This window comes from Lactuca saligna, chromosome 3, assembly GCF_052625555.1.
Source record: "Lactuca saligna cultivar CGN05327 chromosome 3, ASM5262555v1, whole genome shotgun sequence".
Classification (NCBI taxonomy): domain Eukaryota; kingdom Viridiplantae; phylum Streptophyta; class Magnoliopsida; order Asterales; family Asteraceae; genus Lactuca; species Lactuca saligna.
In genome coordinates, this window is record NC_136419.1 from 70,087,188 (window position 1) to 70,159,276 (window position 72,089).

The 72,089-nt window shown below is 37.3% G+C and overlaps 1 protein-coding gene across 2 annotated transcripts; it reads right to left on the reverse strand.

Annotated features, from left to right (window-relative positions):
• Window positions 1-28,645: 28,645 nt before the first annotated feature.
• On the reverse strand, window positions 28,646-31,628 carry MCA1 (PLAC8 family protein). Of its 2 annotated transcripts, XM_078985316.1 has the most exons (9): window positions 31,297-31,628; window positions 30,994-31,034; window positions 30,256-30,835; window positions 29,765-30,177; window positions 29,604-29,680; window positions 29,406-29,477; window positions 29,188-29,294; window positions 29,010-29,103; window positions 28,646-28,902 (listed from the first exon to the last, which is right to left on the reverse strand). In XM_078985316.1, the coding sequence occupies exons 3-9, from the start codon at window positions 30,664-30,666 to the stop codon at window positions 28,850-28,852; spliced, it is 1,227 nt and encodes a 408-aa protein (XP_078841442.1). In that variant the 5' UTR covers window positions 30,667-30,835; window positions 30,994-31,034; window positions 31,297-31,628; the 3' UTR covers window positions 28,646-28,849. The 2 variants fall into 2 exon arrangements, with proteins under 2 accessions (XP_078841442.1, XP_078841441.1); XM_078985315.1 differs by lacking the exon at window positions 30,994-31,034.
• Between the last annotated feature and the right edge of the window lie 40,461 nt (window positions 31,629-72,089).

A 72,089-nucleotide genomic window follows, 5' to 3' on the forward strand; every position in this document is an offset into this window, starting at 1 on the left:
GACACAAATCCAACTGGTTTTCCGTATTTAAGATGTGCCTCCCTGTCAATTTCTTCTTGTTTCATAGGGATGGATGTGTAGTTATGATTGTAAGGAGGAGGTACACTATCATACCCTAGTCCCTTGTTTTGATTCCTTTTAAACTGCATGCTTTGGTCTATCATATTTGCAACAACCTCACTTGAGAAATCATATTTTCTAACATCAAGTTTGGCAGTTTCAAACTTTCCTTTCAAAGATTCAACTTCAGCCACTAGCTCAGCATTTTGTTTGACTACATAATCATAGTTTTCACATTTGTTACTGTAGTCTTCCTGAAGTTTCCTAAAGTCCTTGGTTTTAGCTTCTAACTCAGCCTTGAGGGGTTTCTATCCTTTCTTGAGTTGATATCTTTTATATCTCAGGTCCTCAACTTCCCCTTTTAATAAATCAATTTGTTCCCGAAGAAATTTAATCGTATCTTCACATGATTGAGAACATGAAACTTCACATGAATGAGAACACGACACTTCATTGACCGGAAGGTTTGCTGAACTCATTGTTTTTCGACAATTCAAAGCGTTAAGTTCTTCAACTATATCAGCCAGACTAAGACGATTGAGATCTTTTGTCTTCTTGATGTCAGCCACGTCCATGTCCCACGATTTTGGAAGTGAATTCAACAGCTTTTTGTTGATCTCGGACTTAGTCCAGAAGATCCCGGCTATATTCATCTCAGTAGTGAGTGTAGTAAATCGTTGCAACTGAGTTTCGAGCGTTTCTCCAGGGACATAATCGAAAGAGTTGAAATTTTGTCTTAACATATCCTGACGACTCTCTTTCATGTTTTGCAAAGTTCCTCGTAGACCTTAAAATCAATTAATTAAAAAAACAACTAGAAGCAAACGTCAAATTTAAAGTGCCTTTTTTTTTAATTTTATCAAAAAAATATAACCTTAAAAGTCAAATTTTAAAAAATTAAACTTGAAAAGTCAAACTTAAAAGTCAAACCGAAAGGTTAAATTTGAAATTTTAAAGGTTAAACGAAAAAGTCAAGATTTAAAATCAAATGTCAAACTTGAAAGACAAAATCAAAACTTTAAATAAAAAATCAAAAATCAAAAATAAAAGTTTAAAAAATAATTTTATTATTATTATTATTATTATTATTATTATTATTTAATTATATTATTATTATTAATTTTAATTTTGGATAAAAAAAAAAGTTTTGAATTAAAAGAAATTGAGTTTTGGGGTAAAAGGTGTCAAAATTCGAAATTAGGTGCGAAAAAGACGGGTTATATTTTAGTTTTCGAAGGAATGAAACAAGGAGTCAGCTAGTTGAGTTGGTAAGACGTTGGTCTTCTATGCGGGGGATTCGAATTCGAATCTCGGCACCCCCTAAAATCGTTGCGCGCTTTCCTTTTTAATAGAAACGCTATGCAGCTTGCTTAGCCGGCTTCCCTAGCCGAGCCGAAGTCCAAGCCGTGTACTCCAACCGAGCCGAGACCGCAAACACCAGTTCGATCCGCAAGCCGCTCCCGAGCCGAGATCTCCGGAAACCCTAGCCGTAAACACAAATGCGCCGCCGGCCGTGAACTGTTTCCGACAGTAAGCTCCAGCCGTAAACTCTTCCAGATTACGTGAAAATCAGCGATTTTTCGACTTTGAAGCTCCAAAACTCAATCAAAAACCCTTTTTTATGAAAAATACGAAGAACAAACCCCCTTTATTTTTGCGAGATCTATCCAAAAACGCAAAAATATTTCAAAAATAAGATCAAATAATGCTCCAAAATGGGTTTACGGCCCAAGAACTCGGTGTTTACGGCCGTAAGCTTGGACCGTAAACACAGAATATTCGATTTTTGGATGAAACAATAAATCCTTTTGACTGATACAATTTGGCTCTGATACCAATTGTAAATCTCTAATTTGCCTGTGTATCAATCAAATTCGTTTGATGGTGCGAAATCCCGATCAAACGGATGATGTCAGATAAAATAGAAGAGAAGAAGAAGAATAATAACATGAATCTTTTTATGTATTGATATGAATGAAGATCCGGATACAAAAGATTCACACACACATAAAAGCTCCTGTTTCTCTCTAGCCGTAAACTCTCTAGGGTTCATCAATTTGTTCCTCATACCCTAACACCTATATTTATACAAGGGGAACATGGGCTTGGTGGACATGGGTCGTAAATGGGGTTTACGGTCGTAAACTCAACCGTAAATATGACCGTAAACTCCATAAATATTACAGAAAAATATAATTGCCCAGAAAAACAAAGTATAAACCATATTTTGACCCAACAATCTCCCCCTTGGTTTGTAGCTTTCTTTTCTTAATTGACCCAACAAGCTCCCCCTAAAAAGTAGTTGGCTCTTCTTGTCAATCTTCAATGGGAGCATGGCTTCAGCTTTAACCTTCAATTTCTTCACAGCATCAGGATGAACATATGAACCTTCAATGAATGACTTCATCTTGAGCACTTGAGGTTTTCTTTAGAATTTGGCATTGAACGCACATTGGGTGAGGAGGGTTGACGCAGTGATTCTTGAAAGATGGCGCTTTCAGCTTGAGAATCTTCAAAGAGAACATCAGAGAGAACAAATCTTCTGGATCACTTCAGCAGGTACAACGATAGTAGCAGACTGATTGAGGAGGCTTCAATGCAATCCGTTATATAATATTCAATTTATGCTTCCCCTTGCTTCTGGGGTTGAAAGATTGAATTTGAAAGAATGATCTTCATTTCTTGCTCCTTCGAATGCAAATTCTTCGATGCTCACGAATGAGGATTTGGCTCATTGATCTTCAACACAAACTCCATGAGTCTTATCTATACCTGAAATCACTTTTCAAGACAAAACAAAACTAAAAGAAAACTTAGCACACAAATTAAAACAGAAACAAAAATATTTTTGGATTTTTTGTTTTTCTAAACAAGAAATAAAACAGAAATAACACTATTTTTTGATTTTTTTTTAATTTTTCTGATATTTCTTTGATTTTTTGAAGTTTTCTGATTTTTTTATTTTCATTATTTTTTTTTAATTTTTAATTCTTCCCTAATATTTAAATTAGAAGAAACTATAATAAATTTAACAAAAAATGATATCTAACTTTAAGAGTGATTTGGGATCAAAGTTTTTAGACAACCTTTATCCACTTGTCGGTACCCTTATCTTCACATCTTCGTCTGATCGATCGCCGGTATTGTTGTCCACTTAAACACGAAAAATTGTGACAATTTTGGACAATTTACCAATGACATGATACATGCATATATCTAATTGTAACTTTATTATCATGATTGGCCCTAATTCTTAAATAAATTTTTCTTAAGACCATTTAACTGACTACAACCAGGGATATTATTGTCCACCTAAATTGAGCAGCGAGATCTACAGACAATCTATATGTGTTCAATTTTAAGTGTACTGGAACGTGTTTCCCGCTTTCTGATATGCCCCAGCCATCAAGAACTTCCATAGTACTCCTTACACAGGGTGAGCAGACAACCATTCAGAGAGAGTATAGATTCAGAATTCTATTACTTATTACTTCAGAGGGGCTGAGAAGAAGAAGCTTGCATATGTTGTGTACCAGGTCGGATTAGAAGTCACGCAAAGGAGACAGCATATAGCTAACATATAAGAAGAATTTCATATATATAACTTACAGAGAAATAGAGTTGCATATGTTTAAATCCAGGTCGGATCTCTTCCAATCACGTAAAGGGTGCAACATATGACTAACAGACGGAAAGAAAGAAAATGATATTCTACAGACCTAATTTATCGGAATTTACCAGTCGCCCCATCCAACCGGAATTAAGGACAGAATCCGCACATCAAGGAAAAGTTAAGCCACGGTTCCAAGTACGGGTTCAATTAATGTGACGGGTAGATTCTTATGTATATCTCCCTGCTCAACCTATCCGAGCGTCGTGACATCACGTTAAACGGATCTAACTTGGTCAAAGCTTGTCCAGTCCTTAAATTCATTAAGTTCAACTTTCCTAGTCAAATCCATTTAAAATCTTTCGTGCCTACCAGCACATCGAGTACAGAGCGTAGACGAGTCAACTTAGGTACATTACGCCAATTCAGATTGCCCGTTATCACTTGTTGATTTCATTTCCCAAAACATCTCCTGCAAGCACTTTCCATTAACACCACATTTTTGATTTTCTGATTTTCTAATGCTTTTGGATTTTAAATTTTCTAATTTTTTATTTGTTTTTATTTCTCCCCCTAAATTTTTGCATAGGAGAGAAATGAAAGTAAATGCGCAAATTTAAACTATCCTAAAACAAAAATTTGTGTTTAAAGCGAATCAGCTTAAGAAAAACTTAGGAGTATAGAGAAGAAAACTCAAACCGTAAGTCACCGATTGAATTTGCATCCAGAAGGTCTGAGAACAGCACGCGTAATCTCAGAGCAGATCCAAAAATTCTTCATGTCATTAAGCACTAACCCCGTGAGTGATCCCTTCCTTTTTTCCCTTCCCGCAAAGGACACATACTCTCAAACAAAAGTCTGAATGTTGTACAGTTGAGAGATGTACCCTATCATGTGCCAAGAACAGCCACTACCAACAACCCGAAGTATGATGATATGCCTCCATGGCTGCTCCGACATAGAGCGGGATCAGTTGGTCTTTGGAACCCAGTCCATTTTGAAACTGGGTCGACCTTTGTCATCCTTGCACAGTAGTCTCTCCCATGACATTTCCTGCTTATCACAAACAGAAGATGTAGAAACGTTAGAAGCATTAGGAGATTTGGGAGTTTTCACCTTTGGTACCCATCTATATGCGGGTTTAACCCATTTCTTGTTCGATCCGATGGGTGCCTCAACACTTGCTTTGGAACTTGAAGTCGCCTGCCTAGATGACTTTGACCTATCCGGTCTTGGTTTCACAGGAGCATCTCTTGAACTAGACTTCTGGGCCAACATTCCCTTCTTGTTCTTGGGAGTTAGATGTTTGGCCTTGGGAGTTGGATGCTTGGCCTTGGGAGTTGGATGGTTGGCCTTGTGCGCATTCCAGTCATCATGGTCTGAACGTGACCTTGAGGGGTTTCTTTTGGAGTATGTCCCTCTTGGTGCGTTCTGCCAGCCTTGTGCATAGTAAGGAACATATGCACGATTTGGACAGTTTCTGGCAATGTGTCCAGGTGTTCCACAGTGAAAACAAGTCCTTTTCTTCACTGGGAAATTGTTTCTTCCTGCCGCTGGTGGCGTATCCTTGCCTCGTTTCTTGTTGTTCCCACATGCACACTTGCGACAGGCACTCTGTTGCGCTGGAATTGGAGGCATGCATTTCTCAACGGCAGGTTGATCAGAAGCAATTGAGTTCGAAGCAACATACTCAGAGTTCAAGGAGTCATCGGTTTGTTCAATAGTGTTCTCATTGATCCCATCTTCTGCTACTTTACCTGCACATGAAGTAGAAACATTAGTATCTTCAAAATTAATAACTCCTCCTGACACAAATCCAACTCATTTGCCATATCGAAGATGTGGCTCCCTGTCAGTTTCATCCTGTGTCATAAGGATGGATGTGTAGTTATGATTATAAGGAGGAGGTACACTATCATACCCTAGACCCTTGTTTTGATTTTCTTTGAATTTTAATTGGGTTTCATATAAGGACTCGACTGTCTGACTTGACGCAGTATAATATTTGAAATTGACATCTATTTTTCCACACTTAATTTTTAAAGCATCAAGTTCTTCAGTTCCAGCAGCAAGTTGTCTCTTAATATAATCATAATTTTCACACTTGTTGCTATACTCTTCCTGAAGTTTCCTAAAGTCCTTGGTTTTTGCTTCTAATTCAGCCTTCAGGGGTTTCTGTCCTTTCCTGAGTTGATATCCTTCATATCTCAGGTCCTCAACTTCTCTTTTAAATAAATAAATTTGTTCGCGAAGAAATTTAATCGTGGCTTCACAAGCTGGAGTACATGTAACTTCACTGACCGGAATGTTTTCAGAACTCATTGTTTCTCTACACTTCAAAGCATCAAGTTCTTGAATAACATCAGCAAGACTAAGATGATTGAGATCTTTTGTCTTCTTGATGATGGCCACGTTCATATCCCATGATTTTGGAAGTGAATTCAATAGCTTTTTGTTTATCTCAGATTTAGACAAGAAGATCCCAACTATATTCATCTCGGTAATAAGTGTAGTAAATCGCTGCAACTGAGTTTTGAGGGCTTCTCCAGGGATATAATCGAAAATGTTGAAATTTTATCTTAACATATCCTGATGACTCTCTTTCATGTTTCAACTCCCTCGTAGACCTTAAAATCAATTAAAAAACACAACTATAAACCAAAATCAAACTTAAAAGTCAAACCCTTTGATTATAAAAGTGAACCTTAAAAGTCAAATTTAAAAAGTTAAACTCAAAAGTCAAACTTGAAAAGTCAAACTTAAAAGTCAAACCGAAAAGTTAAATTTGAAAATTTAAAAGTTAAACGAAAAAGTCGAAGTTTAAAGTCAAATGTCAAACTTGAAAGTCAAAATCAAAATTTAAGGTCAAAAGTTAAAGAATAAAAGTAAAAAATAAATAATTTTTTTATTATTATTTTATTTTTATTATTATTATTATTATTATTTTGATGAAAAAGGAATTTAAAAATAAAAGAAATTTAATTTTTGGGCTAAAAATGACAATTTTGCGAAACTTGGAACCGAAAAGGAGTGTCTTTCAGTAAAGAATGCGGAGGAAAGGAACAAAGGTGATGCTAGAGGATTTGGTTAAGGCACTGGCTGATGAATGGGAGGTCTCGAGTTCGATTCTCGTGAACCCCGAGGCCGCAAGCTCGGACCGTAAACGTCCGAGGCCTCGGACCGCAAACACTTCGGAAACCCTAGCTGCTGGCCGCCACCCCTTTGCTGATTACGACCAAAAACACCGATTTTTGCCCTTTTTTGCTCCAAAACTCGATCAAAAACCCTTTTTATGAAAAACACGAAGAACAAACCCCCCTTATTTTTCAGAGATCTATCAAAAAACGCAAGAATATTTCGAAAATAAGATCAAATAATGCTCCAAATCTGACAAACTTGACTGATACAACTTGGCTCTGATACCAATTGTAAATCCCTAATTTGCCTGTGTATCAATCAAATTCGTTTGATGGTGCGGAATCCCGATCAAACGGATGATGTCAGATAAAATAGAAGAGAAGAAGAAGAAGAAGAATATGAATCTTTGTATGTATTGATATGAATGAAGATCCGGATACAAAAGATTCACACACACATAAAAGCTCATGTTTCTCTCTAGCCGTAAACTCTCTAGGGTTCATCAATCTGTTCCTCACACCCTAACACCTATATTTATACAAGGGGAACATGGGTTTGGTGGACATGGGCCGTAAATGGGTTTACGGCCGTAAACTCAACCGTAAACATGACCATAAACTCCAAAAATATTACAGAAAAATATAATTGCCCAGAAAAACAGAGTATAAACCATATTTTAATCCAACAATATATATATATATATATATATATATATATATATATATATATATATATATATATATATATATATATATAATGAAAAATTAAACTCGTACTTTTTGTTCGTACAAATCTTTCTGCTGAATTAAATAATGACATGTGTTACATTTAATGCTCATTTAATGATATTTTGGTATAGGAGAATTTATAGGAATAAAAATAGGAGGACATTTAATTTCTCATATAAAAAATAAAATTGTTTTTCAAGCTTTTAAAATAAAGCATTTTGTGTTTTATTTTCTAATATCCTAAATAGATACCAGTATTTTATAAACTCTAAAATCAATATTTAAATCAAACATAGTCATTTGTTAATTTGGACCGGTTTTTATGCATTTGTGTATGTTTCTTATGACCATGTAATTGATTCGTTGCTTATAGGTGAGACGATACATTTTTGTTGTTCGACCTAATTTTAATTGAGATTTTAAGAGATGTAAAACTGCTTACAAGTTTATATCATAATCAAATTTTAATAGATATAGATTATAATCATTTTTAACGGTTAGTCAAAATATTAATATTTGTTTCTAATGTTTAAGAATTAAGGGCCAAAAAAATAGGAAGCCATACATTCAAAAATATTACATTTATTCAATATATTTTAATATAAAAATGTATAAAACTGAAAAAATTAGATGAAGGAATTTTGATATGAAATCAATGATGGTTATAAAAATTATTTGGTACCACAAATCATATAGAAAACTATGAAACGGTCTATAAAAAGTATTGTTTGTTTTTTTAATTTTATTTGCAACATATTCTAATTTATTTTGTTACATATAACAACTTATCCTCCTTAATAAATAAAAATATTTTTGCTACATGATACATTCTCATTTATTTTGTCACATGTAATTTTATGGGTATTTTAAATTAATATTTATTCCACATGTCATTTTATGGTTGTTTCATTTTATTAAATTGTAGATAGTATTTAAATACAGTAATAAATGCATATCAATTTCATTAATGAAATTTCCTTTTAATTTCAAAATTACTAAATTAAAGAATTATTAATTTTCTTTATTTATTTATCTAAATTATTTGTTTAAATTTAAAAAAAAAAAAAACAAAAAAAAAACAAAAACAAAAACTTTAACTTTTATAATTCACTATTTTCTTACTTTTCTTATATATTCATATTTCTCAATGCTCTTATGGAAGATTATGTTTCTTTTAAAGCTACTTCACCAAACTCTCATGGTTCATCAAAAACTTCTTAAAAAATGAATGGTATAGCAGATGTGATGAAGTAGTATATTGAAATAGGTGGCCTTCTTGGTTATGATATGAAAGAAAATAAGGAAAAGGTTAAGTAAATTCTTTCAAGTATTGACATGTTGCATGGGCGGCTCAACCAGTTTGGAGGCTCTAAGTGTACCAAAAATGTAGGGGCCTTTCGTCTTTATTATACTTAATGTTATAAACCTTCCTCATTTAACCCTAATCGACTAACCCTAATAGAGTAATAGATGACGGACAATTGGAAGCACATACCGTTGGAGTTGAGGATTTGAAAAATCGAGAAATGAGAAGGAAGAATAGAAGATAAATGTCACTTTGCTTTTCTAGAATCAAGATCGTTGCATTCATGTCTCCTACCGCATGTGTTTCGCTTTGTCGCTCACTATGATTGTCGATTGAAATTGTGGATTTTGGCCTATCGGGCAATAAGACAATTACTAATGGACTAATTCAATAATTGAGATTTTACAATGTTAAGTTTGGACAATTTGGGGCCTTTAGAATTGGGGGGCCTAAGCCATAGCTTAGAATTTTACAAGGTTGAGACGTCCATGTGTTGCATGTCACATTCTCATTTATTTTGCCACATGTGATTTTATGGTTATTTTAAATTAATTTTTATTCCACGTGTCATTTTATGGTTGTTTAATTTTATTAAATTGTAGATAGTATTTAACTGCAATAATAAATGCATATCAATTTCATTAATGAAATTTCCTTCTAATTTCAAAATTACTAAATTAAAGATTTATTAATTTTCTTTATTTATTTATCTAAATTATTTGCTTAAATTTAAAAGAGAAAAAAAAAAAACACTTTAATTTTTATAACTCAATATTTTCTCACTTTTCTTATATATTCATATTTCTCAAATGACTAGAATTTTGTATTTAGTTTTTCTTTTAAATAAACACATGTAATACATGGGTCTTACACCTAGTAGTTAATATGTTATAATGTTCTTTTTGACAATAACAAACGTAAATATCATCAAATTCCCATGTAGTCTCATTAACGGTCTCAATAACAAACATAATTCAATATTTTCTCACTTTTCTTATATATTCATATTTCTCAAATGTCTAGAATTTTATATTTTGTTTTTCTTTTAAATAAGCACATGCAATACATGGGTCTTACACCTAGTAGTTAATATGTTTTAATATTCTTTCAAGTATTGACACGTTGCATGGGCGGCTCAACCAGTTTGGAGGCTCTAAGTGTATCAAAAATATGGGGCCCTTTCGTCTTTATTATACTCAATGTTATAAACCTTCCTCATTTAACCCTAATTGACTAAACCTAATAGAGTGATAGATGATGGAAAATTGGAAACACATACCATTGGAGTTGAGGATTTGAACAATCGAGAAATGAGAAGGAAGAATAGAAGAGAAATATCACTTCGGTTTTTTAGAATCAAGATCGTTGCATTCATGTCTCCTACCACATGTGTTTCGCTCTGTCGCTCACTATGATTGTCGATTGAAATTGTGGATTTTGGCATATCGGGCAATTAAACTTTTACTAATGGACTAATTCAATAATTGAGATTTTACAACGTTAAGTTTAGACAATTTTGGGCATTTAGATCTAGGGGCCCTAAGCCATAGCTTAGAATTTTACAAGGTTGAGACGTCCCTGTGTTGCATGTTACATTCTCATTTATTTTTCCACTTGTAATTTTGTGGTTATTTTAAATTAATTTTTATTCCACATGTTATTTCATGGTTGTTTCATTTTATTAAATTGTAGATAGTATTTAAATGCAATAATAAATGCATATCAATTTCATTAATGAAATTTCCTTCTAATTTCAAAATTACTAAATTAAAGATTTATTAATTTTCTTTATTTATTTATCTAAATTATTTGCTTAAATTTAAAAGAGAAAAAAAAACACTTTAATTTTTATAATTCAATATTTTCACACTTTTCTTATATATTCATATTTCTCAAATGTCTAGAATTTTGTATTTAGTTTTTCTTTTAAATAAACACATGTAATAAATGGATCTTACACCTAGTAGTTAATATGTTATAACGTTCTTTTTGACAATAACACACATAAATATCGTCAAATTCCCATGTAGTCTCATTAACGGTCATTTATGTAAACCACAAAAATGTTTGGTTTTAATTTCAAAATCACAAAAACTGGTTTTAATTTGTATCACATCCTATTATGATTGCTCCGGTTGTTACACATAATTCTTCTTTGGTTTTCAATAACATTACTTACCTTCTAATGGTGACGAAGTTCAGTTGTAATATTTTATCACAACCACCTGGTTTTCATAAAGAAAACAACGCTCTTATGGAAGATTATGTTTCTTTAAAGCTACTTCATCAAACTCTCGTGGTTCATCAAAACTTCTTAAAAAATGAATGACATAGCATATGTGATGAAGTAGTATATCGAAATGGGTGGCCTTCTTGGTTATGATATGAAAGAAAATAAGGAAAAGGTTAAGTAAATTCTTTCAAGTATTGACATGAGTTGCAAGTTGATTAATGAATTTTCTATCTTTAAATATTTGTAGCACTCTTACTTTTTTTAAAAGAAGTCGGGTGAAGTATTAATGTGTTTAGCATGGGGTCTCATTTTGCAACGTTAGAAAACTAGAATGACTCAAGTTGAGTTGTTTAAAATTCATAGTATGTGGGGGGATAATAGATTTGATTTTGATAGTAGTAGTGCATGTGGGAGATCAGGTGGCATATTTTCGATTTGGGATCCGAACGTTTTTGTTAAAATTATGTTGTTTGCAAAAATAATGTGGTCATTGTGAAGAGAAGATGGATTCCATTCAATATGGAGTGTTATATGGTAAACGTGTATGCTCCTCAAGATTTAAATGAGAAGGAAAAGTTATAGAATTATCTTGGTTTGTTTGTTCGTCGTCATAGAGTAAAGTATGTGTTATTTGGTGATTTTAATGTAGTCCAGAATGATTTGGAGAGATTCATGTCGTCTTTTTGTCATGTGTCGGATGCAACTTTTAATGATTTATAGATGATACCGTGGTTGTTGATGTTCCGATGACAGAAAAGAGGTTTACTCGGGTTAATTCTACGGCTCCTAAACTAAGTAAGTTAGATCGCTACTTGGTTTCGGAGGATGCTTTTAATACGTTTCACAACTTACAGGTGGCGCTTTTGGATAAAAAGTGTTCAAATCATTGTTTGATTCTGTTACATGCTTGTTTGATTGCTTATGGTCCGTCGGCTTTCAAATTACAATTCTTGGCTTCAAATGTAGGGTTTTGATGAGCTTATCTATGGTTTTGTGGCTGATTTTGTGGTTGATTCTAGGTGGATTAAGTTTGTGATATTTAAAAATAAACTCTAAGGGTAGGATTTAGGATTGGCATAAAGATGGCACATTATCAAGCTTTGTACGGACAAAAGTGTCGTATGCCGTCTTGTTGGCTTGAAGCTGGGGAAAAGCAGTTTATGGGACCGGAGATAGTCCATCAAACTGCTGAAAAGTTGAAAATAATTAGGGAAAGAATGTTAGCAGCTCAGGATCGTCAAAAGAGTTATGATGACAACAAGCGAAGACCGATGACTTTTGGAGTTGGAGATTCGGTTTTGCTTATTGTCTCGCCGTGGAAGGGACTTATAACATTTGGTAAAAGGGGAAAATTAAGTCCAAGGTTTATTGGACCGTTTAAAGTTCTTCAGAGGATTGGGAACCAAGCTTACAAGCTCAAACTACCAGAAGAACTGAATCGAATTCATAACACTTTCCATGTGTGTTATTTGAGGAAGTTCACGGGAGAAGTTCCCGACATGATTCCACTTTCGGAGTTTACAATCGATGAGAACAAAAGGTTGATTGAAGAACCAGAGGCAATCGTTGACCGAAAGACTAAGAAGTTGTGATGCAAGATGGTCGAGTTAGTGCTTGTCCGATGGAAACACACGAATGGGCCAAATCTCACCGGGGAGACGGAAAGTGACATGATGAGTCACTACACGCATTTGTTTGTTGATGTGTGATTCCGGGGATGGAATCATTCTAAGGTGGAGAGAATTGTAACGCATGTGTTTCTGGGCTTGTCTTTAATGTTGATATAATAGTCTAGGTTAACCTTTGTAACCCGTTTTGAAATAATAAAGATGTATTATTTGAGTATTAAGTGTTTTGTGCTTAATTGCTTAATTATTTGATTTGATTTAATTAAGAATAAAATAAGCGTCAAAATTTAAGTGTAAAATAAACCTGATATTTTTACATAGTGTTGTAGTAGTTGAAACGAGGTTTCCGAATATATAAAGAATGTCGCAATCCGAGTTATAACGAAGAAGTCATGACCTGTCGAAGTTTCACGACAGAACCGGCAACGCTGAATGATGTAAAAAGTGAAATTTATGTTAGAGAGATATTTAGCCTTAGTGGTCTAAACAAAAGTCGTAGATTTCGTGAAACCAAGAGCGTGCATAAAAAGAACACCCAAATCTGACTTCGTATGAGAAAGTTATGATTTTTCGAAGTTTCGACTTAGCAGTATGAAGCCCGAATACTCGATTCGAGATCAAGTGATTGTTGGTTGAAACAATTTAAACGAGAATTGAATATCTCGTTGATAGTAGTGCATTGATGAAAAGATAGACTAAAATGGACATCAAATGAAGAATTTATGAATTTATAACGGAGTTTTTCTGTTCCGGCCTACTAAAAAGAAATAATAAAAATAAAAGTCAAAATTAGCCGACGGAGTCTAAACGAAAGTTGTAGAGCATAGTCTCACCTATGCGTGGATATAAATAACGTCCAAAACGGAGTTCGTATGAAGAAGATATGAATTTTTGAAGGTTATTAAATAATTAAAATATAAATTTAATTATTAAATCCGACTTTATCAGAAGGGGAGTCACCGGACTTATCCGGGTTACGCCCAGCGTAGGGTTGTACGCCCAGCGTACCCTGATGCATGCACCGCCTCGGACTCAAGAGCTCCGATGACGTAAGCGATGACGAATTCTGAGGCGTACGCCCCGCGATAAGCATTACGCCCAGCGAAATGCGAGGCCTCAGCCTCTATAAAAGGAATGCGAGGGCATCCGGCTTCTTTTGCCAAATTCTGTTCTCTCTCTCTCCCCTTTTGCATCGTTTTGCGTGCTAGAAGTATTTCGATCCCCTAAGCAAGTCCCGACTCCCTGAAGATCCCGAGAAGTGCAATTCCCGAGCCGAAGCTCTGCCCGCGAGGAGCCTGATTTTTGTGAAGATCTTCCAGATCTACCGAAGAATACTACTTCTAGTAGTCGTAGTGCTGTCCAATCATCTTCCGATCAAGTGAGTGTGTAGTTACCTTCTTCTAATGCATAATTATGAAGTATTTTATACGAAATACGTGTTATGTCTATATTTTGTTGATTATATGTGTGAATGTATATTCACTTTCTTCTATCTCATAGATCTAATTTATTCTCTATGAAATACGTATTATATGTGTGTGCCTCATCTGTTATGTGGAATATGTATTGATTAAACATGTTATACAGGTTTTAAACTATGTATAAAAATATATATTTTTATCTACTAATATGTTGGGTAGAACATGGGTAGATAGTTGATGTGTGATAAACAGATGAGAAGTCTCGATGTTGTTGATGTTGACCTAGTCATCTAGCAGAGTATGGATGACAACTACGGACTCTTTCTAGATAGTTCAGTGGAACGCTAACAGGTTCATAACCTGTAGGCGTTATGAACGATGTGTTCACCGGTGTACTCTATTCCCCTCATGGTTGCCTTTAGGATATCTATTGTTGAGGAAACCCCTTAGCAGTAATGTCCGTCCCGATGAAAATCCTATATTAGGTCCCTTGAGATAGATGTTGTTTTAGGGACATAAAGTGAGGATAACGGGAATGGGTAATCGGGTTATTGTTGGTTGGTGAAATTAAATATAATTATTTATTGTGGGTTGAAAACCCTATATGCTCACCAGGCTTCCAAGCCTGACCCACTCAGTTTATTTGTATTACAGGAAGTGGCGCAAGGGCATAAGATGGATGAATCATCAAGCTGTTTTGTTTACAAGTCTGTATATGTATATATTTGTTGAATGACTTGTAATGTTATCGTTTATGCTTTATGGTCTGTATCGGAACATGACATCCCGAGTTTTGATTATATAATGAAAATGCATCTCTTGATGAAATGCTTTGATAAATATTATCTTATCATATTTTGTTTTTGGGAACAAATTCTGCAACTCTTTTAAATCAAAAGGATTTACTCTGAAATTATTTTAAAAAGCATAAATGAAATCGGTCTTTTTTGGCCGAGATTTTGGGTATGTCACAGTTGGTATCAGAGCATTAGTTTAAGCGACATAGGAATTTGTAGGATTTCTAGACTTAAACTTAAAATGTTAAGTGGAGATTGTTAGATGTGTGTCTGCTATATTTTAGACACGAGCACTAGTTTATTTTAGGAAAGTTGCCTAAAATGCTTTTATGTGCTAAATGTTATATGTTGCCATATATGATATTATTTGTCATGGGAGGAGTTCTTGGAACAGTTAAGGGTGCAATATTGTTCAGAGATAGATCTGATTGATCTGAACAATGAGTTCTAAAACTTGAAGAAGGAGAGGATGAGCATAGATGACTATGCTACAGCATTCACTGAGAAGATGAAGTTATTTCCGTACCTAGTGCCAACGAAACTCTCCAAGATTGAGAGGTTCGCTATTGGACTGCCTGCCGACTTTGGCCCGACAGTCAAGATGGCAACCACTCTGAAAACAGTTGTTCGAGCAGCTAAGAATGTGGAGGCCCGACAGAAGGAAAATGGTCTGGAAAGGATAGAGGTTGGTGAAAAGAGGAAGTTTGATGGACCTTCAGGGTCCAACAAGAAAAACAAGTTCTCGAAGTCTTGTTCGAGGGGAGGTGGAGGCGAAGCCAAGTGGTGCGACAAATGTAAGAAGAAGCATCATGGGAAATGTGAAGTGGTGGCCACATGTTTTAAATGTGGAAAGCTAGGGCACTATGCCAATGAATGCACCCTCACTAAGAAATTTTGCTATGGTTGTGGTGAGGAGGGTCACATCTCAAGGGATTGCCCGAAAAAGAAGGAGGCAGCAAGACCCAACATTCCGCCAAATCCGAAGGCAAGAGCATTCCAGATGACACTGGAAGCTGCTAAAAATGAAGCTGATGTCGCTTCAGGTACCTTTCTCATAAACAAATTGACTGCCCAAATTTTATTTGATTCTGGAGCCAACTACTCCTTTATATCGCATGAATTTGGTAGAAAACTAGCTTTGCCTGTTGATAGACTAGATAATGCTTTATTAGTCAAAGTTGCTAGTGGCAAGTTTGTACCTGTTAGCCATCGTATGAAAAACATCTTAATTGACTTGAATGGGAATAAATTCCACGAGGAATTATTGCCTATTGAACTAAACGGTTTCGACATCGTGCTTCGAATGGATTGGCTTAGCACCAATGACGCTGAAATATTGTGCAAAAGGAAGATAGTCAAAGTAAACCCACCTGGGAAAGATTCGTTTATGGTGTATGGAGATAAACGTAGATTAAATTCAGGAATCATTTCATTTATGAAAGCCAGAAAGTGTTTGGCCAAAGGATGTACGTCGTATCTAGCATTTGTGATAGCTGCTAAGATGGAGAAAAAGGTGATGCAGAGCATTCCTGTCGTATGTGATTATCCGGAAGTATTTCCCGAAGATCTTCCCGGATTACCGCCCGATAGACAAGTGGAGTTTAGAATAGACTTGTTACCAGGGACGACGCCGATAGCAAAAGCACCTTACCGATTAGCACCGACAGAGATGAAGGAGCTGATGATGCAACTTCAGGAGTTATTGGACAAAGGTTTCATTAGACCTAGTTCATCACCTTGGGGAGCTCCGGTGTTATTCGTGAAGAAGAAATATGGAAGTATGAGAATGTGCATCGATTATAAAGTGCTGAATAGGGCAACGATAAAGAATAGGTATCCATTGCCAAGGATTGATGACCTGTTCGATCAACTACAAGGTTCGAGCTATTTCTAGAAGATCGATCTAAGGTTAGGGTATCATCATCTGAAGTTAAGAGAACAAGATATCGAGAAGACTGCATTCAGAACTAGATATGGACACTACGAGTTCTTGGTTATGTCGTTTGGACTAACCATTGCTCCAGCAGCATTCATGGATTTAATGAATAGGTTTTGTAATCTGTTCCTTGATAAATCCGTGATAGTGTTCATAGATGACATTCTGATTTACTCGAAAAGCCAACAGGAGCATGGTAGAAACTTGTGAGAAGTGTTAGAAGTGTTGAAGAAGGAGAAGTTGTATGCAAAGTTCTCCAAATGTGATTTTTGGATTCGAGAAGTCCAATTCTTGGGTCACGTAGTCAACCAGGAAGGGATAATGGTTGATCCAGCGAAGATTGAAGCTGTGATGAAGTGGGAACAACCGAAAAGTCCCACGGAGATCCGAAGCTTTTTGGGATTAGCCGGATATTACTGAAGGTTTATCCAAGGCTTTTCTTTGATCGCTACTCCATTAACAGATTTGACCCACAAAGGAGCTACTTATGCTTGGAATGATAAGCATAAAGAAGCATTCGAGAAGCTAAAGAAGAAGCTATGCGAGGCACCGATACTTTCTCTACCCGATGGAGTTGAAGACTTCGTTGTTTATAGCAATGCGTCTGGGGTTGGATTGGGTTGTGTTTTGACCCAAAGAGAAAAGGTGATAGCATATGCGTCTCGACAATTGAAAGAGCATGAAAAGAACTATCTAACTCATGATTTGGAGTTGGCAGCGGTAGTTTTCGCTCTGAAAATATGGAGGCATTACCTCTATGGAACGAAGTGCAAACTTTTCATTGATCATAAGAGTCTCCAATATCTCTTTAATCAGAAAGAATTGAATATGAGGCAACAATGCTGGCTAGAGTTACTTAAGGACTACGACTGCGAAATACTTTACCACCCCGGTAAAGCCAATGTTGTTACTGATGCTCTCAGTCGGAAAGTTAATCTTGAGAGAAAAAAGCCAAGAGCATTGAGGATAGAAGTTGTCTCGACAATTTTAGGGAGTATAAAGAAAGCTCAAGAAGAAGCTTCTGAGAAGAATGACCCAAAGGAGGAACATTTGGGCAAAACGTTGGTGTCCGGTGTAAACAGTCATGGACTGAAGATTTGGATACCTAATACAGGAGGAGTCAGAGATCTTATGATGGAAGAAGCTCACAAGACCATGTACTCGATTCATCCCGATAGCACTAAAATGTATAGGGACCTGAAACCCTACTACTGATGGCCGACGATGAAGCTTGATGTTGCAAAGTATGTGGCTGAGTGTGTGACTTGTGCGAGAGTAAAGACACAACATCAGAAACCGTACGGGAGTTTAGAACCTTTGCATGTGCCTATGGATAAGTGGGAAGACATCGCTATGGATTTTGTCACTAAACTGCCCAGAACAAAAAGTGGTCACGACATGATTTGGGTGGTCGTTGATCGATTCACTAAGAGTGCGCATTTCATAGCAGCTAAGGAAAAATGGTCTATGGAAAAGCTTGCTAATTCTTATGTGAAGGAAATTGTGAGGCTTCACGATGTTCCGTTAACGATTGTGTCAGATCGTGACAGCCGTTTCACCTCAGGTTTTGGAAGAGTCTACAAGAGGAATTGGGTACCAAGTTTTGTTTGAGTACAGCTTACCATCAACAGACTGATGGTCAGAGCGAACGGACGATACAAACACTTGAAGATATGCTGAGAGCATGTACCCTGGAATTCCAAGGTAACTGGGATGAACATTTACCTTTGGTAGAATTTTCCTACAATAATAGTTTCCACTCGAGCATAAAGATGGCACCTTATCAAGCTTTGTACGGACATAAGTGTCGTACGCCGTCTTGTTGGCTTGAGGATGGGGGAAACCAGTTTATGGGACCGGAGATAGTCCATCAAACTGCTGAAAAGTCGAAAATAATTAGGGAAAGAACGTTAGCAGCTCAGGATCGTCAAAAGAGCTATGATGACAACAAGCGAAGACCGATGAATTTTGAAGTTGGAGATTCGGTTTTGCTTATTGTCTCGCTGTGGAAGGGACTTATAACATTTGGTAAAAGGGGAAAATTAAGTCCAAGGTTTATTGGACCATTTAAAGTTCTTCAGAGGATTGGGAACCAAGCTTACAAGCTCGAACTACCAGAAGAATTGAATGGAATTCATAACACTTTCCATGTGTGTTATTTGAGGAAGTTCACGGGAGAAGTTCCCTACATGATTCCACTTTCGGAGTTGAGAATCGATGAGAACCAAAGGTTGATTGAAGAACCAGAGGCAATCGTTGACCGAAAGACTAAGAAGTTGCGACACAAGATGGTCGAGTTAGTGCTTGTCTGATGGAAACACACGAATGGGCCAAATCTCACCTGGGAGAGGGAAAGTGACATGATGAGTCGCTACCTGTATTTGTTTGTTGATGTGTGATTCCGGGGACGGAATCATTCTAAGGTGGAGAGAATTGTAACGCATGTGTTTCTGGGCTTGTCATTAATGTTGATATAATAGTCTAGGTTAACCTTTATAACCCGTTTTGAAATAATAAAGATGTATTATTTGAGTATTATGTGCTTTGTGCTTAATTGCTTAATTATGTGATTTGATGTAATTAAGAATAAAATAAGCGTCAAAATTTAAGTGTAAAATAAACCCAATATTTTTACATAATGTTGTAGTAGTTGAAACGAGGTTTCCGAATATATAAAGAATGCCGAAATCTGAGTTATAACGAAGAAGTCATGACCTGTCGAAGTTTCGCAACAGAACCGGCAACGCTGAATGACGTAAAAAGTGAAATTTACATTAGAGAGATATTTAGCCATAGTGATCTAAACGAAAGTCGTAGAGTTCGTTAAACCAAGAGCGTGCATAAAAAGAACGCCCAAATCTGACTTCGTATGAGGAAGTTATGATTTTTCGAAGTTTCGACTTAGCAGTATGCAGCCCGAATACTCGATTCGAGATCGAGTGATTGTTGGTTGAAACAATCTAAACGATAATTGAAGATCTCGTTGATAATATTGCATTGGTGAAAAGACAGACGAAAACGGACGTCATATGAAGAAGTTATGAATTTATAACGGAGTTTTCCTGTCCCGGCCTACTAAAAATTAATGAAAAAAAATAATTCAAAACTAGCTGACGGAGTCTAAATGAAAGTTGTAGAGCCTAGTCTCACCTACGCATGGATATAAAGAAAGTCAAAAACAGAGTTCGTATAAAGAAGATATGAATTTTTGAAGTTTATTAAATAATTAAAATATAAATTTAATTATTAAATCTGACATTATCCGAAGGGGAGTCACCGGACTTATCCGGGTTACGCCCAGCGTAGGGGTGTACGCCCAGCGTACCCCGATGCATGCACCGCCTCGGACTCAAGAGCTCCGATGACGTAAGCGATGACGAATTCTGAGGCGTACGCCCCGCGTAGAGCATTACGTTGTGCGAGGCCTCAGCCTCTATAAAAGGCATGCGAGGGCATCCGGCTTCTTTTGCCAAATTCTCTTCTCTCTCTCCCGTTTTGCGTCGTTTTGCGTGCCAGAAGTATCCCGAGCCCCAAAGCAAGTCCCGAAGCCCTGAAGATCCCGAGAAGTGCAATTCCCGAGCCGAAGCTCTACCCGCGAAGAGCCCGATTTTTGTAAAGATCTTCCAGATCTACCGAAGAATACTACTTCTACAAGTCGTAGTGTTGTCCGATCATCTTCCGATCAAGTGAGTGTGTAGTTACCTTGTTCTAGCGCATAATTATGAAGTATTTTATACGAAATACATGTTATGTGTATATTTTGTTGATTATATGTGTGAATGTATATTCACTTTCTTCTATCTCATAGATCTGATTTATTCTCTATGAAATACATATTGTATGTGTGTGCCTCATCTGTTATGTGGAATATGTATTCATTAAACATGTTATACAGGTTTTAAACTATGTATAAAAATATATATTTTTATCTACTAATATGTTGGGTAGAACATGGGTAGATAGTTGATGTGTAATAAACAGATGAGAGGCCTCGATGTTGTTGATGTTAACCTAGTCATCTAGCGGAGTATGGATGACGACCACGGACTCTTTCTAGACAGTCCAGTGGAACGCTAGCAGGTTCATAACCTGTAGGTGTTGTGAATGATGTGCTCACTGGTTTACTCTATCCCCCTCATGGTTGCCTTTAGGATATCTATTGTTGAGGAAACCCCTTAGCAGTAATGTCCGTCCCGATGAAAATCCTATATTAGGTCTCTTGAGATAGATGTTGTTTTAGGGACATAAAGTGAGGATAACAGGGATTGGATAATCGGGTTATTGTTGGTTGGTGAAATTAAATATAATTATTTATTGTGGGTTGAAAACCCTATATGCTCACCAGGCTCCCAAGCCTGACCCACTCAGTTTATTTGTATTACAGGAAGTGGCGCAAGGGCATAAGATGGATGAATCATCAAGTTGTTTTGTTTATAAGTCTGTATATGTATATATTTGTTGAATGACTTATAATGTTATCGTTTATGCTTTATGGTCTGTATCGGAACATGACATCCCGAGTTTTGATTATATAATGAAAATGCATATGTTGATGAATTTATTTGATAAATATTATCTTATCATATTTTGTTTTGGGGAACAAATTCCTCAACTCTTTTAAATCAAAAGGATTTACTCTGAAATTATTTTAAAAAGCATAAATGAAATCCGTCTTTTCTGGCCGAGATTTTGGAGATGTCACACTTTGTAAATTTAATACATGTCTGTCTTTTCCAATACCATCTTCAACCCCGAATTCTTTAGTCTATGTTATTTTATTTTATCTACATATATATATATATATATATATATATATATATATATATATATAGGTAAAGGTTCAAATGAGAACCAAAAAAGGTTAAGAACTGTAAGAACCTCTAATTTTAGATGTTTATAAAGGGTTTAGGGTTTAGGTTTTAGGGTTTATGGTGTTTATAAAGGGTTTAGGATTTAGAGGTTAGGGTTAAGGGTTCAGGGTTTAGGGTTTAGGGTGTTTATAAAGGGTTTAGGGTGTTTATAAAGGGTTTAGGGTTTAGACTTTAGGGGTTAGGGTTTAGGGTTTAAGGTTTAGGGTTTAGGGTTGACCAAAAGTGCACATTTCATACCGATCCAGGAGAGTATTTCGGCCGAAAATCTGGCATACATTTACATAAGGGAGGTAGTAGCTCAGCATGGGGTGCTGGTTTCGGTGATTTCTAACAAGGATGTGCGGTTCACTTCCTGAATCTAGAAGAAGTTTCATGACGAGTTAGGCACCCATCTACATTTTAGCACGGCCTTCCTCCCGCAGACGAATGGTCAAAGTGAGCGTACCATTCAGACTTTAGAGGATATGATGCGGGAGTGCGTCCTAGACTTCGATGATAGATAGGATACCTACCTTCCATTGGCAGAGGTCTATTATAACAATAGCTACCATGCTAGTATTGATCGGTCTCCCTTTAAGATGCTTTATGGGAGGAAGTGCAGGACCCTACTTTGTTGGGGTGAGGTAGGACAGAGGGTCATGGGGAGTACTTAAGTGGTACTCAAGACGAAGGAGAAGATTCAACAGGTTCGGAATAGACTACAGACGGCCTAGAGTCGGCAGAAGAGTTATGCCGACAGATGCAGATCGGACCTGGAGTTTCAGGTCGGGGATATGGTCCTTCTAAAGGTGTCACCTGGGAAATGTGTCATTTGCTTCAGAAAACGGGGCAAGTTGGGCCCCAGGTATATCGGACCTTTTAGGGTTATAGCCTGGGTAGGCAAGGTGATGTATAAGTTGGATCTTCCGAAAGAACTTAGACGGATCCACAACACTTTTCATGTCTCCCAGTTGCGGAATTGCTTAGTGGATGACTCCGCGGTTGTGCCTTTAGAGGATATTCAGGTGGATGACAGCCTGAACTACATCGAGAGACCAGTAGCCATTCTCGATAGGAAGACGAAGGATCTAAGGAACAACAGGGTAGAGTTGGTGAAGGTGCAGTGGTAGCACCACAAGGACTCGGAATGGACGTGGGAGGCGGATGATGAGATGAGGGAGCACTACCCATAGATATTTACAGCTGCAGCAGACGTCAAGGAAGAAGTTTGAGATAAGTGGAGGATAATTATAATGTCTGGTTCCTGGTATGTATTTAATTTATAATTATTCACTTTTATGTAAAAACTCTACGAGTTAGAGGCCCCAAACTCGTCGAGTAGAGATGAATTGGACCGCGGTTTTGGAAACCTACTCGACGAGTTGGGAGGCCTCAACTGTCTCCCAACTCGTCGAGTAGGCTAGCAGAAATGAAACCCTAATTTCGGGGTTTCGCACCCTATTTAAACACCTTAACCCTAAGGTGTTGGCCTCATCTCTAGCCTCCACTATCCAAAACCCTAAGCCTTTTTTGGTGATTGTGAGCTAATCTTATGCATTCTTTATGAGTTTGAAGATAGAGAAGCTTAAAGGAGGAGTAAGAACATGTAGGAGGAGAGTAGATCCAGAAGTTGGGCTTCATTTCTGGTTCATCTAAAGTATAAAGCTTCAACCTTTTCTATGGCATGCTTAGATCTAGTTTTAAGATGTTTTGCTTCATGTTTTGGTCCAAATATATTGATGGTTGGCATTTGGACATCCCACTTGAGAAAACCCTTCAGATCTAGGATCCCGAGGGGACTTCATGGCATAAAGGTGCCAACTTTATGGCCATGGAAGTCTCATGCAACCTTTAGACCATCATTTTGGTCTTTTAATCCCTATTAGGTTATGCATGCAAGTAAAGATAGGAGCTTTACGTGACCAAATTGTCCCTAGAGTCCATATTTATGACCTTATGATCTTCTTGAAGTTTTAATGGCTTTTGGAGTAGGATCTAAGCCCTTTTAGATTAGGGTTTGAGTTTATGCCTTGGGGAGAGGTTCTTAATGGGTAAAGTTGGAAAGTTTACCCTTCCAGACGTATCTCCAACTTGGATCTAGAAGATAGGGCCTTGGTTTGAAGAATGGGGACTTAATGCATTAAGAAGGATTAACAGTTGAAAGTGTCCCGATTTTTGTATAAGGGACGAACTCAACGAGTTAGGGAAAAACTCGCGAGTCGAATCGGGATATCGCGATTCTGTAAGTCAAAGAGGAACTCGGCAAATTGGACGAAAACTCGTCGAGTTAGATCGTGATTCCATGATTTTATGATTCTTGAGAACTCAGCGAGTTGAAGGGCAAACTCGGCGAGTCGAGTCAACTCGGAGCATTGACTTCGACTTTGACTTTGACCAAAGTCGACCCATAAGGGGTTATGAGTATAAAAGGGGTACTTAAAGGAAATCAATTATGTTTAGGAGCTTGAGTTGGTTTGATATTCAGAGTCGAGGATTTTCAGCTACTTCAGTATTCGAGGTGAGTTACTTTCCCAGTATGAGTGGGTTGAAGGCACCAATGTCGGCCCACTAGTAGTTGTTTACAGTAGAGATGATTGTCTTTGTGATAATTGTTTGGTATGCCACTATTTGTTGAGATTTACATGCTTATATGCTATGTTATTCTATAGAAGTGGTATGGGGTGAAATAGTCGTCGTAACCGGTCGAAAGGACCGAAGGGGTAGGCCAGCACCCAGATATGGTAGGCAGTATGTGATTTATGTGTTTATATGCAAGGATGTTATGTGGTAGTGGTAGGGGTGAAATAGTCCCCGTAACCAGTTGAAAGAGACGAAAGGGGTAGGCCAACACCCAGATATGTTAGACAGTTACCGGTTGAAAGAGATCGAAGGGGTAGGCCAGCCCCCATATATGTGAGGTAGTTACTGATTGAAAGAGACCGAAGGGGTAGGCTAGCACCCTGATATGCTAGGCGGTTACCAGTTGAAAGAGACCGAAGGGGGTAGGCCAGCACCAGGATATGCTAGGCAATATGTTTATTGTAGGGTATGTGGTATTATGGGGGAACTCACTAAGCTTCGTGTTTACGGTTTTCAGTTTTGGTTTCAGGTACTTCTTCTTCGAAAAGAAAGGAGCTGGCATGATTGCAGCGTATCACACCATGATTTTCGTACATGAGGTCTTTGGGAGTTATACTCTGATGTTGTTTTATTTTGACATGTTTTGATTATCGACATATTGATTTTGATATGGGATGACACTATGAATGTTTTTATACTACTGGTTTTATAATTACTTAATTAAAAATAAAAAATTTGGTCATGAATTTTAGGATGTTATATATATATATATATATATATATGTGTGTGTGTGTGTGTGTGTGTATAAACTAGTTCTGGCGGGTACCCAGCGAGTAGCGGCTTCAAAAAAAAAATGAGAACCAGTACCACTTAATGTGGTTCCATAACTTTTTGGAACTGGAACCAAAACCGCATAAGGCAGTTTCGAGGCGGTTCCAGTTCCGAAAGCGGGTACCTAGTTCCGATGCTCGTCCCTATCGTAAATTATAGGCTATTTGCTTAAAACGTCGTTTGGAAAATCTCACACCAATTTTCAACAATTCTTTGTAAAAGCCTAATATTTGTTATGTGCTATGTGAAGTGTTATATGTTCTTTTATGTTATAAGAGTTAAATTTTGATCCTTTGAAAACTTGAAGTTTTATTGTTCTTTGTTTTAGCTATCAAAAGTTCTTAAATTTGTTTAGAAAAGTTGGATATTATCGCAATCATAAAATGCAAATACATTTAAAAAAAATTGGTATTCTTCTCATTGTATATTTAAAAGATTTTATGGCAATAGTTCATGTGTTTATATTTATAAGTGTAATTTTATAAAAAATGTTGGGCCAAGAACTTGTATCCCTTTTTCATTCATTAGATGTTTAGATTATTCTGGATTACGTCTTGTATAGTTTGTTTCTATTTTAAAGTATTCTAATATAGATTTCATCTTTAGTTGGCAGCTACATTAATTGAGCTCATTGTTCATCATGTGTTCGTATCTTCACTCTACATGGATCTCACTTTGGTAAGAGCACTTACACCTTTAGATGATTGTAGTTTCAACAACTTTTGTGCATAGCTCATTCCTTGCCATTTTTGGCATGAGATATTTTTCTAAGTTTTGTTCCTTGGCGTGGGGTGAAAGTTGTGGGGAGTAAGGAATATTCTAACATAGGAACACTTTATTATGGTGTGTGGGCTAAATTGGATTGTGTAATTATTTCATGTGAACCATATTGGTGAAGTATGCAAGGTTGTTTTGTATCGCATACAAGCTTTATCCCTTTTTATAAGTGTAACAAAGGCTTGTCCCTTAATGTGATTTTTATTTCTAAAAAAAATTGATTATTTTTTTATTTTAAGGGTGTTGTCTTGAATTCCTACCTAAGATGTTCATTCATTTTTTTTAGGTTAGTTCATCCCGAGTTCATTTTAGACTTGTCTTACTTGAGGACAAGTAAGGTTTAAGCTTGGGGCGATTTGATAGTTTCATTTTATTTACTTCTTTTTCTAGTTTATTTTAGCATAATTCATCTCATTTTAGTTAGTCTTCATACATATTTTCTCTTTTTGTTCTTTTTCATCTTTATCGAGTTCTTTCTAGTCTTTTGAGCTTATTTGCAAATTTATCAAAGACTATTCAATACGAAGCGGTTACGAGAGTTCGAAGCCTTGAAACAAGTAGCTTGTGGTGCATATCTGAATTACTTGACGGGTACGATCGGGCTAGTGGTCTAAGAAGAGATTGATGATTTGGGCTTAGGAAGATCAAAAGAAGATATGGGCTAATTTGGAAGCATTCTAATGGCAATCAGCATGGGCTTGATCTTAAAATAAAGATGGAAAAGGATATTTAAAATTGTAGAATTGATTAATCGAGTGAGTATTTGAGTTTTGGATGGCGTAAAGGAGGTGAATCGGGCCAAAGTTGAAGAAAAATGAAGAATTGTGGGCTTTGAGTTAGTGGAATGCAAACTGGGCTAATGGGCTAATGAAACTCAGACCCAAGAAATGAAATTCGCCGATTCTTGACCAGATTATACGACTCGCGTAAGAATTAGGCCAAAATTCATGCGACCCACATGACCTCCTAGAGGGGCATTTTCGAAATTTTGTTTTTGGTTGTTATTTGAGGAAGGTTGGTATGGTTCTTTTGCACGTCAGTCTATTGTAGTTTTCATTGGACTTGTGGGAGCTTTTGAAGGGAGAAAACCTTGATAAACTTCATCCTTGAATCTTGATATATGTTTTGATATTTCTAACTCTTATTTTAGTTTCTTAAGTTTAGTCATGCATGGCTAAACTAATCTTAGTTGATTTTGGTAAAATCCATGGATACTTAGTTGTTTGAAGACTATTATGAACTTGTGGTGATCTTTATGAAAGTGTTTTGCATGTGAACATCTTACCATCTATATGTCTTTATTCATGAGTTTAGATGTTTGTTGGGTGATTAGTTTGTTAATTTCTTGATTAAGTAATGGATCCTCAAATTAGTAAGCAACAGATGGTTCTTGTGTTAGTTTTCACTTCACAAAATTATAAAAACATTTTCTCTAACATTGTAATGAAAGCATTTGATTCCTCTTGAATTTGGTGATTTTTAATTCTTAATGCTAGTAAACTTTCACTAATTATATACTTAATGGAAATTGTAACTAAAACTAAGGAAATATGTTATGATCTTCTCTAGTTATTTTACTAACTAAGAAAAATATAAGTAATCTCAAACTTGTTGGATTATTATAGCCAAATTAATTTGAACCATAAGTCTTGCATCATAATCTCTAATGATTATTAACTAAATGTCCTTGTGATGAAAGCCAAAATCAAGCATTCATATCTGTAATGATTTTACATCAAACCTTGCTTTTATTGAATTATGTTTTTAAATCTTTGTATAGTTCTAACTTTTTTTTAAGACGCCTCAAAATATCAAAATCTCCCAATTTTACTTTTATTTGATTTTCACAAGTATTTGTAAACAAGATTTACCTAGAGTAACAACTGAACCAATCTCCGTGGATTCGATTCCCTTACCATTATACGTTATTTTGTATGCAAGATTAAAGGTATATATTTTTATTGGTCTCGACAACCACTATTAACTTTTTTTTTCTAGCTATATTATTGTTCATCATTCACGTACGTCATGTAGGATTTGCCAAGAATTCAAGTTGATGGTGATTTTAGGTAGGATAGATTTGGTATCCTTTTATCGTTTTGTTGATGATGATTTTAGATAGGATAGATTTTGGAGATACATTTGCTAAGAAATTAAACATTCTATATTTTCTTTTTACTTATCCTTCTATCATAAAACGATACAAAATGAATACATTTAAATATTATTAATTCCATTAAATATAATACATTTCATTTTATCCTTTTAAACATGAATATAAAAATGAAAAAAATATAGAAATATCATAAAACGATACAAAATGAAGACATTTAAATATTATTAATTCCATTAAATATAATACATTTCATTTTATCCTTTTAAACATGAATATAAAAATGAAAAAAATATATTTAATTTCTTATATTTTAATTGTCATATTACTTTTGTATTTTATATGGTTGGGAAGAAGGCAAATAAAGTAGGTACTCTTTGTAAATTTAATACATGTTTGTCTTTTCCAATACCATCTTCAACCCCCAATTCTTTAGTCTATTTTATTTTATTTTATATATATATATATATATATATATATATATATATATATATATATATATATATATATATTTTTAACCCGCAAACCGAATGTTCCCAACTAACCCTGAACCCGAAAACCGAATAAGGTTTAGTTTAAAACCGAATAATGAAAAGTGTAGCAAACAGCATAACTATTCCACAATGAACAACTAGTATAAGGAAAAGATAGAAAATTAAATTATTGTTATCAATCTATCATATCATCAAGAACAACTTTACATAAAAGTAGTCAACCACCATGAGAGAGAGAGAGAGAGAATGAGAGAGAGAGAGAGAGAGGTTTTTTACTATTAAGTATTAACAACGGCAACACACCAAACCTTATGTAACAAACTATTTCTCATATAAATTACAATCAATCAACTTTCCATCCACTGAGAAGGTGGAGGGCTTGTTTTTGTCTTCTCTGGACCTGCAACCAAATTTCCATTTCTACCCTTCATCAACAACACATAAATCCCAATTGCCAAATTCCATATTTACCCTTTAGAAATAATATAAGATCACATTCAACCATACCATGAATTCCACGCATCTCAACCTCACGCAGTTCTTGCACAAGTGCACAGCAGCAGCACATGACATGTGATAGAAAGTCATCACACCACCCACCCTATCAATCATAACAATTAAATTCCAAATTAATTAAAATCAAAAATTAAATAAATAAATAAATATCTTAATTTTTACTACATACAGTGATATTCAGAGTCTTCCTTAGCTTTCTCCTAATGCAACAGGTGTAACAGCAGCATGATAATATTAGAGAATACGCCATAAGCTCATTACACGCCTCTCCTGAAGCTGCTCAATTTGTTACATTACATTAAATTATATATATGACATTTTTACCCTTGTTATGTTATGTTGTTAAAATAAAATGTTAAAAGCAATTAAGCATCTTCTTATTCTTACTCATGTGTCTGTTTGTTGCCACAGATGCAATCTTTGAAAACGTCCCACATGGAAAGAAGAAGGTCCTCATGCCTACACATTTCAATACAAAAAATTAAAAAATTAAAAAATAAATAAAACCACTTTAAGTATTTATATATTTTGATATACAGATAATGGAAAAAAAGTTTAGAAAATGAAAAAACATAATAAACATACACATCTTAGGCTCTGAACAACACCCAAGTAGATCCGAATGCCATTCTTGATGTCCATATGGAACTAAAGATGTGCTTCTGCAACACCACTTTACTAAATGACCATTTTACCCTTACATTCCAAAACCCAAATTATCAAATTATGAAAACACAAAAACCAACCTTGAAGTTGAGTGTGGCTTTGTATTTGTATTTGAATCACTCTCATCTTGAACTTGTTTATTGGTGTTGTTAACATCTGGATATTGATGCTCTATTCTCTTTTTTGGTGAATCCTGTTGATGTTGAGAATTTGAAGCAACAACTTGAGTGACTTCAATCAGATGTTGAATTACTTCACATTGTCCAACATCTAAATTAGCTTGTGATCTTTGTAATTCCATATGAAGCTTTTCATTTTCCTTCTGAAGAACCTCCTTGAAGGGTAAATTCGGGTAGCTACATGAAAGTGTTTTCTTCAAAACTGCAGTATCAGTATGTGAAGGATCAGGCTTCATGATAACATCTTGCACTTTTCTATCTTCATCATCCAATGTGTATTCCCTTTGATCCATTTCAATGTACTCCAATCTTTCCTGAAACAAAATATTTATAACTCTAAAAGATGTAAAATAAATTAGAATTTAGAACAAGATGAAGTTTAGTTTATATACTCTGACTCGAGCATTATCAACAAGAGTGATGAGTGGGATAATCTTTAAGTATCGATCAATCTCATTTTGTGCTTTTCTGAATTGATAAACAATATTCCATCCCATTGCAAGTAAGTAGAGATAGCTTCGATCTTGACAACTGTTGACTAAAATGTAGGATCTTCTTAATGCGTCTTCAAGTTGTTCTAAAGGCTCACGTGTTTCTGGATACTTTTTGAGCTCACTGATTTTGAGTTGTTGTAGAAGATTTCCAATCAATTTCAAATGCATTGCAAATTGTTTGCAGTTTTTCTTGTGTAAACGAGCTGTGGTAGCAGCTTGAACAATCATTCCTATTAGATTCACTGCATCTAAACCTGTTAGTTGGGCTACGTTTGCAATGTCTCCAAAATGATCCCATACTGCAGCCATTCTTCAAACTGATTCCCAAAACCCTAAATTTCTTCACTTGTTATGTTTCTCGATTCACGGATTCGTGAAGCGCATTCCAAATAGAAATAGGTTCGATTGTTTCTTTTATGGAAACTTCAAAGGATCTTCGAGAAATGGAATTGAATTCAAAGATCCTCAATAGTAGAATCTGGTGAAGATTGAAATTAGTCAGTATTTTATTGCAGAATGATAGTGAAAAGGAAATGAGCGACACAAGATCTCAGAGATTCTCTGTTCGCTTTCGCTTTCTTTATCTGATAAAGCCGAAGGATTGACTAAAAAGGAACAAATGGTAAAAATACATACAGCGTATATCGGTAATCTACAGTCTTCTACTGGAAGAAACTCTAAAAAAACAAGTAGATCAAAGAAAAAAAATACAAATTATAATAAATAAAAAAACAGCGCATAATCATTTAAAAGAAGAGAATTTTTTAGATTCAATTAAAGTTGACCTTAATCGCAACAGATGCAATTTGAAAGAACAATTGGCATGCATATATTAGTCCGTATTCACCGACAATTAACACACACAAGAGTGTGAAAGTAAACGAAGTGGTAAACGAAGTAGAAAATTTCAGAATGTTGAATAGATATATGAATTTTTACCTTTGGTGTTCACTCTTTTAGGGTTCATTGAGGAATTTGCTAGCTTTTGTTTGCTGGATAAAATGTGTGTAGTTGTTTGGTGAGCATTGAAGCAGATACAACGAGCATGCATTTATTTGCTGGATTGGTTAGTCAAAACACAGACGAATTTCGTCTTCTTCTATTTCCTGATTCTTCTTCCCCATGATAGATTCCAGAGCATTTTGGAAGAAATTGAACCTTCTCTTTTTCTCTCTCTCTAAAACAGTGGGGAGTTGGGTTCGGTGTCGTTTGTCTCTTCTCTAGCAATGTGTGTGTGAGAGAGAGAGAGGGGGGGTAAAGAAACAGTGACAGAGAAGCAAAGTTGTAAAATATTAGGATGTATAGTGTGTTTGCCTATTTCACAAAATTGCATTTGATGCCCCCAAATAATTTGTTAGATTGCATATGAAGACAAATCTAACCCAAATATGTACAATCAACCCTTTACAAATCTAAAATTGGCTGTGCTATTCTTTTTTAACCATATTTACCTATTTTTAAATATTAATCGAAAAACAATTTGTTTAGTTAAAAAAATAGTTGTTAGTTAAAAAACTAACTGATAAAAAATAATATATGATAAAAACTAGTTGATAATCTAGCTAAAATATATAAACTGAAATAAAAAATAATGTTCGGTAAAAACTAATTATTAGTTGGAAAGCTAGTTTATTAAAAAATTATGTTTTTTTATAACTAATTAAGCATAAATTTTGGAAAAATTTAGGAAAAAAAAATCTTAAAAACCTAGTCTAATTATCTCTTTTTAGAATAGTTTATAAGCTATTTTTTTATTACAACTTAACAAAACTTAAAAAATAAATCATATTATCAACTAAACGTAATAAAACACATACTTTATAAATAGTTAAATAATATATCAAATCATATGCATAAACATGGACATGTGATAAAGATTTAGATGGAGACTAATAATATTTAAATGCTCACAAAAAAAGAAAAAAGGTTTTGTACATTTGATATATATTTTGACCTAATTTAAAAAAAAATAAATTAAAAAAAAATATATATATATATATATATATATATATATATATATATATATATATATATATATATATATATATTAATAGTTGTTAACAAAAATAAATAAATCATTTTTATAGATAATAAATATAAGTTATCATATTTTGAATTTTGATATTTTATGTTTAACAAATATTATGAAAGATATTGATTGTGAAAAACACATGAAAAAAAAAAACAAAGAAACCTAAAAAAAAATCAGAAGTTACATCCTTTTGTTATTGGGGGAGCTTCAAGATAAACACATGTAGACACGTGTCACTGCCTTCCTCAACCTATCTTCGGCTTTCGTTTCCCTCATCCCGTCTCTTCCATCGTTTTCTTATATCATCCTAATTTTCTTTGCTTTTGTCTTATTAAATTATTGTTTCTAATAAACTGTTAGGTTGGCTGGTATTGAGGCAATATCACGCGTAGGAACCGACATGAAGGGGGTTTCTACTAGTGAAAATCACCCCAAGTTAGGCTATAAGTATAAGGAGTGGTTCACAAGGTTGTTACCGACACATCACGCCACATCAACTCCACTACATCCTTAGTCACTATGTAACACCTGTTCCAGGTATCATTTAATTTTTTTTTCCAAGTTTTGAGGTTTTATGCTAGGAATCGACGAGTTGGGGAGCTCCAACTCGTCGAGTAGAGATCATTTATGAGGATGCGGGATTCAGATCCTACTTGATGAGTCGGAAGGCCCCAACTCAACGAGTAGGAGCTGTAAAGGAAAACCCTAATTTTTAGGGTTTGCACCCTATATAAAGGACTTAATCCGCCTCTTTTGGCCTCCCTGATCATCTCATTACCCAGAGAAGAAATCCCTAACCTTCTTTGCTACTTCCTTGTGCTTGTGAGGCTAAGAGAGTGCTTTTGGTGCATTTGTTGAAGAAGTTTGAAGGTTGAGAAGCTTGGAACGGGAAGGGGCTTGTAGATCTAGCATCTGCATCGTTTAGGCTTCCATTTGAGGTAACAAGTTGTTACCTTGATCACTCTAGTATTAGATCTCCTTATTATTGGATTTAAGGCCATTTTTAGTATATTTGTGGAGCATTTCGGTATTGGGCATGATGTGAAGTTGTAACTTCAAATCTGGACTCCTCTAAGTCCCTAGAGTTATAAAGTCACTGAATTTATCAAGCATTGGCCCTTCTCTTTGGCTAAAACCCCTCCCTTAGCTTGGTTTGGGCATTTAAGAGCTTGCATGCACGTAAAGTTTGCAACTTTACGTGGAAACCATGCCCTAGGAGGCTAGATCTGCAATTGGAGCTTTGGGGTAGCTTAAAAATGTCTGAAAACAAAAAGGATTGAAGGGACTCGACAAGTCCCTTAGCCAACTCGACGAGTCAGGTAGTGTAACAACCCTATATTTTTCCAAAGCAATGTAACACTCAAAAGTCAAATACAACGAAACTATTTGGAATCAACGAAATTAACCTCAAAAATAAAGTGTTCAAAATTTTAAATTTGGGATGCATCAAATGTTAAATATCGTGTCAAGGTTTCCAAAAACATAAAGAACGTTCAAAATCGGGTTATAATGAATAAATTATGACCACTCAAATATTCACGACACACCCAGTAAAACATTATTAAACGTAAAAACTGAAATTCCAATAAAATGCATTTTAGCCTTAAGTATCTAAACAAAAGTCGTAGATTACGTTAAACAGTGAACGTGCATAAAAAGATCGCTCAAACTGGACCTCGTACGAAGAAGTTGCGAATTTTCTAAGTTTCGTAACAGCAGTAGAGAGCTAAAAACTCGAATTAAAGATCGAACGATTTTTAGCTAACACAACCTAAACGAGAATTGAAGGTCTCCACAACAAGAGTAAGATGCTGAAAAGATACACGAAATCAAGCATCAGATAAAGAAGTTATGGATTTTTAACGGACTTTAGCAGTCCCGGCCTACTAAAAACATAACATTAAAAATAAAGTCAAAACTAGCCGACGGAGTCTAAATGAAAGTTGTAGAGCATAGTCTCACCTACGCATGGATAAAAAGAACGCGAAAAACGGAGCTTGTACGCAAAAAGTTACGGAATTTAGAAGATTAAAGCCTGAATTACGCCCAACGTAATTTGAGAGTACGCCCAGTGTACTCAGGTGCAGGGTCGAGTCCCATCGGCTGCAAGCTCTACGCCTATCTAGACTCGAGTCATAAGCCATGACGCAAATTTACGCCCAGCGTAACGCGTACACCCAGAGTACTCCGGTAGTACGTTGTAGTACGCCCAGCGTACTCACACTTTCAACCCTATAAATAGAGGGCATGAACTGTGGGTTTTGGCTCACTTTTCTCAAACTCTCTCTCACTTTCACACACTTGTAAGCTCCAGAGGCCATCCCGACACCCTCGATTCCATACCTAAGCCCCCAACGAAAGTTCTACGCTACCGAGATCCCCGAGAAGCTCGAAGACGTAGCTTTCCGCAGTTGAAGTCCTGCTCGATTCTAGTCTCACTCTCTTCAAACCGAACAAGTGAGTTCATACCACTAATTTTCAAGTCTTTTCATGTTTTAGGGGGAATACAAGTACAATACAAGAAAACGTATCGTTTTATATAGATATAAATACAACTTCTATCTTATCATTATTCGATATCAACGTTTTACTTTACGTAAAAAGTTAGTATTTCACCGAGTTACTCTCACCAAATGGAACACATTTTCTGAAAATCCATAATGGGTATAGTTTGCGAGTTATTCATACATTCTTATGTAAACATCTTGAAAAATGAAATACTTTCATCTGAAGTGAAATAAAGACCTTCTTATCGTAAATCTATTTATACTAAGTGTTGTGAGATATCCAACTTCAACGTACTCTCAAGTATGCATTTCAAGTCCTGTATTAGAAACCATAATCTCTTGGAGGGAGAGCGTGATACTTGTGTATAGATCTATACGGGATTGAAAATCCCGCACCTAAACTGTTAGCTACAGTTAGACCGGCAGGTCTGGGGTGACAAATGTCATAACACTACTACACTTGAAGAATGTTGTTATAGGCAGTCTGTGTCAATAGCATGGTTATAAGACTCACACAGAAGTATAAAAATAAGTTTGGTTTACGATACTCATGAATGCATTCAATATTTACATTATTTTGACTATATATTCATCTTATTCATTTAGGCACGAAAGACACTAACGCCCTCCAACTTTTGGGAGTTTTTCAAACTATATGTGGAAAATATTGGATTTTCTGGAAATCACATTCGTCTATTTTCTTCTAAAAAGACATACTTTTTAAGCACAAAAACACTTATGAACTCACCAACTTTATTGTTGACACTAGTTCGAAACTACTTGTATTTCTCAGGGAATCAGTAATACAGGTAACTACCAGCTTTTGAAGAAGGAACGCTAAGGTGTCTATATTCAAACATTTTAAATCATCATATTGTAATATTCTTTTGGAGACATGTATTACGCAACAATGTACGTTTTTATTATTATTATTATTATTATTATTATTATTATTATTATTATTATTATTATTATTATTATTATTATATATATATATATATATATATATATATATATATATATATATATATATATATGATGGTTGTGTTACTTTCTTTACGATATTCAATTGTTATGGTACTACGTGAAGTCATCCACCCCCGAATGTTTCCGCCATTCTGGTTTAGGCGTGTGACAGATTGGTATCAGAGCATTGTTGATAGTGAACTAAGTATATCGAACCACATAAGATATACAAACTATAAATGCAAAGGGGACCAAAAACCCTCTGACAAAATGTTCTCATAAACAATATATTTTCCTTTTAAAATATACATTTTTACACGCATGCATCGGTCTCGTATCATAACAAAGTTTTCTAAAAAGTATTAAGGCAAGTTGCGACACTACGATTGGACCTCGAGGTGTGTAATCAACTAGAGAATAACTATAGCCTGATCAACTATATTCATCTTGGATTTGACCAACGTACATCGAGGAATGGTCATAGTGGACAACAAGTCAAAAACTTACCAAATAAAATTACTAAACTTGCAAATTCGAAATACTATAGGAGTATTTTTTTTATAAGGACAATGAAAAACCTGCACACCACAAGATATAGTTAAACTTAGGATGCCATCAAATAGAAATTTTTCTTATAACATTCTTATACCTCTATCCTAGTACAGACAAAATGGTCGGATTCCATGTACTGGGAGATCCCTACTACCCAAACCAAGGTAACGGTGGATGGATAGAAGAAGATTCGGAAGAAGACCCAGAGGAAATCGAAGAGGATGTCGAAGAGGAATTCGAAGTCGACGAGGAAGTCGAAGAGGAAGAAGAGCCAATAGAGGAGGAAGAGGAAGTTACGGATGGAACAGACTCCGAGCCGGAAGTAATCAACCCTCCCGCTCCTCATTCTCCCGAAGTTGGAATGGGCTACCAAGGTCCCATTCCCATTTGGGGAATCCATTTCTACCATTGGAGCCGTCAACTAGGTGTACACCCTCCCTTTGACATGTGTCGGGAGTTTTACAACGTCAGTGGGGGAGGCTCAGCCGATAGAGCGCTTCCCGTTCTTGTGGGCCAAATAGCCACCCAGACCTACCAGTCGGACATTCAAGCGGACAAAATTCATGAGATCAATGCTGCTGCACAGGGTAACACTGCAGACATCCGTCGTTTGGACGGACTACACAAAGATACCCAACTCCACACAGGGACGCTTCAAAGCCAAATGGAGGCAACACTTGAAGATAGAAGAGAGATAAAGGAACAACAAGCGGTTCTTGAGAGGCGTTTAATGGGAGTCAAACAATCGGATGCAGAGTCTAGCTCCAAACGCACAACACGCCGCAAGTAGGACTTGCCCAACTCCAACAATTTTGATATAGAATAGGACCTCGGATAAAGTTTTTCTTTCCTTCTTTGAACTTGTAATCGGAGACCTCTAGATAGGTCAAATTTTCCTAACCACGAAGAAAAATGTAACGCACCCTATGTGTGACATATATATATATATATATATATGAAGTATTTCGTTACATACCTCTTGAAATTCATCAGATTATCTAGATTGCTATATCTACTTCGAAACCATTAACTAAATTCAAAACAAATTACAAGATATAAGTAACCCTCTAGTGCACGATTGTCGAATCATTAAAAACTTATAGTCTTTAGTGTTATCTCTCTGACAGAACATGCCTCCTCGTAGATCATTACGCAGAAACTCAGCTCCAACACCACCTCCACCACCCCCTCCAACTATGGATGCAGCTATGTTCCAAGCTGCTGTAACAGCCGCTGTAACCGCAGCGATGGCACAAATGAGTAACAACGGGTCAGGAGGAGGAATAAACAGCTTTACAAATGGCCAAAGCCAAGGCCGTTCCGGGGAATGTACTTATAAATACTTCACCAACGGCAAACCTAATCCCTTTAATGGGACTGGGGGAGTGATGGCTCTATCCCAATGGATAGAGAAAACGGAAGCTGTGTTCGAAATTTGCGCATGCCCCGAAGAAAGCAAAGTAATATTCGCCGCCTGTACTTTCTCCGAACGAGCCCTAACGTGGTGGAACGGCCACGTCAAGACACTAAACCTAGTAGTGGCAAACTCCATGGGTTGGGAAAACCTGAAACGAATGCTCCTACGAGAGTATTGCCCAAGAGGCGAGATTCAGAAGCTCGAACAGGAGCTGTGGAGCCTTACGATGGTAGGCTCGGACATCGCAGGCTATACCAACAGATTCAGTGACTTGATAATACTTTGCCCAGGAATGATGATCCTGGAAAGCCAAAGGTGGAAACGTATATCTGGGGACTATCACCCCAACTTCGAGAGAGTGTGCTAGCCTCCAAACCCACAACATTCGACAGCGCCAAGGAACTGGCGCAATCTCTCGTTGATCATGGGGTCTGTCAAAGTGTCACGACCGTCGTCGCCGAACCAACCAAAGGATGCAACAACAACGACAGCAAGAAGAAGTTTTGGAACAAGAGAAAAGGGAAAACTTCACAACAACCTTCAAAGAAACAAATGGTGGCGGTCCATGCCGCTACTGCGCCCACTACAACTCCTGCTACCCCTGCGCCAACGAAACAATATGTTGGAAACTTGACAAAGTGCAACAAATGCAATTACCATCACCACGGTAATTGTCGAGAAATGCACTGTAAAAACTGCGACAGGAAAGGGCACACTGCCCGTTTCTGTAAGGCACCGGCGCAACCAATCACTCAAGTTCCTGGTACTGGAGTAAGCCAGGTATGTTATGGGTGTGGAGAAACTGGGCACTTCAAGAGGGATTGCCCCAAGGCAAAGAATATCGGCGGTGTAGGAAGAGTCCTGACGATAGGACAAAATGAAGCAATAGCTGACCCCATGGTGGTTACAGGTACGTTTCTCCTCGACAACATTTATGCATGCATACTCTTTGACTGCGGTGCGGAGAGAAGTTTTGTGAGTCATAAATTCAAACACCTACTTAATCAAAAACCCCGACCACTCAATAAAATATTCACTGTAGAAATGGAAAACGGTAGCGCAAGCGATATGTACATAGGATGTACATTAAATTTAAACGAGCACTTGTTTCAAATCGATCTTATGCCAATTTCAATAAGAAGTTTTGATGTCATCATCGGTATGGACTGGTTAAGCCTTCACCATGCTGATATACTTTGTCACGAAAGGGTCGTTTATGGTGACAAACGACAAAACTCTTGTCATTTATGGTGACAAACCCAGTACAAATTTACAAATCATCTCCTGTGTTAAAGCACAAAAATATCTTCGCAAGGAATATCATGCCTTTTTAGCCCACGTAGTAGACAAGAAACGAGAATCGAAAAACATTAAAGACATTCCGGAAGTCTGCAACTTCCCAGACATCTTCCTAAAAGATCTTCCAGGGATCCCACCAGAACGCCAAGTCGAGTTCAGGATCGACTTAATTCCCGGAGCTACTCCAGTAGCAAAATCGCCGTACCGTCTAGCCCCAGCCGAGATGCAGGAACTGTCCATTCAACTAAACAAACTGCTGAGCAAAGGCTTCATCAGACCGAGCTTCTTACCATGGGGAGCACCGATCCTATTCGTGAAGAAGAAGGACGGATCCTTTCGCATGTGCATCGATTACTGGGAGCTGAACAAACTCACGATCAAGAACCGATATCCCCTACCACGCATAGATGGTTTTTTCGATCAACTACAAGGAGCAAGCTATTTCTCAAAGATCGATCTTAGATCTGGTTATCACCAACTGCGAGTGCTGGAAGGAGACATCCCCAAAACGGCATTCCAAACACGCTATGGTCACTACAAGTTTGTAGTGATGCCGTTTGGATTGACAAATGCACCAGCGGTGTTCATGGACTTGATGAACCGAGTATGTCGTCCTTTCCTGGATAAATTTTTGATCGTGTTCATAGATGATATACTCATCTATTCAAGAAGCAAGGAAGAACACAGCCAACACCTCCACCAAGTTTTGGAAACATTGAGGGTAGAAAAGCTTTACGCAAAATTTTCAAAGTGCGAGTTTTGGATTCGGGAAGTAGATTTCCTAGGTCACATAGTAAGCAACGAGGGGATACACGTGGATCCTTCCAAGATCAAAGCAATAGAGAATTGGACAACTCCAAGGACCCTAATAGAAATCGGACAATTTTTGGGACTCGCCGGGTATTACCGAAGGTTCATACAAAATTTTTCAAAGATTGCCAAGCCGCTTACCACCCTAACGCAGAAAAGTGTGACCTGCGAGTGGGGAGAAAAACAAGACACTGCGTTTCAAACACTAAAGCGAGCCTTATGTAGTGCGCCCATCCTAACCTTACCAGAAGGAACAGAGGACTTCGTGGTCTATTGTGATGCGTCAAACCAAGGACTTGGGTGTGTTCTGATGCAGCGAGGGAAGGTCATCGCCTACGCCTCAAGACAACTAAAGACGCGTGAAGTAAACTACACGACGAACGATCTTGAGCTAGGAGCGGTCGTTTTCGCTCTAAAGATATGGAGACACTATCTCTACGGCACAAAATGTACTATCTTCACCGATCATAAAAGCCTCCAGCATATCCTCAACCAAAAAGAACTCAACATGAGACAAAGATGGTGGGTAGAATTACTAAATAATTACGAATGCAAAATTCGATATCATCCTGACAAGGCTAACGTGGTGGCTGATGCGCTCAGCCGAAAGGAAAACTCGGGCCGCCGAGTGAAGTCCCTAACTATGACGATCCATTCACACTTGTCCATGCAAATCAATGAAGCCCATATAGAAGCCTTGAAATCCGAAAATGTGACTGGGGAAGCCTTAAGGGGAATGGATAAGAATCTTGAAGTCAAGAATGATGGAGTTCGTTACTTCATGAATCGGATCTGGACACCGAAGTTTGGCGGATTCAGAGAAGTCATCATGAACGAAGCCCATAAGACACGATACTCCATACATCCCAGCTCCGATAAGATGTATTTGGACCTCAAGAAACTATACTGGTGGTCGAACATGAAAGCCGAAATTGCTACCTACGTGAGCAAATGTCTGACGTGCGCCAAAGTCAAGGTGGAATACCAAAAGCCCTCGGGATTGTTACAACAACCGGAAATACCCGAATGGAAGTGGGAGCGAATAACCATGGATTTCATAACCAAATTACCCAAGACGGAAAGCGGACTCAACACCATCTGGGTGATCGTTGACAGGTTAAGTAAATCCGCGCACTTCCTACCAATCAAAGAAACAGATAAATTGGAGAAGCTAACTAGAACATACCTCAGGAAGATTGTACGGTTGCATGGTGTGCCAATATCCATTATCTCGGACCGAGACAATAGATTCACCTCAAGGTTCTGGCAGTCGCTGCAAAGAGCTCTAGGAACGAGACTAGACATGAGTACTGCGTATCATCCACAAACCGACAGCTAGAGTGAGAGAACTATACAAACCCTAGAAGATATGTTGAGAGCTTGTGTAATCGATTTTGGCAAGGCATGGGACACCCATTTACCATTGGTCGAGTTTTCGTACAACAATAGCTACCACACTAGCATCAAGGCAGCTCCTTTCGAAGCCCTCTACAGCCGTACGTGCATATCACCTCTGTGTTGGGCTAAAGTGGGTAACACACAACTAGCAAGAAGACAAGCAACAGACAATACTCTCACTGGGCCAGAAATCATAAGAGAAACTACAGAGAAGATTGTTCAGATCTGCGAACGACTGAAGGCATCAAGGGATAGACAAAAGAGTTATGCGGATAAAAGACGGAAACCCTTGGAATTCCAGGTTGGAGACCGTGTCCTACTAAAATTCTCTCCCTAGAAAGGATTAATACATTTTGGAAAGCATGGGAAACTGAACCCAAGGTACATCGGACCATTCGAGATCCTTTCCAGGATCGGTCTGGTGGCTAACAAACTTCAATTACCTCAGGAGGTCCACAACGTACACCCTACCTTTCACGTATCAAACCTAAAGAAGTGTTTTTCCGATGAGACCCTCGTCGTCCCTCTGGATGAAATTGCAATAAATGAGAATCTTCAATTCGTAGAAGAACCAGTAGAAATCATGGATCGGGAAATAAAAATAACTAAACAAAGCCGCATACCTATTGTAAAGGTCCGCTGGAACGCCAAGCGAGGACCTGAATACACCTGGAAACGTGAGGATCAGATGAAACAAAAGTACCCGCATCTTTTTCCTAACCCGTAAACTCTGTCTTATATTAAATTTCGAGACGAAATTCACTCTAACGGGGGGATGATGTGACAACCCTATATTTTTCCAAAGCAATGTAACACTCAAAATTCAAATACAACGAAACTATTTGGAATCAACGAAATTAACCTCAAAAATAAAGTGCTCAAAAATCTAAATTTGGGATGCATCAAATGTTAGATATCGTGCCAAGGTTTCCAAAAACATAAAGAACGTTCAAAACCGGGTTATAATGAAGAAATTATGATCAGTCAAATATTCACGACACCCGGTAAAACATTATTAAACGTAAAAAGTGAAAGTCCAATAAAATGCATTTTAGCCTTAAGTATCTAAACAAAAGTCATAGATTACGTTAAACAGTGAACGTACATAAAAAGATCGCTCAAATTGGACCTCGTATGAAGACGTTACGAATTTTCTAAGTTTCGTAATAGCAGTAGAGAGCTAAAAACTCGAATTAAAGATCGAACGATTTTTAGCTAACACAACCTAAACGAGAATTGAAGGTCTCCACAACAGGAGTAAGATGGTGAAAAGACAGACGAAATCAGGCATCATATAAAGAAGTTATGGATTTTTAACATACTTTAGCAGTCCCGGCCTACTAAAAACATAAGATTAAAAATAAAGTCAAAACTAGCCAACGGATGTGACAATCGTCAATCTTGAGTCAAGTCAAGTCCTCAAGTCAAAGCGGTCAACTCGATTAAACCTTGTGCATTAGGGTTTGTGTTATGTTCATACTGTATAACTTGCTATATTAATAGGAAAACATCACTTGGGAAAAGTCTTGTGTTAAAATTTCCTAAGCCTTAGTGCTAATCAATGAACTAAACTGATAAAAACCATGTTGCATACTCATCGGGAGTGTGTAGGATCCTTAATCATGACTTAACGGGGCTCAAAAACCTTGCATTGCGGGGCCAAACACTCACAATTTTCACACATGGAACCTCTCTCAATCGTTTCCACTCTATCTCTCTCTATGACAAATCTCTCCCAAATATCTCCAAGTATGTGAAATCTCTCTCAAATATCTCTTTGTATGAGAAATCTCTCCAAGAATGTCAAATCTCTCCCAAATCTTTCCAAGTATGTGAAATCTCTCTCAAATATCTCTTTGTATGAGAAATCTCTCCAAGAATTTCATATCTCTCCCAAATCTCTCTAAGTATGTGAAACATCTCTCAAATATCTCTTTGTATGAGAAATCTCTCCAAGAATGTCAAATCTCTCCCAAATCTCTCCAAGTATGTGAAATCTCTCCAAAATCTCTCTCAAAAGTTCCCGTAACTTTTTAGAATCATTCGGGTCATTCCGGCCCTTAACCAGGTCGAAAACGGCTTAAAACGGGGTAAAAACGAGAAAAATAGGCTTTAGGAACCAAAATCCTTCTTAGGAACAGAAACCAAGAAGAGAGGCCTCTCGGGCCGAAACTTGCAAGGACAGAGCCTCTGTTCTCGGTCTCTGTCCCTTCTCGGTTCCCATTCCCTTCTCTCGGTCTCTATCGCCACCTCTCGCCTCTCTGTCGCCACCTCTCACCTCTCTGTCGCCTCCTCTCTGTCGCTTCTCGCTCTCTATCGCTTCCTCTCCTCTCTGTCGCTTCTTCACTCTCTGTTCCTCCCGCCTCGCTCCCCCTCTCGGTCTCTGTTCTCTCTTCTCTCCTCTCTATCTCTTCTCTTCTCTAGGTCTCTCTTCTCCCCTCTCGGTTCCTGCTCTCTCTCTTCTCCCCTCTCGGTTCCTGCTCTCTCTTTTCTCCCCTCTCGGTTCCTGCTCTCTCTCTTCTCCCCTCTCGGTTCCTGATCTCTCTCTTCTCCCCTCTTGGTTTCTGCCCTCTCTCCTCTCGGTTTCAGCATCAGAAGGCCGAACCTCGGCCAGAATTCAGAAATTTGTCACTTTTAGCCCGTTTTTGATATTTTTAACATTTTAAGCCCGTTTTTCGTGATTTTAAAGCAGGATTTTCTCCAGAAATTATATTTTAACATAATAAACCCTAAATATTCATAATTTAAACATATTTTGATGAAAATCATTATCTAAATAATAAAGATCTAATGGGGGATTTATTTAAGGTGGACTGTTGACCTTGCCTTAACTTATGTCACAAGCAACCACCCCACACCCACTCTATGACCAGCCATACCTCCCCACCTTACCTAGGTCACTTCAATGTCCCTTACACTCAATTTACACTCATTCCCACGTTTTTAGAGCTGAAACAAACATCCTCTCTCCTCATTTTCTCTCATTTGCTCTCATTTCACTAAGTATCAAACACCACTTTTCTCTCAAACTTTTTCTACACCAATTTCGAGATTCAAGGCTGATTTTCAAGTGTTCTTCCACTCTTAGTAAGTATAATTCATCCTCCTTATGATTATTTCACTTCATTCTACTCAAATCATTGATTGCTTACACAAACTCCATAACTATGATGTTAGATTCTCGAAAATCTTCAAGGCATCTCCAAGTGTTCTTGAGTTAAACACTTCCATTCTTCAACAATCATCTACTGAAATCACTTAAGGTGAGTTCATCCCCCTACATTTTCTTGTTTTCTCAAGCTTTTAAGGGGGGAATACAAGTTAAAACACCAAGAACATAACTAAAATTTTCTAACAGCCTTCATCAGAAAAGTTCAACTCCATTCACGGACTGTTTTGGGCATCTTAAACATTTTTGTTTTCAAAACTGTACACGGTGCAAATAGTTCAAGTTTTTAGCTTTAAAATGACTACTTTCACATCTCCATAAGATTTTTCTACAATTTATGGTGATTTTTACAAAACTGCCTATCATTTCAAACAACAATCCGGACCAGTCTGTGATTATGGACTTTTTCACCCAAGTTGGAGGTCATTAAAAATCGTGATAAAAATTATGAGTAAACTAGACACATTTTTTGAACTCTCAAAATTTACGGATCTAGTTTTCGACTTCGTATGATTTTTCTATGATTTTTCCAAAACAGTGTAGAATGGCTAAAGTTAGCCAACAGCATGTAAATATCATAACACTTTGTATTATGTTGAGCAAAGTGTATAATCATAAGTTCTAATTATTGAATGTGTTTCTTTGTTAGTTTATCATCATGAACTGAAACTAAGTCATTCATAATAAATATTATTCATTCATTTTAGAACACGTATATTAAACTATAAAAAGTATAGTTTAATAAATTCATAACACTAATACATTTCCATAAAAGAGTTCTTACATATTACAAACGTTTTAGATAAAATATAATAGGTACAGTTTATGATATATTGCATAACACACTCGTACTAAAAGAGTACATTCATACAGAAAAGGTTTACACTCACACACATTATACGTAAACTTGTTACCCTAAATTGTGAGACATTCTCTCTTTCCGTACGTCCGAGTGCGAAATATAATTCCTAGTAGTTATAATCAGAATCTCCTGGAGGGGGAACGTGATACTTGTATATAGATCTATATTGGGTTTGACACCCCACACCTTGCTGCTAGCTACAATGGGACCTGCAGATCTACGGGTGACAAATGTCATTTCATTTTCGCGACGCCTGAGAAACGTCGTGGCAGGTTCACATAGTCATAGTATGATTATAGCGACTCACATAGGGAGATAACAATTCATAAAGTTTACGGGATTTCATAAAACCTAAGTAGGTTTTAGGTTGATTTAAATTCACTTTTTATATCAATTCAAACTCATGACATTTCTACTAAGTAAGAATGATTTCTTATACATTTTGGTCTTTGGTCATAAGGCTACATTATACGGATTTTAAGGAAAATATCGGATTTTTCTAAAACAAACGCGACATTTACACGAGAAAAGACTTCTATTAAGTTTTATAGCAAAAACTTATGAACTCACCAACCTTTGTGTTGACACTTTTCAAACAACTTGTATTCTCAGGAAATCACTAAACAGGTAATCAAGTGCTTTTGAGGATGGGACGTTAAGGCGTCAAACTTTTATATTTTGTCAACATATTGTAATTGATTTTGAAATATGTAATTCATACAAGTGATGTAACTTTTTCAATTATATATATGTTGGTTGTGTTTGCTTAAATTACTATTGAAATTGTGGTTATGATACTATACATGAAGTCCTCCACCCCCGGACGTTTCCGCCATCCTTGGTTTGGGGGTGTGACAATGGAGTCCAAATGAAAGTTGTAGAGCATAGTCTCACCTACACGTGGATATAAAGAACGTGAAAAATGGAGCCTGTACGCAAAAGTTACGGAATTTAGAAGATTGAAGCCTAAATTACGCCCAGCGTAATTTGAGAGTACGCCCAGCGTACTCAGGTGCAGGGTCGAGTCCCATGGGCTGCAGGCTCTATGCCTAGCTAGACTCGAGTCGTAAGCCATGAAGCAAATTTACGCCCAACGTAACCGAAGTATGCCCAGCGTACTCACACTTTCAACCCTATAAATAGAGGGCATGAACTCCGGGTTTTGGCACACTTTTCTCAAACTCTCTCTCACTTTCACACACTTGTAAGCTCCAAAGGCCATCCTGACACCCTCGATTCCATACCCGAGCCCCCGACGAAAGTTCTACGTTACCGAGATCCCCGAGAAGCTCGAAGACGTAGCTTTCCGCAGTTGAAGTCCTACTCGATTCTAGTCTCACTCTCTTCAAACCGAACAAGTGAGTTCATACCACTAATTTTCAAGTCTTTTCATGTTTTAGGGGGGAATAAAAGTACAATACAAGAAAACGTATCGTTTTATATAGATATAAATACAACTTCTATCTTATCATTATTCGATATCAACGTTTTACTTTACGTAAAAAGTTAGTATTTCACCGAGTTACTCTCACCAAATGGAACACATTTTCTGAAAATCCATAATGGGTATAGTTTGCGAGTTATTCATACATTCTTATGTAAACATCTTGAAAAATGAAATACTTTCATCTGAAGTGAAATAAAGACCTTCTTATCGTAAATCTATTTATACTAAGTGTTGTGAGATATCCAACTTCAACGTACTCTCAAGTATGCATTTCAAGTCCTGTATTAGAAACCATAATCTCTTGGAGGGAGAGCGTGATACTTGTGTATATATCTATACGGGATTGACAATCCCGCACCTAAACTGTTAGCTGCAATTAGACCGGCAGGTCTGGGGTGACAAATGTCATAACACTACTACACTTGAAGAATGTTGTTATAGGCAGTCTGTGTCAATAGCATGGTTATAAGACTCACACAGAAGTATAAAAATAAGTTTGGTTTACGATACTCATGAATGCATTCAATATTTACATTATTTTGACTATATATTCATCTTATTCATTTAGGCACGAAAGACACTAACGCCCTCCAACTTTTGGGAGTTTTTCAAACTATATGTGGAAAATATTGGATTTTCTGGAAATCACATTCATCTATTTTCTTCGAAAAAGACATACTTTTTCAGCACAAAAACACTTATGAACTCACCAACATTATTGTTAACACTTTTTCGAAACTACTTGTATTTCTCAGGGAATCAGTAATACAGGTAACTACCAGCTTTTGAAGAAGGAACCTTAAGGCGTCTATATTCAAACATATTAAATCGTCATATTGTAATATTCTTTTGGAAACATGTATTACGCAACAATGTATGTTTTTTTTTTGTTATATATATGATGGTTGTGTTACTTTCTTTACGATATTCAATTGTTATGGTACTACGTGAAGTCATCCACCCCCGAATGTTTCCACCATTCTGGTTTGGGGGTGTGACAGGTAGGGTTTACCCATTTTTGAGATTCTGAGTGATTTCGGTGGAGGATTATAGTTTTCGGCCTACATGAGTTTTCGGTCTTCTAGAAATTATGGAACCCGAAGATTTACTCAGGTGACTCGGTGAGTTGAAGAGTTACTCAGGTAACTTGGCGAGTTGCTGGATGCACTCGACGAGTTGAGGTCAACATGGGATGTTGACATTGACTTTGACCATGATTGACGTTAATGGAATTTATGGTATTCCGGGATTTGACAAGTTAATCACATGATGGTTATAGGTAGTTGAGTTGGAGTTGTGCGTTGGGACCTATCCGATCTTAGTAGTTCAACATTCCTGAGAGGTAAGTCTCCTCACCATACCAATAGGTCGAAGGCACCAAGGCTGGCCCATTTTGTGATATGTGGTACGGTTGTTATGGTAGAGATACATAGTATGATAGTTAGTTATGTTGAGTATTATGCTACCTATATATGTGATACTTGCAGGGAAGACCATGGGGGAGCCCATAGCACTAGGATGTAAGACCATATGGGGGAGCCCATGGCTTTTCAAGTAAATACCATGGGAGGAGCCCATGGCACTTGGATGTAAGACCATGTAGGGGAGCCCATGGCTTTCCAGCTAAATACTATGGGGGGAGCCCATAACACTTAGGTGTAAGACCATGTAGGGGATCCCATGGCATCCTGGAGTTAGACCTTGGGAGGAGCCCACGTCATCCTTATATGTTTGTATTCATGGCTTATGTGGTATATGTAGCTTTTATAGCTAATATGATTATGTGTTTATGTAGATTGCGTGTAGGGTATGCTCTGGGGAGCTCACTAAGCATTAGCTTACAGATTGTGGATTTGTTTCAGGTTCATCTGAGCCCAAGGTCAAGGGCAAGGCTTGATAACGCAACAAGCACTCTTTCTCTCTCTCTCTCTCTCTCTCTCTCTCCGGCGTTTTTATGGGACACTCTAATGATTGGAATAATATTGTTAATGTTATGAATTTGAAAACAAATGTACTGAGATTTTATGGTTTATGGAAAATGTTTTTGACTATTTAAAAATGAAAATTTTCTTTTAAAAATTGGATCGTTACAAGTTGGTATTAGAGCCTTGGTTTGAGTGATTCGGGTGTACTCTCGGGTGTGTCTGGACTCAAATTAAGGAAATGGTAAAAATTGTTTTCAAAAAATAAATGTTCAAAACTTTTTAGAATGAGAAAGAGGAGAGTGTAATGTGCGCGATCGACCAAGCCAAATAAGTAGTTCCCCAGGTATGTTAGTCATGTTATATTGATATGTGAGTTATGATAATCGTATGAATCTTGTTATGTGTATGCGTTCAAAATTGCATACAGTTAGGGTCTTATAGCCTCAGAATGGTTGATTTGGCCTTATTACATGTTCCTTGTCTGGTTATGGTCTTAGGGTATAGTATATTGTTTGAAAGTCTATTTGATCATGTTCCATGTATAACTTGCACGCATAAGGCAACCTGTTATGATTGAGTTATGGTTTGATATAGATGGAGGATATCTTAGGTTAGCCTAGGATTTAAGTTATGTGGTAGCCTGTGAGATATGATTTGTTTTGGGATGAATTAGAGTTATCAGGTAGAGCTTTTGGGGAAGGTACAAGTAGGTGTGGAAGGTAGTATTGGGCTCGTACTACTGAAAGCATAGGACTTGTACCCAAACCAATGTTAGATCTGGAAGTTCTAAGGAGGATCGGTGTGGGAGGATCCCCTCTATAGACATCCTGATCATTATGTTTTGTGGTATTGCAGTATAGTATGGTGGTGATACAGATCGAAGTAAGGGGATCAGGATCTGGAGTTGGGTTAGGTGACACTACCGAGCCCATTGACGAGAGGTTGTGTGAGCTTATTGCAGCAGAGGTTACGAGGGGCATTCTTGACTCTACCCCAGTTATATTTGGGACGGTCAAGGAGGGTATGATGGAGATCATGGAGGAGAGGCTCAAGGAATTCAGAGCTGAGATTTCTGTAGGCCAGGTCGGGGCCCGAACTCCCTCGTTCTAGGAGTTCAAGGTGTGCAGGGTGCCAGAGTTTTTCGGGGTTAGGGACCCTATTTTTAGCCGATGCTGGATGGCGGAAATAGAGAACGCCCAACGCATGAGTTATTTCCCTAATGCGGCGAAGGTGGGGTTTGCTTCATGTATACTGAGGAATCGGCCCCGGGATTGGTGGGGAGAGGTGACTAGCCAGGTTGGAGTTTCAGGTAGGTGACATGGTCCTCCTGAAGGTATCACCCTGGAAGGGTGTCATCAGGTTTCGGAAGAGGGGTAAGTTGGACCCCAGGTTCATCGGTCCTTTTAGGGTTTTGGCCCGGGTGGGTCGGGTCGCTTATCGGTTGGATCTTCTAGCAGAGCTTAGCCAGATCCACAACACTTTCCATGTTTCCCAGTTGAGGAAGTGTTTAGTGGACGAGTCAGCAGTTGTGCCCTTAGAGGACCTTCAGGTTGATGGCATCCTGAATTATATTGAGAGACCAATCGCGATTTTGGACCGGAGGACAAAGACCTTGAGGAACAAGGTAGTTCAGCTAGTGAAGGTGCAGTGGCAGCACTGGAAGGGTTCAGAGTGGACGTGGGAATCAGAGGAGGAGATGCAGGAGCATTATCCGGAATTGATTTCAGATTCAGTAGCGGCGGACTTCGAGGATGAAGTTTGATTAAAGTGGGGGAGATTTGTAACGATCGTCTTCCGATGTATAAATTTATTTAATTCTCAAGTTTATTTTTTTGGGCTATAATAGAATTATACTTGAGAGTGGGCCCTTTATTTTGGGCCGAGGTGTAAGCATCCCATAAGCCGTACGCGGGGCGTAACCCCTTGTACGATGGGCGTAATGCTTAAATGAAACGCGAAGAGGATGAGCGTACGCGCAACGTACCTTATGGTACACCCAGCATACACGACCAGGTGGAAAACCCTAATTTTAAGGGTTGAGACGTATTTAAACCCCATTATAGCCTCCCATTTGGCCTCCTCGCTTATCATTCACCCCAGAGAAACCCTAGTTTGTCCCCTTCACTCTTTGCTTGTGTGTGTTTGATCTTTGAGCTTATTTTTGTGAAGAAGTAGAAGAAAAGAAGTGGAAGAAGAAGAACTTGAGTATCTTGAGCTCAAGGATCTAGGATTATTTCTTCAGTTGGCATCCAAAAGAGGTATAAAGCACTGAACTTTCTTCTTCATATGCTAGATCTAGAGTTATGGAAGTTTTGGTACATTTTGGGCCCAAAGGTTGGACCTTTATCATGGAAATCCGTTTTTGAACTTAGGATTTCCACCCTTTTGGCTCAAAGCACCTTTTAAGCAGTAAAGTTTTGATCTTGGAGGTTTGCATGTGGCCATGCAAGAGATCTAGCCATTTCTATGGAGTTAGGACATTACTTTTTGAGATTTGAGCCCTTGTGAGTCATTCAAGCCATCAAGTAAGCAACTTTATGGCTTAGGACAGAGAATAAGTCTTGGATATGAAATTATAACTTCTGAATCGATGGAATAAGATCTTAATGGAAAGTTGGCTTAGCAGGCCAGTACGTTGGGCGTACAAGGAGGTACGCACGACGTACCAGCCATCAGCCAGTACTCTCAGCGTACCTAGAGGTACGCCCCGCGTACCTGGTCAGTTTGGGCTTCGAGCATTTGGGCCTCGGTGTGAGCTATGCTTTGGACTTAGAGCCTTTTGGGTCGTAGGGGCCATCAGAAGTCAGTGTTTATGGGCCAAGTATGGGAGTGAGCCTAGTGTAAGGCCCAATAAAGAGATTTGGGCCCAATGTAGAAAATTGGGTCATTAGTGAACTCTTAGTGGGCCATTGGGGGACTTAGAAGGAATTAAAGGTTTGGGCCATGTTAGTGACCCACACCATAGTAGGGGTAAAATGGTTATTTTACCCATAGAGGAATCCCTATTCTGATTTAGTGTTTTATTTTCCATGATAGCTGGGAAGCAGCCGGAGCAGCAGTCAGGGATTTCTCATTCAGAAGTTCAGCAGTCAGCATCACGAGGTGAGTTTCCTTCCAGTAGGAACGGGTCTAAGTCCATAATGTCGGCCCGTTTAGTTAGCAGTAGTTTCCGGACCTTGGTTCGATGTTGTAGTTAGTATGTTTGATGTCTTCGTGACTCAAACAGGATTATGTGTTATGTGTTTCGGACTACGGTCCGATGCAATATGCAGCTTATGTGATCATGCTAGTTGATATTTTTTTATGCTATGCTATGTTATGCTCAGATAGTTTCTGGACTTCGGTTTGATGCAGGGGACAAGGTCCCAGTCAGTTCCGGATTTCGGTCCGATGCAGTTTCCGGACTTCGGTTCGATGCAGTGGGCAAGGCCCAGTATGTGTTTATATGTTATTGTATGGTATGTGGTAGTTTAGGGGAGCTCACTAAGCTTCATGCTTACAATTTCAGTTTTGGTTCAAGGTACTTTCGCAAGTAAAGGGAAGAGCTCGGGATGATGGCATCACACACACCACATCTTCAGTTTATCCTGGGAGTTGAATTAGTTTTTCATTATTATGTTTTGATTCAGTCTTGATACAGTTTTCTTGTGATATGTGTTATGGTTTTGATATATTAACGTATATGTTTTATTTTATGGTATTGAATGATGATTTTAGTAATGATTAAAAAAAATGGGTCGAATTTTGGGATGTTACAACATTTTGCCTCACTCTTAACCCTAATTGTGAATAATACATGACTATTTATAGGAAAAAGAAAAGTCTTGGGCTTTTAACCTACACTTCATCAATGGGGCCCATTTCCATCATCCATGGAGTACTTTGAAACCCTACAAGGTTTACCCATTTTCGAGATTCTAAGTGATTTTGGCGGAGGATTAGAGTTTTCGGCCTACATGAGTTTTCGGTCTTCTAGACATTACGGAACTCAACGAGTTACTCAGGTTACTCGGCGAGTTAAAGAGTTACTTAGGTAACTCAGTGAGTTACTAGATGGATGCACTCGACGAGTTGAGGTCAACATGGATTGTTGACTTTGACTTTGAGGAAATTTAAGGTATTTTGGGATTTGACAAATTAATTTCATGATAGTTATATGCAGTTGAGTTGGAGTTGCGCGTTGGGACTTATCCGATCTTAGCGGTTCAGCATTCCTAAGAGGTGAGTCTCCTCACCATACCAATGGGTCGAAGGCACCAAGGCCAACCCATTTTGTGATAGGTGGTACACTTGTTGACGTAGGGATATGTGGTATGATAGTTAGTTATGCTAAGTGTTATGATAACTATATATGTAATACTTGCAGGGAAGACCATGGGGAGCCCATGACACTGAGATGTAAGACCATGTGGGGGAGCCCGTGGCATTTCAAGTAAAGACCACGGGAGGAGCCCATGACACTTGGATGTAAGACCATATGGGGGAGCCTATGGCTTTCCAGCTAAAGACCATGGGGGAGCCCATGACGCTTAGGTGTAAGACCATGTGGGGGAGCCCATGACATCTTGGAGTAAGACCTTGAGATGAGCCCACAACATCTTTATATGTTTGTATGCATGGCTTATGTGGTATATGTAGCTTTTATAGCTAATATGATTATGTGTTTATGTGGATTGTGTGTGGGGTATGCTCTGGCGAACACATTAAGCATTAACTTACAGTTTGTGGATTTGTTTCATGTACATCTGAGCCCAAGGACAAGGACAAGGCTTGATGACACGACATGCACTCTCTCTCAGGAATTTTTATGGGACACTCTGATGTTTGGAATAATATTGTTAATGTTATGAATTTGAAAACAAATGTACTGAGATTTTATGTTTTATGGAACATGTTTTTGACTATATAAAAATGAAAATTTTCTTTTAAAAATTAGGTCATTACACACTATAATAAATACCTACAGCTCTACATTACCACTTTTATATAAATAAAATAAATAAATTTTAAAATGGGGAGAGAGAGAGAGATAGATAGATAGATAGATAGATAGATAGATAAATAAATAGATAGATAGATAGATAGATAAAGAAAGAAAAGGAGAGAGAGAGAGTGTGTGTGTGTGTGTGTATGAATAACAGAGAGATTGTGAATATTCATGACTCTACTTACTTGACTTCATAAGCACAATGTTCTTACTCAACTTTGGGGTGGTGTTCACCATGAGGTGGCATTGCTACCTCATCCATAAGCTCATGGTTACGAGAGTACTCTATATAGACTTATCATAAGTGTCTTGTGGAGTGGGGGTTTCCATGATTGTTCACAAAGAGAGATAAACATTTCTCTCTTTTTTTCCCATCTCGTTTTCTCTATTTCTCTCTCTTCTTATTGGAACTTCATTAATAAATATCATTTTCAAAAACTAGTAGGTGTACTGTAAAATGGTTTAACAAATGAACCGTTTACCTCTATAAAAAAAATAGTAATAATGGTAAGTCGTGACTAGGCTTGAGGAGGACACATATGTACTTGGTTTCCACTTACATTTGAGCTTTGACAAAATTGCAAAAATGGTCCATTTGTTTGTCAAAATTATGTGATTTTGATCCAAAAATGTTTTGTGGTGCAAAAATAGTCCAATTTTGGATACTTTGTGAATTTTTGGTCAAAAAATGTTAACTTTAACAGTTTTGTTGTTAACTTTTTCAAAATGATAATTTTACCCTCAAGTGTCATTTCTACAACCAAATTACCCATTTCTGCATCTCTTTTTTATTATTTTATTCAATTATTATACATTAAATGTTTTTTTAATTTAATTTTATTCGATTACTTTTTATAGTAATATATCATTTTTAATATATAATATTTATATATTATTTTATTGGACTATTAATTTCATTTAATTAATTATTTTGAATTTCTTTTTTAACAGATTATTTATTTTATTAGATTATAATATATTAATTAATACTATTTAAATATATAATAATATTATTAAAAACCATTAATTTATTATTTATTATTAATTTCTTTTTTATTAGATTAATTCTTTTTTATTGGATTATAAGTTACTAATAAAAACTACTTTTGATATATAGTATTTATATATTAATAAATATTATTTTAATGGATTATTGTTTTTAATTGTTTTCTTCAATTTTTTAATAAAAATCCAAAGAAAATCACACCCAACAACGTCTCTTAATTTATTATAAATATTTTGACGATAACATATTTTTAACAATACCACCACCATCACCCAATCTGGCAGTGGTGAGATGAGTGAGAATTTTCTAAAATAAATTAGGACAGTGGTGATGTTGTGCAAAAATAAAAAAAGAAATTAGTCCAAACAATATGGTGAGGTTCGTACGATCAATAACTTAGGAGTATGTGCGATGGGGGAGACGTACAATGTCGAAAAAGAGTTGGACTGCTATGTCATATTACAAGAGGACTTAGAGATTGGGTACTATGACAGTAGACCCTCAGCTGTTGTACTGTTTAATTATATATGGTTGGATACCAAAGACATTGTAGTATTCAACAAAACAACTTGATTGATGTCAAACCCAACTCTCGACTTCAAACTGACGATCTTTTTTGTTTGTCATTATAGAACAAATGTTTATACACCATACCCTTCAGTGACAAAAGAGACGAAGATAAGTGGACATTTACCAAGACAAAACAAATAAAGGTATTTAAAGTTACCGGAGTTGAAATGGAAGCAGATGAAATCTTTCAGGTTAGAGAGAGGTTTGAGTCACCCCTTTACTATATGTGTGGAACGACTGAGCCTAACCTCAACTACAAAGACATATGACCAAATATCTAATGACGAGAATGGAGGATCTGGAAAGGAAGACGAAGAAGAGGAAGATTTTGAAGTCATAGACGATGGAAATAAGTTGTTTTATTTAGATAATTAATTTCTTTAAGTTATTTTTTTTATTTTTTTTATTGGATTAATTTTTTTTATACCACCACCACCATCAAAATTTATTTAAGAAAAAAAAAATCTCACCTATCCCACCACTACCAAATTAGGTGATGGTGATGGTGTTATCAAAAATATATATCTTCCAAATATTTGAAATAAATTAGAAGATGAGTGATGAATGATATTTTTTTAGGTTTTTTGATTTAAAATAATAAAGAAAATAATAAAAAGAAATTAAAAGCAATTAAAAAAAGTAATGCAATTAATAATATTTATTAATATATAAATATTATATATTAGAAATAATTGTAATCTAATAATAAAACTAATATGATAAAAAAGTTATAGCTCAATAAAATAACATCTTTTAGTATATAGATATTATATATTTAAAATAATACTTATTAATAAATAATAATACAATAGAAGAGAAATAAACCCTTCAGAAGAAATTAAAAAATTATTAAGTAAATATAAACTCATAAGTCATAATATAATAACCAAATATTTTTTTTTTAATATGTAAATATTATATATTAAAAATAATAATATTTATTAATATATAAAAATATAATAAAATTAATCTAATAAAAAATTTTAAAAAAGAATTAATGTATAATAATTGAATAAAATTTAAAGAAAGAGATGCATAAATGGTATTTGTAGTTTGGTTGTAAAAATGCTCTCTGAGGGTAAAATTAGTATTTTAAAAAAGTTAACAGTCAAACTGTTAAAATTAACATTTTTGGAGTATTTTAAAAAAGTTAACAGCTAAACTGTTAAAATTAACATTTTTGGACCAAAAATACACAATGTATCAAAAATTGGACCACTTTTACATCACAAAGCAATTTTGGACCAAAATTATATAATTTTGACAACCATAAGGACCATTTTTGCAATTTTATCTTTAACTTTTATTATCCTTTATTTGTTTAAAAAAATCAATAGTATATTTTTGGTAATAGCTTAATCACTTTAATGTAATTGTTGTCTTGTATACATGGTTCTAAAAAACACGTCATGACATGTCTCAAGGCGTGCCATGACGCGATGCGTGACTTATCCGTTAAGCGTAGCACCCAAATAACGTGTCAAGACGCGTTTTATCGAGTTATAGCGCGAGTTTTTTTATGTGTTTTTTGATCGAGCCTAAAATAATTAAGTTTTTGTTAACTTTTTGATACTAAATATTAATATAACACTTCTAAAAACTTTATATATATTATAAACATCAATAATTATATGATTTATCTTTTTTTAATTTATATAAAATAGTCACGTATTGAATAACGTCATGGCTGGCCAAGTATTGTCATGACTTAACTTTGACATTGCCATCAAGCCCACGTCTCACGTTATTTTTAGAACATTGATTATATATATATATATATATATATATATATATATATATAAAGAGAAAGAGAGAGAGAGAGAGAGAGAGAGAGAGAGAGAGAGAGAGAGAGAAATCGGGTGAGGACACTTTTTTCGGTAAGAACACCTTAAAAAAATTAAAATTAAAAAAAATACAAATCATAAAAAAAAGTTAGAAATCTTTTTTTGGATCATTAGAATTGAAGGTGACTCATTTTTATGACCTATGATTCAACTTTAATGATCTAAAAAAATTTATAATTTTTTTCTTTCCAATATAATATTATGCTCGATTTTATGATTTATATTTTTTTTAAAAATTATTTTAAGGTGTCATCACGAGTACTCACCAAGTAAAGAGTGATCACCGGATCTGTATGTATATATATATATATATATATATATATATATATATATATATATATATATATATATATAATTTAAAATATTATTGAACAATTTGGACTAAATTAATTTTGATTGCTAATTCACTTATCTTATTGCAATAAATTGTAATTCTTAGATTTTTATATTTGTTAAGAGATCTTATTGATTTTTCCTATTTGTATTGGTTGTTTATAATTTGTTCTATATTGTATTTTTGACAACCTGATAATCAATTCTTTTTCAACTTATTTATTTATCTTTTTAATTAAATTGGACAAAGTTAGTTTAAATCTTAAATTTGCACTGTTAATATAAGAAAATATATTGAATGCTTTGGATTTAGTTATTGTTTCATTTGATATAATGTGATTCAACTAAGGTTTCTTCAAGAAATATAAACAGTGACAATGTTGATGCAACAATATAATGGGGAAATGGCTTCCCATTGACCAAAATTTATGCAATATAAAAAGGAATTTTTTTTAGAAAAAAATAAAAGTTATAGATGGTGCAACATCCATGTTCGATATCTTGAATTGATTCATAGTTCTCATGTTCTATCATTTGATCATAATTGTTAACTTGATGAAATATGAGGTGGATTGTATCAACATCTAAATCAACTACTACTCAATTGGCAAAATTATATATATATATATATATATATATATATATATATATATATATATATATATATATATATATATATATATATATTATTTCCTATATGCATTATCTTGTCACATTGCACAATAGTATATATTTATGCCATATATATTTATTTGAATATATATATTTATAAAACGGTTACAACGATTTAGAGAAAATACCCAACAATATAAATCATTTATCTTTATCTTGAATATATATATATATATATATATATATATATATATATATATATATATATATATATATATATATATATATATATATTATTGGGCATTTTTTTTATGAAAATATATGTATAATTAAAAAGGGATGTATTCAAGATAAAGATAAATGATTTATATTGTTGGGTATTTTCTCTAAATCGTTGTAACCGTTTTATAAATATATATATTCAAATAAATATATATGGCATAAATATATACTATTGTGCAATGTGACAAGATAATGCATATAGGAAATAATGGCTCTGGTAGATACCTAAAAGCCCTTTCGAGTGCATATGTCCACTTTTTACTTCTCTTTTCAGTTTTGAAAACAGACCCCTTTTATTTTTCCCTTTTTTACAGTTTTAGCCCAATTGTTTTTTATGAAATTCATCTTTTTAATGTAATTGGTATTTTTTTTAATAGTAATTTTTTAAGATTTTGTTTTTTCAGAAATTTGCATTTTTCCATTGTTTTGTAAACATTTTTTTTACAATTTAACAAACACTTCCAAAAATTTCAATAGAGATTGCAAAACCACTTTCAAAAAATTCAATAGGAATTGTTCCGCAACAACATACGTATATATTATTTGACAGTTGTGGACCGTGTACTCTACCAGAAGGCTTCCTTAGTGACGATCGGATATTGGTTCTAGCTTTGGGGGTTGGTTTTGTTAATGTTATGTTGCCTCTATTGATACGTGTTAATTTCCTAATATTGTGCCTCTAATTTCCTCCAAGTGCATAATATATTTTTTTCAAATCGTTTCATGTTGTCTAGGGCTGTAAACGAACTGAACGTTCGTCGAACCGTTCGTGAACTGTTCGGCAGGAAGTTCGTTTATGTTCGTTTATTTAATAAATAAACGAACATGAACAAAAATTATCGTTCATTTAGTTAAATGAACGAACATGAACAATGGTCTCGTTCGTTCATTTATGTTCGTGAACGTTCGTTTATGATGTTCGTTTATGTTCGTTCGTTTAAGTTTATTTATATTCATCTATATTCAATTATTTTTTATTATATTGCTATATTATATGTTCGTTTATGTTCATATATGTTCAATTGTGTTTTTTTTATCTTTGTTCGTTTATGTTTGTTCGTTTATGTTCGTTTAGCATGTTCACGAACATAAATGAACGAACATGAACAAAGTAATTTGTTAAACGAACGAACATGAACAAGAAAATCTCGTTCGTTTATCCGTTCGTGTTTGTTTGTTGTTCGGCTAACTTAAACGAACGAACATGAACAAGACCTTGTTCGTGTTCGTTTGGTTCGTTTACAGCCCTAATGTTGTCCAATCAAATATAACTTAAATGTAAAAGCTATTATGTCTTAACCATTTGTAACAAACATCAATAACAAACACAAACATAACAACATATACAACAAAAAAAAAATCAACCCCATTGCGAAGCATAGACTTTTTTTCTAGTTTTTATTAAAAAATAAAATAAAATAAATGGTGATTTGTCTCTAAAAAATGACACCGATATTGATATAATTTCTTGTATATATTTTTGATAAAAAAAGTTACATTTTATTTTTTAATAAGTGTCAAAAAAAAAAGTATGATACGATTGTGTTGTGTCTTTGAAAAAAAAAAAGACATAATAATTTCTAATAGACAAATCAAAAATGGGGTTGCATTTGTTTTAAATGTAGATAACCTAAATGAGCCAAGATTATAAATTAACAACTTACATTTTAATATTCATCTTATCTTTGACCATAATTTTTCTTTGGTACAATTTTGATCGTTATGCATATGAAAACGTCACATTCATGCCATTGCCATTGGATAATTCATAATCAATCGTGCGATAGAAGTCTGCGATTTACATTTACTCCCCACAAGTCAAATGTTTATTGACTTTTGTGTCCTTAGTGCGTGTTCTTCTCTTTTATTTGTCAAGTCCAAAAAGGCAAAAACAATCATACAAAAAATATCTTACACACTTTTTACAAAATAATTTACATTTCAAAAAGAATTTGTTTGAATATAAAAGTAACTAGGGTATGGTCACATCCAACCTATTCAAAAAATGACGTGATATCAGTGCTACATCACATCCAATACAAACCCACTACCAAGTACTAACCCATTAATCCTTGAAAATGGTTACCACTCCACATCATCATTTTTTGTTTTTTTTTTTATTTTTTTGATTATATTAGATTAAATTAAAAAAATAATTCAAATAAAACACACATTAAAAACATTAAATTAAAATACATTGCATTAATTTTAAAACACACAAATTTAAATCTTAAAATATTTAAAAAACAACAAAAAAAATCATAAATTACTTATTTTTCTAAAATACTTAAAAACAAATATATATATATATATATATATATATATATATATATATATATATATATATATATATCCTAAATTACTTTAAAAAAAACAACAACTAAAACATAAATATTAGAACCTAATCGTCATATTTAGCACAGACACGTTGTTGGATTTTCAGAAATGTCCCGAGATTTTCAGGGTCGAGATCCGATTGAGGTTTCGTGTTTATAATTTGAAGATCGGTAAAAGCGAGTTTTTGGCGATGAGTTTCCTCCGTTGATTGATATTTTTTTCTAGAAAACTTAAAGTTCTATCTATGGATTCCACAAGCCCATCATCACTAGTTGCAATTGCTTTCCCGCCCGTTTTGCTTTGTCTCTTCCCGGTGGTCGACGGAATTGGACTTTAAGTGGACCCTCTCCATCAGAAGTTCTTGTTCTTTGTTGGTGCCAGTGGTCGAGTCTGAATGCGATGTCTCTGGATTAAGGACCCATTTTGGACTTTGACGACACACTTCCCACGCTTTTTGGTGACCAAATCATTTACCGTTGTTGGTCACTTTGAATTGGTATGTAGCACCCATAAAAATTCGAGCCAATTTAAACTTTTTAAAAACATTTCAAATCCATTAAGCATTACAAACTTGTTTTCAAAAGTATCATATCAGAGTATCCCAGAAACAAATTCATAAAAAGTGAGGAGTTATACGATCACGCCTTAGCCTTGCCCCGATCTCCTGAAGTACCTGAAACAATAAACTGAAACTGTAAGCCCAAAAGCTTAGTGAGTTCCCCCAAAATACCGATACAGATACAGTTCACATAATCATGTAAGCAACTTCATAACATAACAAACTGAAACAACATAAAATGAGTCCACAACTTTACAGACTGGATTACCCCTTGGGCCCACAGTGTGAGTCTGGATTGCTTTCGGCCCACAGCTCACATCTGACTTGCCATTGATCCCACAGTACGAGTCTCCCTTAGCCCGTAACTTGAATGCTCCCGGGTTTGTTGGATTACCGCACGAAGCAGTCTCACCTCAACCCATCCCACATAATATATCAACATGTATCATAACTAATGCATACACAGATAATCATACAATATCACAGGTAATCCTACAAATCTACCCGACTAGCATATCAACTGGCATACGTCACTAACTCAACTCAACATATCAATAACTGCTAGGATATCAAATCCAATGGGTTGGCCTTGGTGCCTTAGATCCTTTAGTATGGTGAGGATAACTTACCTTGCTAATGTTGGCTCGGTAACAAAACTCCAACTCTTAGATCACGACCGCAACTCCACCACCTATTATCATAATAGACCCATACTCGTAAGTTTTCAATCTTCCAAGGTACCCCATAAGTTAACTAGTCAACCCCCTGGTCAAAGCCAAAGTCACAGTCAAGGTCAACAGTCCATGTTGACCCTTACTCATCGAGTACCCTCGGCTACTCGCCGAGTTCCTCGGAATACTCGTCCATTCGCCGAGTCCCCGGAGTGACTCGTCGAGTTCCTATGGTTCGCGATCGAAGCCCTAAGGCCACTCGTCGGGTTTTCCTTCTTGCAACTCGATAGGTTCACACGCATTCATCAATTTGGGGAAACATTAACCGACTCGCCGAGTTGTTCATCCAATTCGTCGAGTGTATGGCAATCTTCATTGGGCTCGCCGAGCTGTTCATCCAACACATCGAGCTCTATGCATATCTTCATGTGACTCGCTGAGTCGAGTATGCGACTCGCCGAGTCCCTTCAGTCCTTTAACCATGCAGACACCTTTTGAACCATGCCAAGGCCCCAAATCGCAGATCCAACTTCCCTAGGCTTGCTTATCACGTAAAGTTGTAAACTTTACGTATATGCATGGCTAAAAAGGCTCTAAATGACAAATCCAAGCTTATAAAGGGGCTTTACACTCAAGGGAGGCTTCATTAATGACCAAAGCTCGAACTTTTTGAATCTAAATCCCAAGAAGGGTCCAGATCTGAAGTTACAACTTCAGATCTAACTCATACACCATAATATCATCATAACCAAGCCAAAATAACCCTAAATCTCACCCAAAAGAGGTCTAGAAAGAAATGAGGTAAAGGTGGCGACTTGATTCCTTTAAAGGATGCTAATTGAGGTAGATTTTTGATTCCCCACACTTTCCTTGCTTCTAGCCTCTTGCCCTCCAAGCTCTTCTTTCCAAGGATTCTCTTTCCAAGCTTAAAACACACTAGAATGAATCACCACACGGATTAGGGTTCCCTGCACTCTCAAGGGGCTGTAAAAAGGTCAAAGGGACATATGATTCTTTAAATAGGGTGCAAAACCCCGGGATTCAGGGTTTCATCTGCCAGCTCCTACTCGTCGAGTCCCTTCTTGGACTCGGCGAGTAGGCCACTAAATTTGCGAACCAACCCGCTGCTACTCGACGAGTAGGGCAACCAACTCATCGAGTAGACCTTGGAAACAAAAGAATTCTTATTTAAATCAATACCTAATAATCGTGGCATTACAAATCTCCCCCACTTGAATTGGACTTCGCCCTCGAAGTCCGATACGATGAACAATGTCGGGTAATGCTCCCGCATTTCTGCCTCCGGCTCCCACATCCACTTGGATCCACTCTGATGCTCCCACTGTACCTTCACCAAAGGTATCTCCTTATTCCATAAAACATTCGTCTTCCTCTCAAGTATGGCCACAGGCCTCTCCACATAATTCAAACACTCATCAACCTGAATATCATCCAATGGCACCACTACCTCCTGATCCACAATGCACTTTCGCAGCTGCGAAACATGAAAAGTGTTGTGGATTCAACTAAGCTCCTCTGGAAGATCTAACCTGTATGCCACTTTGCCATCCCTGGCAGTGACCCTGAACAACCCAATGTATCGGGGACCCAATTTCCCCCGCTTACTGAAGCGAATCACACCCTTCCAGGGCGAGACCTTCAGGAGCACCATATCATCCACCTGAAACTCTAACTCGGATCGGCGCCTATCAGCATAACTCTTCTGCTGATCTCTGGGCGGTCCGTAGTCGCTGTCTAATCTGTTAAATTTTCTTGGTAGTTTGCAGGACTACCTCCGTCCACCCCATCACTCGGTGCCCAACCTCACCCCAACAAACCGGGGTGAGACATATGCCCCTATATAGTAACTCAAACGGTGGGGCGCCAATACTAGAATGGTAATTATTGTTGTATGCAAACTCTGTAAGAGGTGGGTGGGAATCCCAACTCCCACCGAAATCAATGGCATATGCCCTCAACATGTTTTTGAGGGTCTGAATGGTCCGCTCACTCTAACCGTCGGTCTGTGGATGAAACGTTGTGCTAAAGTGCAAGCGTGTGCCTAGTTCCTCGTGGAACTTCTACTAGAAACGAGAGGTAAATCTAACATCTCGGTCAGAGACAATGGAGACCGGAATCTCATGGTGAGCAACGATCTCGCGCACATATATGTCGGCCAACCTCTCGGCCGAAGAACTCTCCCGTATCGCCAAGAAATGAGCACTCTTGGTCAATCGATCCACGATGACCGAAATAGCGTTGAACCCTTTCTCCGTCCTTGGAAGCTTCGTGATGAAATCCATCGTGACTTGTTCCCACTTCCACATGGGGATCTCCAGCGGCTGTAGCTTACCATGCGGCCTCTGATGCTCGGCCTTGACCATCTTACAAGTCAAGCACCTCTCGACATACCAAGCGATTTCTTGCTTCATGCATGGCCACCAGTAACTCAAAATCAGGTCTCGGTACATCTTGGTGGCCCCGGGGTGTATGGAAAAATGAGACTTATGAGCCTCCTCCATCACTTCTGTCTGACCCACCAGTCATCGGAACCCAAACTCGGCCACATCGGGTCAATAATCCTCGGCTATCTTGAACAAACTGAGTGCTTTCGCCCTTGATCCTTTCCACCTTCCAGTTCTTTGGTCGTATGCCCTCGACCTGGGCATCTCTGATCAAACTCACCAACGGGGAATCCACCATTATCCTTATACACTTTGTTGGGGTGGAAGACCCAGCCGACTTGCGGCTCAACGCATCCGCAACCACATTCGCTTTACCAGGGTGGTTAAAGATCTCACAATCGTAGTCCTAGACTACATCTAACCACCTGTGTTGTCTCATATTCAGGTTCGGCTTATGCATGATGTATCTCAAACTCTTGTGATCTGTGTATATGTTACAACGGACCCCATATAGGTAATGTATCCAAATATTGAGAGCGAAAACCACCGCTCCTAGTTCCAGATCATGTGTAGGATATCTCGTCTCATGCGGCTTCAACCGACGCGATGCATAAGCTATCACCCATCCCCTCTACATGAGGACTGCCCCTAAACCTATGATGGAGGCATCGCAAAACACCATGAAATCCTCAACTCCCTCTGGGAGTGTCAAAACTGGAGCCTCACACAACCGCTGACGGAGGGTCTCGAACGCCCTCTGCTGCTCGGGGCCCCACCGAAAATCCACCCCCTTCCTCGTTAGACGAGTGAGGGGTATTGCAATCTTGGAGAAGTCTCGAATAAATCTCCGGTAATACCGCGCCAATCCTAGAAAACTCTTGATTTCTGAAGGAGACCTCGGCACCTCCCACTGCATAACTGCCTCGATATTGGCCAGATCGATCGAAATCCTATCCTGGTTAACGAGATGCCCAAGGAACTGGACCTCTCGTAACCAAAACTCGCATTTCAAGAACTTGGCATACAGTCGTTCCCGTCTCAGAACCTCCAACCACTCCCTGAGGTGCTCCTCATGCTGCTCTTGGGTCTTGGAATACACCAAGATATCATTTATGAACACGATGACCGGGCGATCAAGCATCGGTCTGCAAACCCGATTCATCAGGTCCATGAATAATGTCGGTGCGTTGGTGAGCCCAAACGGCATCACCACTAACTCATAGTGCTCATAATGCATCCGAAATGTGGTCTTCTCCATGTCCTCCTCTCTAACCCGGACCTGATGATATCTCGATCTCAAGTCAATCCTGGAGAACCAAGATGTACCCTGTAACTGATCGAATAGATCGTCTATCCTCGGGAGTGGATAACGGTTCTTCACCGTCAACTTGTTCAACTCCCTATAGTCAATGCACATCCGGTGCGATCCATCCTTCTTCCTGACGAAGAGGATTGATGCTCCCCATGGAGAACTGTTAGGTCAAATGAATTGCTTGCCCAACTGTTCCTGCAGCTGTGAAGACAGCTCCTGCATCTCGGGTGGCACCAAACGGTACGACACCTTGGCAATAGGAGCCGCACCCGGCACCAGGTCGATCCGAAACTCGACCTGCCTCTCCGGAGGTATCCCTGTCAACTCCTCCGGAAACACGTCTGCAAAATCCTTGACCAGTGGAACCTATGAAACTAAAGTCTGGTCTCCAACTTGCAGATCTACCACGTACGCTAAGTAACCCATACATCTGTGTTGAATATACTGCCGAGCTCTAGCAGCTGAACAGAACCCTGAGCCCACTCTAGTGCCCTCGTCATATACAATCATTTCTCCCCCACTTGGGGTTCGAACTACCACTCTCTGGCCCTCGCAATCTATCATGGCGCCAAAACGACTAAGCAAATCCATACCCACAATCACGCATACTTCCCCCATGGGAATCAGAATCAAATCTATCGGAAAGACCACTCCGAAGATCTCCAACTAACATCCTCGGTAGACCGAAGAAGCAGAAACTCCGTGTTCGTTAGCTATGGAAACTCGTAATGGACACTCTAGCTCGTTAACTGCTACACCACCAAACGTCTGAGAAATGAAAGATTGACTCGCCCCCGAGTCAAATAAAACCAAAGCAAGCAAGGAGTATACTAAAAACGTACCTAAGCAAAGGTACCACATATAAGCATAACACAGATATAATAAACGAGGTAAAGGAAAAAAAACATACCAGCAACCACATCTGGTGTTGCTCTGGCCTCCAGTGTCGTATGCTGGAAAGCACGCCCATGAGCCTTTGGAGACTCAACCTTAACAGGCCTCCCATCAGCGATCCTCAAAGTAATTGGTGTTGGAACCTGCGCTGGCTTGGCGGCTAGCAATGGGCAGTTGGCCTTCACATGGCCAACCTGATCACAGTGGTAGCATAACCTCCTACCCAAAACTGGGGCGCCTTAGCGGCAATCCTTCGCATAATTCCCCTACTTGCCACACCTGTGGCACCCGCTACCCGATCGACACACTCCAGAGTGACTCCTACCGCACTTCCCACATGTGCGGCTCTGCTGACCCCTAACCCTAGAATCAATGGTCTTAGACCGCTTCGGCGCCGGCTGAGACTGTGCCGGGGCCGGACTCTGCTCCCTCAACTGCAGTTCAATCTCCAACTCACGCCGCCTAGTGGCCTCCTGCAACTCCAGCAAAGTATCACATCATTGGGTGGACACAAACTGATGGATGTCAGTCTTGAGCATGCTCAGATAGCGAGTCATCTGAGCCTGCTAGGAAGCAAACTTTGGGTAGAACATCGCCCTCTTTGTGAACATATGGGTGATCTCCATTACCGACTCTCCATCCTGTCTCAAACTCAAAAACTCATGTGCCAACTGCTCCCTCTCCACCCATGGAACATAGTAGGCGCGGAACATCTCCCTGAACTGCTCCCAAGTAACAACAACTCTCTAATCATCAGTGTACAATCCAGTCGTCAGTCTCCACCAATCCTTGACCCCTAGCCTCAACAGGTTCAAGGAACATCTGGCCTTCTGGTCAATAGGGCATGAACACGTGAAGAAACAGCCCTCCACGTCAGACAACCACCTCATAGCTCTAATATCATCCTGTGTACCATCAAACGTTGGGGGCTTCGTGTTATCGAAGTCCCGGTACTGGAAACCCCGTCCAACTCCACCTCCTCCTGCTGCTGTTATAGCTGATGCAGCTGCTGCAACAACCGTCTCTGCAAGGGTTGCATAACGCTCGTCAAAGTACTTAATCATAGCGGTCTTAATAGACCCAAACATCTCTGGTATCTGCGCCCGGAACAAAGCGACAACCTCATCATGCAGGACCTCTCGAATCCTGGCATCTAGCTCATCCGTCCCCATCTATACCACAGGCTCAGGTGCTATCGGCACCTCCTGGCCAACATCTCCCGATCCTGATCCTGACCCGGATACAGTCACAAATCGTCTCGTCATCACCATACTGAAAACACACCAACATATATCAGATAATCACATAACAATATGGGACCAACTCCAGACTAAACCATAAGGGTTGTGACTTCCTTGCTACGCGTATGGGTCCTATGCTTTCAGTAGTACGGGCCCATACCACCTTCCACACCTACCCATATTTGTCTCAAGTATCACCACAACACCCTAACAATATACATAACATAGCTAGTGCCCAACCCTCATTCTTAGAGGAATGCTAAACCATTTCACGATTGCCCTCGCGACTTCTCACGACCCACCCTTTCATGAAACTTCAATCAACCCTGCAGTACTAGCGTAGGCTAGCCATACATAACGCTTGACCCTATAGACTTTTCAATATCCGATCCCACCCTAAGGTCAAATTAAACATTCTCAAGCTATAAGATCTTGATTACATACAGTCGTGATGCATACACAAGTAACTACAGTAATGATGTCAATCTCATATAAGGAAAACCCTAGGCTAGCAAGCATAATGTAATGAACCAATTCTACCATGCAACTCCTAAAGATCCCTATCCTAGTACTAGCATGATGTTCTAACATATCACATAATCAAATAACTGTATGGTATTTTGGGATCTACTTACTGGCTCCGACTGATCGTACACCTTGCATCCTCCTTCACTTAGTTTGAAAATCGTTTTAAAAATCTTTTGAAAACCTTTCCCTGATTTGAGACTGGATTCACACGAATGTTTCTCCAATTCACTCAAACCAAGGCTCTTATACCAACTTGTAACACCCATAAAAATTCGAGCATATTTAAACTTTTTCAAAATATTTCAAATCCATTAAGCATTACAAACTTGTTTTCAAAAGTATCATATCAGAGTATCCCAGAAACAAATTCATAAAAAGTGAGGAGCTATACGATCACGCCTTAGCCTTGCCCCGATCTCCTGAAGTACCTGAAACAATAAACTGAAACTGTAAGCCCGAAAGCTTAATAAGTTTACCCCAAAATACCGATACACATACAGTTCACATAATCATGTCAGCAACTTCATAACATAACAAACTGAAAAAAACATAAAATGGGTCCATAGCTTTACAGACTGGATTACACCCTAGGCCCACAGTGTGAGTCTGGATTGCTTCTGGCCCACAGCTCACATCTGGCTTGCCATCGAGCCCACAGTACGAGTCTCCCTTAGCCCGTAACTGGAATGCTCCCGGGTTTGTTGGATTACCACACGAAGTAGTCTCACCTCAACCCATCCCACATAACATATCAACATGTATCATAACTAATGCATATACAGATAATCATACAATATCACAGGTAATCCTACAGATCTACCCGACTAGCATATCAACTGGCATACATCACTAACTGCTATGATATCAAATTTAATGGGCCAGCCTTGGTGCCTTAGACCCCTTAGTATAGTGAGGATAACTCATTTTGCTAATGTCAGCTCAGTAACTAAACTCCAACTCTTAGATCACGACCGCAACTCCACCACCTATTATCATAATAGAACCATACTTGTAAGTTTTCAATCTTCCAAGGTACCCCATAAGTCAACTAGTCAACCTCCTGGTCAAAGACAAAGTCACAGTCAAGGTCAACAATCCATGTTGACCCTTACTCATCGAGTACCCTCGGCTACACGCCAAGTTCCTCGGTATATTCGTCCACTCGCCGAGTCCCCGGAGTGACTCGTAGAGTTCCTACGGTTCGCGATCAAAGCCCTAAGGCCACTCGTCGGGTTTTCCTTCTTGCAAATCGACAGGTTCACACGCATTCATCAATTTGGGGAAACATTAACTGACTCGCCGAGTTATTCATCCAACTCGTCAAGTCTATGGCAATCTTCATTGGGCTCGCCGAACTATTCATCCAACTCTTCGAGTTCTATGCCTATCTTCATGTGACTCGCCGAGTCGACTATGCAACTCGTCGAGTCCGTTAAGTCCTTTAACCATGCAGACACCTTTTGAGCCATGCCAAGGCCCCAAATTGCAGATCCAACTTCCCTAGGCTTGCTTATCACGTAAAGTTGCAAACTTTGCGTGCATGCATGGCTAAAAATGTTCTAAATGACAAATCCAAGCTTATAAAGGGGATTTACACTCAAGGGAGGCTTCATTCATGACCAAAGCTCGAACTTTTTGAATCTAAATCCCAAGAAGGGTCCATATCTGAAGTTACAACTTCAGATCTAACTCATACACCATAATATCATCATAACCAAGCCAAAATAACCCTAAATCTCACCCAAAAGAGGTCTAGAAAGAAATGAGGTAAAGGTGGCGACTTGATTCCTTTAAAGGATGCTAATAGAGGTAGATTTTTGATTCCCCACACTTTCCTTGCTTCTAGCCTCTTGCCCTCCAAGCTCTTATTTCCAAGGATTCTCTTTCCAAGCTTAAAACACACTAGAATGAATCACCACACGGATTAGGGTTCTCTGCACTCTCAAGGGGCTGTAAAAAGGCCAAAGGGACATATGATTCTTTAAATAGGGTGCAAACCCCCGAGATTTAGGGTTTCATCTTCCAGCTCCTACTCGTCGAGTCCCTTATTGGACTCGGCGAGTAGGCCACTAAATTTGCGAACCAACCCGTTGCTACTCGACGAGTAGGGCAACCAACTCGTCGAGTAGACCTTGGAAACAAAAGAATTCTTATTTAAATCAATACCTGAGAATTGGGGCGTTACATGGTAGTACACGATTGATAAAATGTTGAAATCGTTGGAACCACTTTTATGCATATTTTTTAGATTTTTAAATATGTCATTAAACTTTGTGCAAATCGCGCGAAGATCACGCCATTTTCCGTTAACCGCGTCGTACGACCGATCCGTTTTCCTTCCAAGTAGCGCGTGAAAGTGGTCCAAAACACGATTCCAAAAACTTTCTCCAGAGTGCGCATTGCCTCTCCTCGAGTCACAGGATATGAAAATCCAAGCTTTTATTAAAGCTTCTTCTTCTTCGTTCCAAGTCGTTGCTTTCTTTTTCCTTTTTCCTTTTGGTTGCCTTCTTCGAGATGGATGTGGTGTTTCTTGGACCATTTCATTGTCGTTGTCGAGGTTGACGGTTTGGGATTGAGTTACTGGGACTTGAGATGATTGTGTTTGGAGCTGTGAAGAAACTTGTTGAAAACCTTGGAATTGGGGAATGAATTGAGGTTGAGTGAATTGTTGTTTCGGTCGTTATTGCGGGAAGAATTGTGGGTTGTATGGAAGGTTAATAAATAAATGTTGTTGTTGGATTGGAGAATTCAACAATTGCATATATGCTGGATAATCACTTGGAGTGTTTGAGGTGTTTGGAGTGGGTGAAGTTTTTTGGTTTGGACCTATTTTTTTGAAGAAAAGTGAAAGAAAGTAGAAGTATTTTTTTTTTATTTAGAAGTGTAAAATGAAGAGTGAAAGTGTAGTGTGTGTGTGTGTGTGTGTGTGTATATATATATATATATATATATATAGATAGATAGATAAAATATGTTATTTAAATTTAAATTTAAATTTTTTTCTTAAACTCCAAACAGTCAAAAAAGAGTTGTTTACACACTCTCTCTCTCTCTCGCTTTCATTCGTCGTCTTCATCCGTGGTACACACTACGCCACAAGGCATCTACGCGCACCTGACGCTGTGATCACGCGTAGGTGACCTTGCCATGTAGGCCCCATGCGTAGCCATCAAAACTCCATACCGCAAAGCCTAATCATAGCAAATGGGAACTCAAGAGTTGTGTTGGGATAAATTAATTACATCTTCAATGAGATTTAGGTGGTGTTTTTTTATTTAATGGACTTAAAATATAAAAACACTTAATAGTTCAGTGTATATGGTTGTTTTTTTATTTAATTCTAACAAAATATTCTAGTAGGTTAAGTTCGAAAATGAATATCCTTAACATCAAGTCATGACTTTATATTTAGTTTTTTAGCTACCTTTATTTTACCAATGAAAAACACATTTATATCCAAAATTATGAGTAATGGAGTGTATTTTTATGTTTGCATATTCAATTATTGTGTAAATATCATACCATTAATTCTTTAATTTAATTTTGTTATTTGAACCTATTTTAGAACTATGTTCAATTTAAATGTTAAAATATACATTTGTAATATATATAACGGTTATTAAATAAATGATCATTGTTATTTGTCAAATTTAAACATGGTAAAATAGTCATTCATTTATATTCACACAATTCAATTCAAAAAAGACGAACCACATTGCATCTATACAGATATCGTTGTCTACTTATCCATTCAATATCTTTTTATT

Bases quoted from the DNA above. Each gene is read 5' to 3' on its own strand.
- MCA1 (XM_078985315.1), bottom strand. From the start codon at position 30,666: ATGGCTGCAGTATGGGATCATTTTGGAGACATTGCAAACGTAGCCCAA. The intron at 30,178-30,255 runs GTATATAAACTA...ATTTTGTTTCAG, and splicing joins TTGATAATGCTCGAGTCAGA to GAAAGATTGGAGTACATTGA. The intron at 29,104-29,187 runs GTATGTAGTAAA...TATGATTGATAG, and splicing joins GGAAGACTCTGAATATCACT to GGTGGGTGGTGTGATGACTT.